The following is a 72,089-nucleotide window of genomic DNA, read 5'->3' as shown; positions in this document are numbered from 1 at the left end:
CACCCTCTTTTGTCTCATTTGGCACAGAGAAAAATATAATAAATAAAAAAATGATTAGAAAAATCTAAGATCCTGTCTGGGGTCTTAATTTGGGTGTACATGCTTGCCAAAAAAATTTCAAGCCATTTCAACAAAGGAGGAGTATACATGCTTCACAGAGGTACATTTGCATTTTCATCGAACCATAACTATACACATATGTTATCAAGGTTTCTATGGTTCATAGGCATTCCAGTGTCGTATTGGTCTCAAAATTATTCTTAGGCTTGCACGTGCCACGTGTGAAAGGAAACACCAAGTTTGGGATTTTCCGGAGATGGTTTGCTACTTTCTAAGGTTTAATTGAATTTTTGCGCGATGACACCGTTTAATTATAGGTTGAACTGAGTCTACCCATGAAAAGATCTGAAATAGTGCCAGACTTTTATATAGGCTCTAATGTGCTCTAGGGATAAGAATTTTGTGGAGGTGGATGAAAAAATCTATTGTGTCCAAGATGAAATTCACCCTCTTTTGTCCCATTTGACACAGAGAAAAATATAATAATTAAAAAAATGATCAGAAAAACCTCAGATCCTTTGTGGGGTCTTAATTTGGGTGTACATGCTTATAAAAAAAATCAAGCCATTTTGAAATAGGCGGAGTATACATGCTTCACAGAGGTACATGTGCCCTTTCATCGAACCATGACTATACACATAGGTTATCAAGGTTTCTGTGGTTCATACACATTCCGGTGTCGTATTGGTCTCAAATTTTTTCTTAGGCTTGCACGTGCCACGTGTGAAGGAAACACCTAGTTTGGGATTTTTTGGAGATGATTTGCTACTTTCTGAGGTTTAATTGAATTTTCGCGCGACGACACCGATTAATTATAGGTTGAACTGAGTCTACCCACGAAAAGATCCAGAATGGTGCCAAACTTTTACATAGGCTCTAATGTGCCCTAGTGATAAGAATTTTGTGGAGGTGGATGAAAAAATCTATTGGGTCCAAGATGAAATTCACCCTCTTTTGTCTCATTTGGCATAGCGAAAAATATAATAAATAAAAAAATGATTAGAAAAACCTCAAATCGTGTGTGGGGTCTTCATTTGGGTGTACAAGCTTGCCAAAAAAAATTTCATGCCATTTCGACATAGGAATACATATGCTTCTATTTATTCAGTATATAAAAGAATTTTTTTAATATATATAAACATCACTGTTGGTTTCAAAAAACCAGCAATGATGCTGGTTATCACTATCGGTTTATTTTGAAAACCAGCAATGATATATAAAAAATTAAAAAAATTGTGCTAGCCCTCGGGTTTGAGCTTGGGTCTCGGGATGCAGAGTTTAGAAACTTAACCGCTGCGCTAGTATAGGATGTGTACCAAGGTTTATTTATTTTTTCTTTTTGACCTTAAGACCGCTTAATAAATTATAAAATTAAACCAAAAAAATTGGGCCACCTGGGATTCAAACACGGGTATCAGGGGCTAAGTTGCGGGGTCTTAACCGTTGAGCCAGTAGGAGGTATTCGAAAGAAGTAGAAAAGATAACTTAGTTATGCCGTAACCCCTACACGGCAATCTCTGCCGGTTTAAAGAATGGTCCGGCAGTGATGTACCCCCCATCACTATCGATTTATAATTAGAACCGGCAGTGATGAGCTACTAGTATAAAAGCCCAGCACGGGTTGAAATTATCCAAATTCATTTCAACCCCGCGCCAACTGTTCCCAACCCCGCGCTCCTCTTCTTCGACGTCAACGCCCGTGCACCGCCCCACGCCGGAGCACCCGTCCACCGCCCCCCGTGCCACTGTTCCTAGTCCCGCGCTCCTCTTCTTCGATGCCGACACCCATGCACTGCCCCACGCCGGAGCACTCCCCACGCCGTCCACCGCCCCAAGCCAGAGCACCGCGCCGTCCGTGCCCTCATTCCTCGTCCACGACCCCGGCCGTGCCCCTCCTCCTCCACGCCTGCACTCCCACCGCCGAGGCCTTCAGGAGCGTGCGGACAGCTGCTTTCCCACCCCCACGGTGAGTGCGTGGCTCACTGCCCGCTAAGTGTTTGATGAAATGCCCCACGGTTGTTGCCTTCCCAATAGCAGTCGATTCCTATTTGATTGAGTTACATGCTGTTACTCCTTGGTTTAGCTATCCTTATATGTACATGCTGTTACATAAACCAGTTAGTTTTTCCTTGAAGAGATTATGCTACCTACTGATTTGTTGAGGACGTAGTAATCATGGCCCTAAACTGTTTAAGAACCATTGGTGTTATTTGCATGTTGTCACAACAAGTTATTCCCTCGAGTCACAGATAAGTGACCTTTTGCGCTGTGTGCAGTCTAAGTATTTAAACATTGATCATCAACACCTCTTGACATAGTTAGATTGAATATGTGACAATGATATGAGCATATCTGTCTCGAATAGTAGTTGCATAATGTTATGATATCTCTATACTTTGTAATTATTGCAAGCAATGGAAACTACCAGTCAAAGGTACACGTTAATGACTGTGGACGTCTTATTTGTGATGGTAGGGAGTGTTCTATTTGTGTAAGAGTTAGATAAGAATTTATGCTGTTGCTTAAGCAATGATGGATTCTTGTCAAATGTGTACAGGTATAATCGCTATAGGTAGAGTGTCAATTGATTTTGATGGAATGTATATCATGCTTAAAAAAAAGGCATCTATAGATGTTTGTTCTAGAAAAAAAGTTAAAAACAACTTTTCAAATTGGCTCGGCAGTAGCAGCAAGTATGATTACTAAACCACATTGATCTCTGAATAATAAACAATCCCATTATTGAGGTAATTTTTTATCATGTTAAGGATAAAGAACGTTAAATAGATTTAGTTTGGCCATATAACTTGAATAATAACTCTTGTTCAGTGAGTTACCATTACCACTTACCACATGCCTAATTTACTTAAATGTATAGGCAACCATGGCATGGTATGTAGTGCATATTGGTCACATGCCTGGGATTTATCAAACCTGGGAAGATTGCTATGCTCAAGTCAATCGCTACCCTGGTAATTTGCACAAAAAATAAAACACAGAAGCTGAAGCTTTGAGGGCCTACTATAGTCATCCGGCCTACCTTGCAAATGAATGGAAACCATGGCCATCCGCTGGCACTGGAGATTGAAGAGAAGGCACCCGCCGGAGATGTGAAGATTAGGAGAATTGCTCCTTGGTCTTGGAAAGATGTCATGCTTTTATTTGTGGCTATGGTCATTGCTTTTCTTATTTGGATGTTGATGTAGGCTTGGTTTCATAGAACAGTAGTTGGACTTTGTTGTATGTGGTCAATCAAACAATGAATTTGTTCTAGGTGAACATATGCTATTATTTGACTTTATTGTATGTGGACTTATTAGTAGACTTTGCATTAAATATTATATATATATATATGAACATATGCTATTAGTAGTTGTCACAGCCATGACTCATCGTTGCCTGTTACCCCATCGCCGAAGAACAGATCGGCAACAAGAAGCGGCTGATATCGCTAGGACGGGAGAGCCGCATGATCCGACAAATGGTGACGGTGTCAATCAGGATGTTGAGAACGAGCAGCCATGGACCCCATTCGGCCTGCTCGATCTGGGTCAAAATGATCAAGATGGCCAGGTAACTTCGGTATCATGTGACTATGTAGCCACACACGCTAATCAATTGAGAGGGTCATAGCTTACTTGGTGTCTCTAGCAGGAGCCTCCGCTGGCCGAGGAACTAGAGGGTTCGGGTAGCAGGAAGGCCATATCCAAGCGAGGCGTGTCAAAGATTCCTGTTGGTAGGAATGCACACTGGCACATTATTGAGTTCAATGAATTTAGGGATCCACTCTCACCGCCTATAGCTTTGACCAAATACAAGACTATCCCCGGGTTACTTGTTAGGGACTTCATCCTGATTAAGTACAGGAAGTGGATTGGGAATGATGATGACCGGTGTAGGATTCCCAAAAGCGAGAAGGATTACATATGGGATGTCAAGATCCCAGAGTATTTCACTTTCCCAGCTGAGTATGGCAGGGAGTTAGTCAAGAAAAAAGCAAAAGAAATCATGGGGACATGCTTCAAGAATTTCAAGGGGACATTGTACAAGAATTTTGTCCTCCAAAATAAAGAGCCAGATTTCGATGGTGGATAGTTTAGCAAGCAGAAGGACTTCTGACAGGATTTCAAGGAATACAGGTTATCCGAGGAGTACTTAGAACTGAGTAGGAAGAATAAGGAGAATTCACAGAAAGCGACGAATCCTCATCATCTCAGCTCTCGTGGCTACGCCAAAAAGATGCCAGAATTTGAAGCAGAACTTCAAAAGATGGATCGCCTTGCTGAGGAAGGCATTCAGGTTGAGACCGCCAATTGGGAGTCCAGATTGGTAATATACTGTATGGGGAGGAAAGTACGGCACGCCGAGGACGGGAGCTTTAGCTCCTCAAATCAACCCATGAGCGAACTCATCTAGAGGATCTCCCAGGTAACTAAGGAGGTGAGGCAAGGGACTCGCACTTCTAATAGGGAGAAAGACGTGCTCACCCAAGCACTCAGAACCAAGGAGCACCCTAGTCGCACTAGAGAAACCGGTGTTGTTCCTTGGAAACTAGCATTCCCCCAAGAATCTAACACTTACCGGAGCCGCTCGAGAGGTAGAGCGGAACAGGAGGCAGAGTATTTGAGGAGACTAAAAGAGATGGAAGACAGAATGGAAGCACAGATTGAGGCGACCGTTGAAGCGTGAGTCGACCAAATTTTGCTATCCAAGGGGTCAGTACTACCACAAAACCCTACTCCTACTGCCTTTAGCCCACAGTTTAGGGGTCGCAGCAGCTGCGGATCGACCCCGCTTGACGAAGAAGAGGCGAATGTGCCTCATCCGGTGGACGACATCACTAAACCCGTCAATGTCAGGTTGTACATCCGTTAGGAATGGACAAAGGACAAGGTGGCGCTCGGCCAGGCCTAGCCTGTGGGAGACGGGACAATTAGTGGCCGCCCAATTCTACTGGGGTACGCTCGTGTCACCATTGATAGAATACTTGATAAAAAGTATAACAAGATACCCATTGAGTACCCCGTAGCGGAAGACAGGCCGAAACTTGGTCATAACATGGGCTCTCAAGTGGCCTGGCACAAACGCTTCATTAAGCTTGACCACCAATTATCCTCTGATGATGAGGACGATTGCGTGTCTTTGCCCACCCATGATGATCACTCACCATCTCCCAACAGAGATCACTCCCCTCCTCATCCGGAGTCATCACCCTCAAGAAGACAGAGGTCTCCTTCTATTCCTCCTCGTCTGACTCCATCTTCATCAGCCCCGAGAAAAGAGACTCCTCCTCCTCCTCCTCCTCAATCTTCATCAGCGCTGGGGAAACAGAATTCTCATCGTCATCCTCCTCCTCCTCCTCCACCTCAGCCCAAAACAAGATCAAGGACATCCTCACAGTCATAGAAAAGGTCCTTGGATTCGGTCGCTAATGCTCCCAAAGTGGACCAACAGAAAAGAAAAAGGCCCTTTAGTGGCAGCGTTACCACCTTGATGAAAGAAAAATTTACAACACACATCTCAAAGGAAGATTGTGTTAGTTTCTTCAATCTCTGTGCCTCACTGCCTTCGTATTTGTTGAAGTCCAAATTCAAAAGGCAAACACAGAATAAATACGCTACAACAAGAGACGAAGAAATACACAATAAAGATTTAAGGAACATATAGAAGTACGTTGAAGACAACCCATGATTAACCATGAAAGAGGTCGCAAACATCTATTATGATGTACAAGGGACGGGAACACCGGCAATGAAATATGAAAGGGGCAATCTTTTGGTTCCCGATGACGAGTATAAAAATTTGACAACATATATGCGCCAGTTGCATGAATATTACATGTCTCAAGCAACAGAGACGGATGACTTTGGTTTTGAGGTTATTATCCGTTCGCCACATGTTTTCCATTATCCTGAAGAAGAGAAGTTCGATGTCGAGTGGGAGTGCTTATTCCAGCTATACCAGAAATGCTCTCTCGATGTTCAAATGTTGACGCTGTGGACTATGTAAGTACCCTACACGCACGATATTATAATTAACTACTCTCTTGAGACAAATTGTTAACTTTTTAGCACTTCCCATGATTTTATGTAGGTGTATAGCAAAATTTTGCATTCTAAAAAGCAAATGGGATTACATAGGCTTCTTGGACCCCTTGCGAGTCAGTGAGAGGACATGTCTAGGCCTCTATGGATGTGACATGGAAGACCTAAAATAGAGATTGATTGCTGTTTTCGATGAATTCACGATGAAGAAGAAAACCCACATACTTCTAGCCTACAACTACGAGTATGTGTTCTCTGCTTTTAATTTTATGCTTCTTTTTTTGTTAAGATTATTCTATAATTAGGATTATGTGATTGTAGCAACCATTTCGTCTTCATTTGTGTCAATCTTGCCAAAAATCTGATCGAGGTGTGGGACTCGAAGAAAATACCATTTCAACATCTGGATGCACTGGTGGCAGTGCTGAATTAGTAAGCGATCCTAATAACATATTATTTTCTAATCACACATACTGCTTTCTAATGTTTCTCCCTTTAATGTTGTTCAGTGTCCGAAGAAGACATATCGGTGGGACGCAGGTCCCATTCAAGGTTGTCGAAATGGAGGGGAAGTACCTGTCACAGCCAGCGGGAAACAATGAATGCGGATTTTATGTAATGTGGGCAATGCTTCGCTACATCGGCGGGAAATCGGAAGAAGCCGATAAGTTGGTGTGTATAATCCCAATTTCATTTATGTCTGTTAATAATTCAACAAAATGATTTACTGTTCCTCTTTGGATATCATCTTTTTTGAACGACAGCGCAAGAAATATAACCACCAAAGGCTGTTAGACATGGAGATCGTCGCACTGCAATCGGAGCTCACAAAGTTCATCTTAGCCGAGGTATTCGAAAAAGATGGAGTATTTTCCATTGCACAATCCGTGAGGTACAAGGACCAGTATGGCCTAGAGCGGCTCGCCAGATTATTGTAAGAAGTCCGAGAAATATTGCACAATCTGTGAAGTCTGAGAACATTTCTTTTTTATTTTGAGGGATCGAGATCTGGATAAGAACATTTGAACTGTAACCATAACATTTGTAATGTTTAATATTGATGGACCTGTCGTCTACGTAGCGTATATAAAGCGAAACCTGATTCCATGAAAAAATATAAATTAAAATCAATTATAAAACAATAAAATGCGAATGGGCCATCACTGCCGGTTAGCAACGAACCGGCAGTATTGTCGTAACCATCACTGTCGGTTATCAACAAACCGACAGTGTTGTCTTGCTCAACACTGCCGGCTTAAGCCATGAACCAACAGTGTTGCATGCTCAACACTGTCGGCTTGAGCCATGAACCGACAGTGTAGGCTTGCTCAACACTGTTGGCTTGAGCCAAGAACCAACACTCTTGAAGCAACCATCGCTGTCGGTTGGGACTACAAACCGGCAGTGTTGTTCAACTACACACTGTCGGGTGGAGCCAGGAACCGACACTGTTTCCTATAGATCAGTGTTGGTTTTTAAGAACCGACAGTGATTTCAACCCCCCATCGCTGCCGGTATGCCACTGTCGGTTCAAAATCCGACAGTGACGGGTTTTTTTTAACCGACAGTGATGTCCAGATCTGGGGTAGTGAAAACCTTAACATTAATACATAGTGGTGCCAGATGTAGCAGAGAATCGCAAGGTTGTCTTGACGCTACAAGAAAAATGGTTTTCGTTAAATGCATTTTCAATGCCGGTTTTATTAAAACCGTTGGTGATGATTTTTTCGCCAAGGGTTCGTATTATCAACAGACGGTGAATAAGACTGATTTTCACCAATGGTTAGTGAACATTCTGAAGATATTAATTCTTGTGCTACATTTAAATTCAGCTTGAAAAAAATAAACATCACTGCCAGCATGCTATACACAAACCGGTGGTGATAAGTCATTATCACTGCTAGTTTCTACAACGAGTCGATGGTGATATATTTTTATCACCATTGGTTTGTATAGCAAGCCAGCGGTGATAATCATTTTCACCATTATATTGGATTCAAAACGGCGGTGATGGACTTGATTATCACTGCCGACTTTCACCAATAGAAGCCAAAACCAGTGGTGATAGAGAACCGGCAATGAAAATGTTTGTGTAGTTTGTGAACAAGGTGGAGCAAGAGTGATAATCTGATAGAGATGAATGAATGAGAGAACAAAAATGGAGGGCCCAGTTAAAGACAGGGACATCATCGGCCATATTGAGATTCCAACACTCCGTAGGGCACAAGGAAGTTAGGAACTGATGGAAGTTATGGTGTTAAGTAACATTGAGGATGACCAAATGCTCCGTCTTTGCACTGGATATTACCGACAGGTGATGGGAGAAAATCAACGGCGACATACCACCTAGAGACCACTTGGGGACCTGCCACGGAATCGTGACGCGTGTCCATGGGCAAACATGCAACGTATGAGACTACTGCAAAAATTAGGAAGATTAGTTGTAAAGAAAATTATCTTATACTATTACTAATTAGAGGGCTCAATGAAGGTTCGACGTTAATTCTCACCAGACGTGCTAACAAAATAGATAAATGCTAGAAATTCTCACGTTAACCCGACGTGCTAAGAAAATAGATAAGTGCTAGAAATTCTCGCGTTAATCAGAAACATCCAGCCATTAATAACCATTAGATCTATTTTGTTTTCTAAACAATTACCCACGTCTGCCATTATTACAAATAAAAAGATAGCCCAAAATCTTATTGTTTGTTATTAATCTGTTAACAGAAGCTAGATGTATTAACACGTTAAAAAGTACTCCTATCACATGGGGGGCCCACCAACTACCCTCACGTGGTTAGTTATTTTTTTGGCGAATGGCACTAGGTTAATTAATTAATGGTCGTACCCATCACGTTCATTGATCTATTAACCCAAAAAATCAGATTGAAGGTTAATATCATAGACACGCCAAGAAACAACTTACATGTGTGTCAGGTTGCAGTTATTATATATAAAAACTAAAGAGGAGACAATTTTTTTCAACATGAAGAAATAGGAATCCATCTGTTCAGCATTCGTCCTTCCTTTTTCATTGTACATCCATGTTTATTTTCACCAGACACGTTAGAAAAAATAAGTTCTAGAAATTCTTACAATAATAAAAAATATTTGGTCATTATTTTTGTAGACTCTTATATCGTCATCACCACAAACAAGCATTGAATTTGTTCTGTTCTATAAAAAATTTAGCCACCAATAGGAGGCACCGACGGAGTCTCCACGTCACTTCTCACTAGATGCGCAAGAGAAAGAGATAAATCTTAGAAAGTCTCTCAATAATAAAAAGATCTAGCCCTTAGTTTGATAGAATATCATCATAATCAATAATAGTCATTGGATCTATTATGCTTTATAGAAAATTAGCCACTTCTGCCATTATGAAAAATACGTAAAATAAACCCCTAATTTTACATTGAAATTACCACACTTCCATTATGAAAAATAATTCAAAATAACACCGAAATTTATATGTAAATTGCCCACTCTTGCCATTATGAAAGATATTTCTCAATAACCCCTTAAATTTGTATCTAAATTACTCAGGTCAGTTATTGTGAAAGATAATTCAAATAAATTAACTAATTTATATTAAATTACCCACTTCTACAATTATGAAAAAAATAATTTAACATAACACCCTAATATGATAAATTACCCACATTGCTATTATGAAAGTTAATGCAAAGTAACCCCTCAGTTTGCATTCAAATTATTCATATATTCTATTATGAAAGATAACATAATGTTGTATCTCAATTATCGACTTCAGCTATTAGAAAAAATTTAGATATTATTCCATTCTACATCTAAATAACACTATAAGTTATTACAAATAATAATTAAATATCCATAAACTATGGTACATATAATTGTAAATTACACATTTGAACCATTGCAAAGTTAAAAGTAAGCATAGTGCTATGCTAAATATCGACCAAAATAAAGATATATACATCACGATAAATATTTTTTTAATAGCTTATCCAGCGTGAAAAATTATTGTCTTAACTAAGCACATAGTATTGACACTAACAATTCACTTTAAGTGATATTGATACTCCATGATAGCAAATTTCATGAGTTATTGTTTAGAATAATTTATACATCTGGATTGAAGCATTATGCCATATTAATATGCTAATTCCATTTTAAGCATTACATATTTTAAAAAAATGTATAAAAACTCAAATATCCCTCAAATCTACATGTAAATTGTCATAATCTTCTTCTAAAAAATTAAATAACCATAAAGCATATATGTTTCTACATAAAACTTGCTTCTATTAATATTAGTACATTAAAATTTTCTTAAAGTAAACATACATTTTGTGCCATCAATGCAAATCAATTCCGCATGCATGCATGAGCAACAGATATATGTTATGTTTTAGTAATCATGAAAAATATTTCCTTAACAACTCATATACCAATGATACTAACGAATCATTTAAAATTATATTAATAATCCTAACATATATTTTCTAAGCTGTTACTTAGATATATTTATACATTTCTTGATCTATCTATATTATATATGTTATGTTTCAGTAATCATGAAAAATATTTGCTTAACAACTCATATACCAATGATACTAACTAATTATTTAAAATTATATTAATAATCATGACATATTTATCTAAGTTGTTATGTAGACATATTTATACATTTCTTGATATATCTATATTAACGGTAGAACCATTATTGTACATTATTATTTCTTGATATGAAAATGCAAACATCATGAGAAGTGGAAGATGTTTGTGCAGACCAAAGGTGGCTTTAATATTTTTGGCCTTCAAGATTCCTTTAGAGTAAACAGTGGTTATGAGGCTTAAATATTAATATCCTCTTGAAATTAGCACCGCTATCCAATTCTAGATCTCGCATCAAGCTCTACCACCAATCTTAAGCCATGAAGGGTGTAGGTTTTAAATGGTTCTTTAATTAGTCATCATAATACTTAAGAGTGAAATCTATGACCTAAAATACTTATTAAAGGTAAAAAAGAAGAGTTAATAAGCACATGAGTTTTAACTTAAGTTCGGGATAAAAATCTATAGGGACTAATAAGATTTAATTTAAAAAACAAAATTTAGATTGACTGATGTCATAAGATTTGGGCTGCAACAAGATCACCATAGTTTAAGCTAAGGTTTCGACTAAATCCATACTGATCATAAAAAAATTGCCATGCAAAGGAAAAAATATTGATATGGACGAAAAAAATATAGATCAATGATCGATAATTTTACCACAATCGGATAGAGGTTCTAAATTATCTATTTACGCTAATTGTGTTACAAAATGAACAAAAGAAAAAAGTACGATTTTATATAAGTAACTATTATCAACCAAAAATATTAAACAATAACTAATGCTTATGTCTCCTAAGATTCTATCCTTTGCGGGAGCACGGGTTGATGTACTAGTTGTATAAAACTAGAGGGACTATAGCTTTCTTCAGACGATGCTTGCGAATGGACACATTGTGAATGTGGCACCCGGTTTTAAGAACAAAACCAGATACACACCATATGTGAGTCCAGTAAGTCAAATCACACATATGGCTACAAATAGAGGTAATATCAAAAGACAATGCTTAATTACAAAGCGTATTAATACAAATAATATAACCTTAGATAGTAGACAGCGGAAAGACACTCCGTTCTTCAGGCGAAAGCTCCAAATCCATAGGGACAACTAACTGGTTGATCATAAGGCTAACTCCATCATACTCTAGCAATCTGGTACCCATCCGAGATTTTTCCAAAGAATTTAAAAGTAAAGCAAGTATAAGTACATGTCGTACTCAGCAATATAACATGGAGTTCATGAGGCTAAAAAGGTTGACACTAGTTACTGCGATTAGCTTTTAGTAAGTCATGATTTTAGCAATTGAGTAGCAACAAGTTTATCACAAGCCCACATAAACACATGATCAGGTAAACATGAATAATGAATAGTATAAACAATTTACCATTAATGATCATCTATTCCGTAAGAGTTCCAAGGCCGCTCGTGACCATGAGCACGACTAATATACCAATTTTAGACTCTGCAAAGGTTGTACACTTTCACCATGAGCCATGATTTACCCTTTCGCCTGAGGCAACCAACCTCTTGACTATGCTCTATCCCCCTTGTTCCTTGTAACAAAGTACTAGAAAATCCTTAGTAGTAGTCAAGGTGGACACATGCAGTATGAATTAAATAAAATTAATGGTGAATAGGATAAAAAGGATGATCCCATGCTACACTTGTCTTAAACTTAGATTCTTCTTCTAGTCCAAAGCTTCAAAGGAACTCCTTCTTAATCACCATGTAAAGCTCACCGACTGGATAATATCATAAAAGCACCACACAAGTATCCGAACAGACATGCATAACAGACAAATATGACTAAATTAGAATAGTACACCAATCAATAAAAAGGTTTGAAAACTAATCTACGCATTGCTACGAGCACAAAAAGCCCGCTAATCGGAGCTACGGTGCAAAAGAAACGGCTATCCTAAAATTTATTTTTGGGAGATAAAGAAAACTACTAGCTACATTCATTTTAACTATATATAAAAACATATATAAGATATTTCAGAGAAATATCCAAATTGAGTTAAGTTTATATTTGAATTTGAAAAACAATATATTCTAATCATATTTTATTTATAAAAGATCGAAGTGGAAAAACTAAGTTGCTTTTAATTGGAAAACCAATTGCATATAGATTGATCAATTTATCATTTTATTTGAAAGCACAAAATCAGGATAAATAATGTTACTAATACGTAGATTACGTCGTTATGAATCTAACACAACTTGAACGGGCTAAAAAGGAGTTAAAATGTAGAAGTTATGGCCTAAAGAAGGTAGAGGCAAAACTATAAATAGTTGGAACTTAATTCGAATTAAAATATATAAAATTTGATTTTTAAATCTGGATCGAGGATGGCGGGCAAAAAATTGAAGAAAGACAGGGGCTCTTATACAAAAATGCCATGACGAACGGGTATTGTGCGATCTCGCCCGCTGGATCTAAGACGTACGGCCAAGATTAGAAGGGGCAGGAGAGGGCGTTGCCAGCATCGAGCTGGGCAGCGACGCCATGACCGGAATAGGCCCGACCTCGTCGAAGTTCATCGATACGGTGACTCCGCGCATCATTGGTCCAAATAAAAGCATGGGGAGGGAGAGAGAGGAGTACGGCGAACTCGAAGCGGGGATCGAAAACGGCCGCGAACAAGCGGAGGCGGTGCCGAGCTCGATTTGGTGGCTCGGGTCATCGGTGTTGCTCTGGCGAGCGTGTTTACGCAAGTGGAAGGGAGGGAGAGAGCAAGGGAGGTACCGGTGTACTCCTTACCAACTTGCGAAGCTCAGAGATCGCCTCAAAGCGACGGCGAGGCTGCGGAACGGCAAAGCGAGCTCGGTGGCGGCGTGTTAGGGTTTCACGGTTGCTGGCTCGATGCGAGGCGGCGGTGCTAGGGTTAGGGGATGGGGCGATGCGGCGCATGGGCTCGACTTATATAGGGGCCTCGGCATGGGTGGTACGCCATCCGGTGAAGACGGCTCGGAGGCGGACTCCTGGCAGTAGAGTTCGGCTTTGCCATGGCTCAAGGTAGGGGATGACCCTGACCTGTGGGTCCCGGGTGGCAGTGAAACAGAGAGAGGATAGGGGAGCAAAAGCTTGGGCTTCGGCCTGGTTGGGCCAGCCTGTTGGGCCGCGCGAGGCGAGGGTGCTCTGGGAATGCGGAATGGGAGAGAGGAGAGGAGTGAGGACTGGGCCAGCTGGGCCTTCAGGCCAGAAGGGCAGGAGGGAGGTTTTTCTTCTTTTTTATTTTCTATTCTTTTATTTCAAAGCACTTTCAAATCATTTCAAAAGCAATTTGAATTCATTTTGGATTTAGATCAAAACCACGCATCACAATAAAACACATTAACCAACATGAATGCATCAATAAGGTTGCTAACCCTATGATGGAATTTTAATTGAATGAAAAATTATTATTTCCCTATGTTTCATGAGCATAAAAATACATAATTAAATCATTTTTAACCTTATTTCAAAAGGAGCAAATTTTAGAGTGTTACAGTGAATCCACGGTAGGGGTGCCTTCGTAAAGTACATTCCCACAGTTTTAGCTAGAGGACTCGATTTGGGGTTCATGATTTACCTGGATGGTCCTGAACCAGCCACTGGCTATGGTAGAATAGCTCATGTATTAACCCCTTTTGCAAATTCAAAACTGACCACAGCTGCAAAAGTCATATATTTTTTGTGTTGATGCTATGAATCAAGTAAACGCCATTTTTTCTTATATTAGGCATCAAAGCTTTTGTGGTTTCGAGATGAAAATCTCCCCTAATGCGGCAAAGCTATTTGGCTCCAAAATGATTTAAAAAAAATCCTAGAGAACTCATTTAAAGTAATGGTTTGGAAGTATTATCTTGTCAACTATAGTCCCACGATATGTGCTACGTCAAATCCAAAGTTCTTCACAATGATATGCTAAAATATATGGTTTGAAATTTCAATTAACGTAAGCAAAGATTCAAATAACAGGGCCTTTCCTTTCCATCACTATTGTCTCAAAGTGAGGAACTCAACCATATGTTCTAAGCACTTGAGAACCAGATGCAGAGCACTAGTGTTGGCGCTATTTACAGCGATAGTTTTGTATCACTCTTGGTGATTATTTCATCTTTATGAGAAGGTTTATGCCACTTGGTGCTGATACGAACCCAACAATGCAACATCGTGTTTTCTGGTTCATATTGCTAGATTGTAGAGAAGTAGACTTAGTTGAGCACTTTTATAAGAAGCACAGAAGCAAAGTCCATCTAACCAAGATTAGGCCTCGAAGGACATGAGGGCATGTGAGATCTGTAGGAGCATGCATTGGACATGCACTTTGTAAACTAATATGATGAGGAAAAATATATAAGGTAATTGATAAACATATGATACCCAAAAAAGTATTACAGAGTATGACATCTGAATAATATCAGAAAATGCACAGAGAGAGACTATGTGCACAAAGTGTTGGTGTCTAATGACTGGCAACACGTTACAGGGGTTACCCGGAACGATGTTAGGTGGGCTTCGACGTATGCTCAACTAGATGGTGAACGCAAAGACATCGATTTATACTGGTTCAGGCCGCTGAATAGCGTAATACCCTACGTCCAGTTAGGCGTGTTGCCTTGCATTGGATTGTTTTGTATGATGATGTTACAAGGGGATGCCCCTACCTCTCTTTATATAGTCCAGAGAGAAGGTGCATTGATCTAGTCCTAGTCGGTTACAACAGAAGAGTCCTAATTATATTATAGAGACTAGCTTTCCTATAATCCGACTAGGTCAGTCCTTGTAGCCTTGGAGAACACGCCACCTTGTTCCGCGCCATCTAGCCAAACCTTGGGCCAGCCCATCTCCTAGCCGGGTAGTCGGCCCTATGGAAAACCCTTAGGATCTTGGTCTGTCACAAAGGTAAGCAAATTTGATTTGTTGTAGGTACAAAACATGAACTTCTAATTCTTATACTTTTAATAAAACTTCTAGCATACGTAGGAGCATGCATTGATGGACAAGCACCGCGTAAATCAATATTTCCATTCTCTCAACACTGTGATTCTAAAAACATTTCTTTTATTGCAATGATTTCAGTGTAAACATCCTGTATTGCCGGACGATCTTTCGGTGAGTCCACAGAACACATTAGGCCCAGTTGTGCCATCCTTTTGATACAGTTTTGAATACCATTGAGTGTTTGATTCTCAATTTCATTGTCATGACTTGCTGCATCATGAAACGAATGAGACTGCTGTCCAAAATCTCACAAATATTGTGTGGAAATGCATGCTCCACAAAATTGTGAAGGTTAAGGCCATCTTTAAACATGTCATTTGTTGGATGCTTTCCTGTAATCATTTCTAATAGAATAACTCCATAGCTATAAATGTCACCTGCTGTTGAAATTTCACAGCCCATTCCATATTCTGCATAAATAATGTAATACAAAAAAATCAAATTATTGTAGCATACGAAATTATCTTAAGGAATGGTATTGCATGAAAACCCTATTATTTTCAAAATATCTGAGAACGCGTGATAAATTAATTACTTCCACTAAGGCTGACCAAGGGACATATATCAAAATCATATGAATAAATTCTTACCTGGTGCAATGTATCCAACTGAACCTCTTGGTCCAATAATATTTCTTGAACTATTAAGGTTCACTGAAGAATGGTCGTGCAAAAACTTTGCTAATCCAAAGTCGCTAACGTGAGCAACCATATCATCATCCAAAAGAACATTGCTTGGCTTCAAATCACAATGAACTAGAGGAGGCGTGCACCAATTGTGGAGATAGTCCAAGGCTGCAGCTATATCTATGGCTATCATTATCCTTGAACCTAGATCTAATAGCATTCTCTTTGTTTCTGACAGCCCATTTGAATGCAGCCATATTTCGAGGTTACCATTTCCCATATACTCAAGAATGAGGGCTTTGAACTCATTTCCCATTTGGTCCGAGCCTGAGCACAAACTAATCACCCGTATAAGATTTCTGTGCCGAGTGCTTCGTAACACCTCACATTCAGTAAAGAAGTTTTTTGGTGCCCCAAGTTGGTCAAGTTTGAACACCTTAACTGCAACAGGGTGTGCCAAAAACTTGAATATACCTTATAGACAAATCCAAATCTCCCAGCTCCAACAAGGTTGTCTGAAGAGAATTCGTTTGTTGCCTTAGCTATGTCAGAATATGAAAACTTCTTCAAACCCTCGAGTGACTTTTGAACAAGCTTCTTCTTACGAAATCTCTTCTTCAAAAGAATGATTGCAGCGAAAGCAGCTAAGATGGTCACAGCACTGACAAGTGGAACTGCTATCAATATAATGTAGGAAGTCCTCTTTCTATTCGATATTGTTGACATGCAATGTGGTAACTGTAGGATTGGGTCTCTTGTGCATAGCATCTTGTTCCCTTCTAAGAAAACCCTGCTTGAGTTGCTAAATGGACCACCTGTAGGTACAACTCCATCGAGGTTGTTGAATGATAAATTAAGAAGCTGCAAACTGCTAAACGTCTCAAGAAAGTTTGGGATTTCACCAGATAAGTTGTTTTGAGATAGATCCATCTTGGTGATGCCCCTTAAGCTTGAAAAGGATAGGGGGATGCTCCCATAAAAAAAATTCACCTCTAAGTGAATGGATTCCAATAGAATGCAGTCACCAAGTGTGTGAGGAATCACTCCAGATAAATGGTTGTTGGAAATATCAAGGAAGCCAAGATTAATCAGTCTACCAATGTTAGATGATATGGATCCAGTGAGTTTATTATATGACAAGTCCAGGCCTTTAGAAAGAGAAGAAATGGATAGGATTTCAGGTGGGATGCTTCCTTGGAGAACATTATGTGACAAGTTCAGCATCACTAAATTCTTGCAACCTTTAATGCCTGGAGGTATTGAACCACTCAAGTTGTTCTCCTGGAGATAAAGCTCACTTAAGCTTTCAAGATTTCCAATTGATTCCGGGATTCTACCAGAAAGTATATTGTTTGCCAAGCTGAAGACAAACAACCTACCTAGATTTCCAAGCGTCTCAGGAATTCTTCCAGAGAATCTGTTTCCTTCCAGTTGAAGAACAGTGAGATTTCCAAGGTTTCCTATCTCAGAAGGTATGCTTCCACTAAAATTATTTTCTGTTAGAAACAATTGTTGTAAGTTAGATGAAAGATTCCCAATGGAATTCGGTACTGATCCTTGAAGATTGTTATTGTCTAAATATATCATCTGCAGCATGTTCGAGCTTGTTGTTGAAGACAAGGAACTCCAATCTACTGTCTCAAGATTGTTTGCACCAAGGTCTAACTGAGTCAAGCTGGGCAATGACCAATACGAAGGAACGACTCCAGTGAATGCATTATCACGGAGTTCCAAAGCTTGGAGGTTGGAAGCATGAACCAGAGACACTGGGAGTGGGCCACCAAAATGGTTTCCTTCCATGACCAATGTTTGGATGTTTGGAAGAGTGTAGCCAATGTCACTTGGAATTGTTCCGATAAGTTCATTTTCACCAAGACCAAGATAAGTGAGTGACGTGCTATTAAAAAAAATTCGTGGAACCCGGCCTGACAAGTTGTTATAAGCCAAGTCTAGTACCTCCAATCTTGGAATTCTAGCTAAATGTTCAGGGATGCTTCCTTGCAAATTATTTTCAGCCAGAAGGAGGATGATAAGGGAGGACATGTTTCCAAGTGTGGCGGGTATAACTCCTGAGAAGTTGTTTCTTGTTAAGCTAATATACTGCAGAGGTGAATACATCAAGGATGATGATGGGATGGGCCCAGAAAAACCATTATCTGACAGGTCTATGTGAAGAAGAGATGTGCTGTTGAAGAGAGTAGAAGGGATGTTTCCAGTGAGCTTGTTACTCATGAGGTCAAGGTAGTAGAGTGTTGAGCAATTTGCCAACATAGGTGGAATGCCACCAGTTAGGCTATTGTTCCGCACAACCACCATGGAGAGTGCTGAACTACTTCCCAAGAACTCAGGAATACTACCATACAGATTGTTACTGGGGAGAAACAGAAATTGGAGTCTAGGAAGCAAACCAATGCCAGAAGGAATGCTTCCACCAAGTTTGTTATTGCTAAGAATAATTTCTTGAAGAAACTGCAAGTTAGCAAGAGTTTGGGGAATCTCACCTTCGATTGAGTTGTTCCTTAGCCTGATAACCTGGAGGCGGGTACAGAAAGATATGGAAGCTGGAATCACCCCGGTGATGGAGTTCATGCTTAGGTCGAGGATACTCAGACGTGTTAGATTGCCAATCTCTGGAGGTATGCAGCCATTGATTTGGTTGTAAGATATGTCGATCCTATGTATGAAACGAAGGTGAGCAATGGATGGAGATAAGCTTCCGGTGATGTTCAGGGCTGAAAGGTTTAGAGATACGACGCGAGGTGCATTCCGGGTGCTGCAGAACACCCCTCGCCAATCGCAGAATGAGAGTGAGTCATCTCTCCACGAGTCCAAGGCTCCAGCTGGATCAGAGAGCTGTGACCTTAGGCCCAAAAGGGCTTGTCGGTCAGTTTCAGATGCGTTATGGATTGTGGATGTGGCTACGGAACATGCACATGCAAACAAGATGACCATTGCTACAAGCAGAAGCAAGGGCTTGTTTGTGGCTCCTACAATAGCCATTTTGCTAGTGGACGCTTCAATGCTATGGGTGCGATGATTCTTGATTGTGCTGCGCCATATACTTGCACTTTATATAGAGCCCTGAGTGGTACGAGCAGGTGAGAAAGAGAACCAACTTTTGACGGTGAGTGGCAGGGAAAACAAAGCAAGATATTAACAGTGCTTTTGAAAGTCCTTTTACCAGAGCAATAGAGAAAGGCAACGTATCAGGTATAAACCAACCGACCTGAGCAAACTTGGAAACTACCAATTAGGACCACTAGATGCTGATCCAATGGATGGGGTGAGAGGTGGGATTTTTTTGCGCTTAAGCCCCCCACCCGCCGACCTTTTTTTTTGCGCTTAAGCCCCCTCACCCTATCCATTGCATCAACATATAGTGGTCTTGATTGTTAGTTTCCAAGTTTGCACATGTTGGTTGATTTGCACCTGATATGTTGCCTAGAGAAAATGAGTAGTGGTGCTGAAACTGATGCGCAGATTATATGGATTTAGATGCACATATTTCCTTCCTCAATATTTTTTTTGAGATTACAAAGTATAGCGCAGACACACACAACGCAAGCACACCCATCACTATGAACACACGTACGCACACAAATCATACCCCTATGAACACCTTCTAAGGCTAAGCCGGCAAATCCTCGAAATTGACAAAGTCATTATAGGTGCCTCGCTGTCAATGCAAATGTCGTCGATCACACTCAAAGCACAAAAGCTGTTAAATTCTAAAATATTAGCTTCCACAGGGAGTCGAGCACCATTTTGTTATAAAAAATCAAGTAGTTAAAATATTTTCTTGTGGTTGATACTATGGCTACCAATATAAAGCGTCAGCGTGACTTTGTTAAGTGGCATTTTCTTGACCCACCTTTTCTCTTTCGTGCCTGGCTATAAATATAATCTTGACTATTATACTTAATGAGCATGAGAGAGCTGGCAACCAATAAAAGTTGCGCACCAAGAAAAAGTGCTTGACTACTGTATTTGGCCTCATGACTTATAAAGTAGTCCGTTGTGGAAAGTATAATTCCTACTAGTGCAAGGTAAAAAGTTTATGAACATGGACAGTAGAAAACGTGTATTTCTAGTAACAGGTTCAGTTTGGTCATTGATCCATACAAGGTGGGGCCTATGGTTGCTAGACCAGTTGGTCAAGCCTCCGGATGGTGTCCCATGACCAGAGTTTGAATCCTTGGATAGACGAATTTTCTGGTTGGCAGTGCGGAAAAAAAAAACCCCTCACCTGTCCCGCGTTCACAAAGCACAGGGACTGACCTTCTCGCCGGGTAACAAGCCCATGTGTGCGGACGGGGCATGGGATTCGGGGGTTTTCATTTACTGGGTAAGAAGTCCTCTGCCTTAAGCTAAAATAGCTCACGGGTATCTACCCCTCGCAGCCCGTTTTTTTATCATACAAGGTGGGCCGTATCTCCTTGGTCACTGTTGAGTCATTGGCTTGTGAGTGATCCAACTATATGGATTTATATATATTCATAAGGGCTCCTTTGGATGACAGGGGGGCAAATGCACGTGAATTTCAACACCCAAGGAGATTTTGACCCTGCACATGACATCCCCTCCCACTCCGGTGACAGTAACCCGCGGAGGCCAAATTTCCCGCGGTGCAATCTATGCACGGGAGCGAGATCATGGGAGCGGAAAGTCGTGCTGCTCCGGAGCAGAGCAGAGCAGCAGCATGTAGGCGACGCCGGCGGCCACCCTGTTGGCAGCTCTGAGTGCGAGCATGTACACGGCCACCGCGAACCTGCGTGAGCCACCACGCGCGGCCCACTGCACTTGCGCCGCGCCGCCCGAGCTCCGGCGCGGACACGGCAACAGCTACTACAAGAGATGTTAGGGTTTATGTCATTTTGTTATTGTCATAATATCTGCAATTTATATCATAAGTTAACATTTATGACACCAGATTGACGAAAAAGCTTGCGTGAAAAACCATGCGCCTTAAACTATGTTTTATGTCTTTTAGATGTCCGTGTCATAAATCTATGACTATGGTTTTGATGTCACAAAGGTTTATGACTTTTGTTTCTACGTCATAGGTTCTTGGATCTTGCCACATAGGTACGTGCCACATAGGATGAAAATATGATGTGGCGCTGAGTTGGCGAGTAAAAAAACGTCATAAAATTGAATTATGGCATGTTTAAGCCCACGTAACAGCCCAAATCAAATATTAAATCAACCCGTCTGAATACATTAATATCCATTAGTTGAATTTCAGTAATGACCAAATCCAAATTAACAACAAATAAATAATCCTATTCTATTGTTGTGGAGCTGTCTTTGTGTCCTCCGGAACCAGGCAACCACTACTGGATTCAGGTTCTTTGCCGAGTGCGGCACTCGACAAAGAACACACAGCAAAAATTGATCGACAAAACCTTCTTTGCCGAGTGTCTTTTGTCGGATACTCGGCAAAGGCTTTGCCGAGTGCCCCGGGGACACTCGGCAAAGAAAAGCGACCGTCACGGCGCCGGCCCCGTTGACGGTCACTTTGCCGAGTGCCAACCCCGCAGGCACTTGGCAAAGATTTTTTTATTTTTTTTTAAAAAAATTCTTTGCCGAGTGCCAATCCTTCAGACACTCGGCAAAGATTTTTTTTACAAAATTTCTTTGCCGAGTGCCAACCCTTCAGGCACTCGGCAAAGATTATTTATTTTTTTTTAAAAAATATTTGCCGAGTGCCCCTGTCCGGCGCTCGGCAAAGTTTGGATTTTTTTAAAAAAAATTTCTTTGCCGAGTGCCCTCTGGCCGGCACTCGACAAAGTTTGAAATTTTTTTAAAAAAATTCTTTGCCTAGTGCCATGGTCACAGAACTCGGCAAAGCTGGAAAAATGGTTTACTGGGCGCCCATTTTTCCAGCTTTGCCGAGTGCTGTGACCATGGCACTCGGCAAAGGGGTCCTTTGCCGAGTGCAACACTCGGTATGGTGACCCAAAACGGCAATTTTTTATTTTTTTACATTCCATCATGACAAATAAATTCATACAAACATATATCACATATATATCTCATCCATCACATATATATCTCATTCATCACATATATATCTCATCCATCACATATATATCTCATCCAACCACACATCCATCCGCACATATCACATAAATCATAATATATATCACATATATAATAATAAGTGCTCAAGTCCATCCAAATAAATCCACAAGTCCATTAAAGTCCACAAGTGCATCACAAGTATATCACAAGTCCATCACCAAGTGAACAACAAATGTAACAAATACAACGTGCACTCATCTCGGGCACTGCGACTATGGTGAAGGCACAGATCCATCATTCGGAGGTGCATGAGGTGGATTATTCGAACCACCGTCAGATGGAGACTGCACAAAGGAGAAAAGATTACATGTGAGACAAGATTATTTGGATAGCTAATCTAGGAAGGTAGAGGCCATACAAGCAAAGCACAAGCGAAAGTAAAACACTTTCATACTCACGGGAGGAGCTGCAGCTGCAGGACACGGAGGTGGAGGTGGAACCAACAGCCCAGGTGGCAGAGACAAGCCCATATGTTGCCCAAGCCCTTGTAGGAACTCCGTAATGTCCGTCAGCCTCTGCGCCTAGGCCTGCCGCTCGGCCCGCTCGGCCTCCAGCTGGGCCGCCATCCTCTGGTGCCTGGCCTCTAGCTCCTAACGTTGCCTCATTTCTTCTTACAGCCGGGCCTATGATATTTCACTCCAATGTTTCAGTAATGCAAAGCTAATTAAGGTGTGTAAAGATTAATGTATGACGAGTAAAACAGGAATAACCTCGAGTGCATCGATCCAGTGCTATGCAGCGATCGGCCGTGTGTGAATGGCCAGGCTCTCGCTCATGCTCCATGCTCGGATCTAGGAGAGAGAGGGAGTAGAGGCCGTGTCGATGATGCCGTCTCCAAGCCAGAACCACCCATGCTTCTTGCATTGCCCCACCCTCAAGGTGACCTGTCCATCGAAGTCCTAGGTGCTCGGATCGTGGTCTGACCCATGGAGCGACCTCGCCACCTCAGTGTACTCACTGATGCGGGAGTGGACACTCGGGTTCATGTATGCCTCGGGCGGGTCCTCTAGGTTGAAGGAGACATCGGACGTCGCCCTGCCCTTGTGGGCCATACACCATGCCTGGAAGTCCGAGCAAATCTAGCCACTATGTGACACCGACTGCCAGAAAGACAGCACGATGATTAGAAATCAGGCAGAACTGAGCATCACAATAGATAAATGAATTCGCGTACCCATGCTTGTTTGTATCCGGCGAGGCTGCGGCTGCCTTGATGGTGTGCTGGACCTTGCATCTGCAAATGACGGTCCCGAGCATCCCTGTGCATCTTGAGGTACTCCTCCGTGAACCACCTCTCCACCACCATCGCCCAGCACTCGGGATACGCTTGACACCACTAGGGAATCATCTACACGTCATCAAGTATTGGACATATAAGAAGATCAAATTAAACCAACTTAATCTCAGAACGAATCAATATTGATGTTCTTCATTTACCTCAAGGTACTGCTCCTGGGTCAACTGTATCTCTCTTGCGTCTTTCTTGGTTTTTCTCTCTCCAAGCTTCGACCCGTAGTAGGTTACGATGGCCTGGATGCGCACCTCGTGATGCATGTCGGTGATGAGTTTTTTATAGGCTTTGGTAGTCACCTGCTCCACCCTGGCCTCAAATCCCTCCTCGCATCTGTAATAAGTCTGCATACAAAAGCGATGTATCCATTCATTATTTCAAGAAAAGTCCAATGAATGCGACATATTGAGCAATGTTATGCGAGGGAGACTTACCCAAAACTCTGCCTTCACCCGCGCCGCCTTGTTGGGGTACTCCGCATCGGGGGCGACGGCGTAGTGGTCAAATGAGTAGGCCGGCTCCATCTTTGATGCGTACGTGACAATGCCGGGAAAGTGTTGCCTGCACAGAAGACCCAGGATGCCGTTGACTAGCCATGCGCTACCACCCAACACAACCACCCAGTTCCTGCACAAGTGATTAAGAAAAATTATTAGTTTTTTTTCATCATATCATATGAAGTAGTGGTGATAACGTATAAAGTTACTTACTTTTGCCCTTCGGGGCAAATCACTGGGCGTTGCTGAGGAAGCGGAACCTGTGGGAGGCTCATGGGACCTCGCAAGTAGACACTCGCAGAGGAGTCGGAGGAAGCGGAACCCGTGCCTGCCGCCTCCCCCTCCTCCTCCTCCTCCTCCTCATCCGTCTGCCGAACCAGCTCCTCGTTCGACTCGTCCACGGGCGCCACCTCCTCCTGCGGCTGGCGGTCCTCCTCACGCGGCATGGGAGGAGACGGCCCCCTCCTGCGGCTGGTGGTCCTCCTCCTCCTCCTGTTCAATCCCTCCACCGCCCCCCTCCGCCTCCTCCTGCAGCCGGCGTGGTCTTTGGTAAATTGAGTTCACGAACCTATCACGGTCACCCGCCATCTTTGTTCAATCACCTGCAATAAAAAAGAAAAACAAGACATAATTAGAAATAGGTGCAAAAATGAACAAAACATAATTACAAAAAACATAGTAATACATGTATTAGAAATATATGCAAAAATGAACAAAACATAATTATAAAAACATAGTATTACATGTATTAGAAATAATCTTCATGATTGAGATTAGCTGGATCATAGGTCTCGTCATCACTATCAACATTGTCCAACTCATCAACACTATCCGAAGGAGGAATGTTGTCTTCATTGTCATTGCCTAAACGTAATCGCTCAAGCATTTGTATGTCCTTCAGATTTCACACCTCATCTCCAGCGTCCTCGTCATCATCCCTTTCATTGTCTACTTCCATTCCTATCTCTTTGGTTAAGTCTATGTCAAACCTCCCTTGTAGCCCCTCTTCTTGATAGAACTCTCCATCATATGTGTTTGGGTTGAAGTTGTTATCTTTATCGTTTGGGACAAGTAGTTTACCATGTAGCGATACCTTGTGCACAATAAACCAACCCTTAAGATGCTCGGCGTCTTTGCACGCATATGACATATAATAAACCTGGACGGCCTGTTGAGCCACAATGTAGACATCTTTTCCTGGATAGACGGAATCCTATCGAATCTCCACTAGCCCAAGCTTAGGGGTTCGTCTCGTTACACCAGGATGAAACCAGTGGCATTTGAATATGACAGGAGTAAGAGGTTTGGAACCATAGAATGATAGTTCGCAGATTTCTTCAATTCTTCCATAATAGTCGAGTCCATCAGTGCCGGGCGTAACAACTCCGTTGTTTGTGGTTTTTCGATTGGGCCGACTCTGCTTGTAGCTTGCTATGTGAAAATGATATCCATTCACGTCATAACCGGTAAATGACTTGACCCTAACGGCATAGCCGTTTGCAACCTGTCTCAGCTCATCACTTATAGGCGCATCAGTTTGGGCTTTCTGTTTGAACGAACAAATGAAATCGGGGCTCCCTGGTCCCGCACCCTGTGAAAAGAAGGGTATCATTTTCCTGCAGGGTAGGTTGCCTTGATCCATGCCAGGATTGACGAAGAAATTCCCTGTACCAACGAGAAACAAGGGGGTTGGACAAAGAAACAAGGACATACGGCGAAATGAAACAAGTTCGTTCAGAACTTACCCAATGAACAGCTGCACCTCGACAAGGTTGGTCAACACATATAGCATGATACTACGCCACTCTTCATTTTTCAATTGCTTAGTGGTCGATGCACTTGCTCTTCCGAGTTGCCCTTGGAAAAGGCTGAGGTTCGATTCATTTTCGCCAGCATTGTAATGAGGTGGTGGATTATAAATGCTAGGAAGTTTCTCAGTGTAGTATTTCTCTGTGAAGTTCGACTCCTCCTCTAGAATGTATGCCTCTGCAATAGAAGCTTCAATTTTGGCTTTATTTCTATATTTTTTTGCGAAGTGTCTTCAGACATCTCTCGATTGGATAGCACCAACGGTTCTGCACGGGTCCCCCATCCGTGCCTCATACGGGAGGTGCACAATCAAATGCTGCATCAGCAAGAAGAAGCCGGGTGGAAAGATCTTCTCCAACTTACAGAGCAACATGGGAGCCGCTTTTTCCAAGTCATCAATGACGGTCTGAGAGAGCTCCTTGGCACAAAGCTGGCGGAATAAGTAGCTCAACTCTGCCAGCACTTGCCAGACATGCTCCGGGACATAGCCTCAAACCATCGCCGAAAGAAACCGCTCAATCCATATGTGGTAGTCATGACTCTTCATCCCGTTGACTCGCAGAGTGCCTAAGTTCACTCCCCTCTTTAGATTCACTGCATACCCATCAGGGAACATTAGCATCTTGATCCATTCAAGTACTTCCCTCCTTTGGTCCTTTTCAAGATGAAATCAGCCTTAGGCCTTCTCTAGGTCTTGCCACGACTAGGAGGCTGCATCTCTTGATTTGGTCTATCGCACAACGTTGCTAGATCCACTCTAGCCTTAGGGTTGTCCTTAGACTTTTCAGTGTCCATGAGTGTTGCCCAAAGTGCCTTGGCGACATTCTTTTTAGTGAGCATTACATCAATGTTATGTGGCAGAAGAAGGTCATCGAAATAGGGGAGCCTCGTCATGCCCGAGATATGAGTCCACATATGTTGCTCACCATATCCCACAAAACCACCTTCTTCATTGGGCATGAGAGCATCTATCTGAGCATGAACCTCGGCACCAGTCATCATCCGTGGTGTAGGGTTTGTCACATTGACACCTTTCGTAAAGTTCTTGATGTCTTGTCTGAATGGATGGTCAAGAGGTAGGAATTGATGATGTCTGTCGAACGACGAATACTTGCCACCCTTCTGCAACCAAATGAACCTCACACCTTCCTTGCATATTGGGCATGGGAACTTCCCGTGAACACACCAGGCGCAGAATATCCCATACGCCAGGAAGTCATGCAAGGATTAGTGGTACCAAACGTGCATTTTGAAGGTTGTCTTTGTAGCTCGATCGTATGTCCATACCCCTTCGTCCCAAGCACGGACCAATTCATCAAACACGGGCTCCATGAACACACCCATATTACTCCCTGGGTGTCTAGGAATTATCAACGACAAGAATACGTTATGTCGTTGAAAGGAGACACCGGGGGGGAGATTAAGGGGGATAACGAAGATGGGCCAACATGTGTATGGGGCAGCCATCATTCCATAAGGATTGAACCCATCTGTTGCCAGTGCGACACGTACATTACGAGCCTCATCTGCTTTGTCATGATGTTTGTCATTAAAGTGGATCCAAGCTTCACCATCGGAAGGATGTACCATCTTGTCAGGATTGTACCGTTTGCCATTTTTGTGCCATGTGATATGTTTCACGGATTCCTCAGTCATGTATAGCCGTTGGATCCTCGGTAGGAATGGAAGGTACCGTAGGATTTTCATGGGGATCGTAAGTTATCTCTTCTAGCCATCATCAGAGTCTACCTCCAGGTACATGGAGGATTTACACTTTGGACAGAACTTTGCATGCTCGTGTTCTTTCCTAAATAGGACGCACCCCTTCGGACAAGCATGTATCTGCTCATACGGCATCTTAAGTGCACGAAGGAGTTTCTGTGACTCATACATGCTCTTTGGTAGAATGTGGCCCTCCAGAAGCAGGGTGCCAATCACGGCCAACATCTTATCGAAGCCAGGTCCACTCAAGTTTAACTCGGACTTCAACCCCATTAAGCGTCCAATGGCATCCAGTTGAGACACCATTGACCAATCGTGAAGAGGTTTCTGTGCCGAGTCCATCATGTCATAGAACGCCTATGCGGCTGCCTCCATCTCCTCCTTCTCACGTCCCTCATCGAACTATCCTTGGTGAAAGTCATCTAACATATCTACTACCCCGGCATCAGCATCAAAAGCCTCCACCCGTGGTCTCACCACCTCCTCTCTCATACGATGTGCTTCACCATGGTGGACCCATCGGGTGTAGTCCGGCGTAAATCCATTCTTCACAAGATGTTTACCCATTTCCACCTTGTTTACCCTTCTCCTGTTTCCAAATTTGCTGCAGGGACACAAAACTAGGCAATGTCCTTTAGCAGCCTTGCCAAATGCACTGTTCAAGAAAGCATCGGTCTTGTTCATCCATTCCATGGTGTAATCACTCTGACTTCTCCAGCCCGTGTACATCCACTGACGGTCATCCATCCTCTAACATATGTATCAGCGAGTAATGTAACCATCAATTGCATCTACATGATGTTCCTACTATCTAATAGGTGAGGATAGGTCCTAATCCCACCCGCGGATGCGTAGATGAAGTTAGTTTCCATGCTCTACTCCTATCCAAGATAGAATTTCGGCAGCACCTCCCTGCTGTTCTCCAGATACACGTCCTGCCAAAGAAGAGTGCGTATCCAGAGAACAACAGGGAGGTGATGCCGAAACTCTGTCTCGGACCGGAGCAGACCATGGAAACTAACCCATCTACGCATCCGCAGACTGTCCAAAAAACATGGACAATCCGAAACAGATACGGTCATAGATATGCAAAGATCTGCATACCTCCAACCGTATCTCTTTCGAACGGGAGACGTCTAACTGGGTTACGTGATCTACGACCATGATACGGAAAGAGGGGTTATACCTAGGGTGGCGGTGGAGTCAGGCTAGCAGGGTCGTGGTGGGTCGGTGCAGTGGCGAGACAACATGGTGCAGGCAGACCGGCACGGCGATGGGAACTCTGACTCGGCTCCGACGGGCTCTTCTCTACAAAAATGGAACAAAATACTGTCATTTAAACAAAAATTCGGCAGAACCTCCCTTGCACGGTGGCCGACAAGCACATATACCTCCAAAACCTGCAAAAAACAACGACACGATGGCCGACAAGCACATATGTCTCAAGACAAGCCATGTAGTTTGGATATCAATCCATGCAGAAGAATATATCCAAGTAGTACCACTACTTCTACTACTTCCACTATTGCTACTACTACTACCACTAGTTCTACTACTACTACTACCACTATTGCTACAACTACTACCACTAGTTCTACTACTACTACTACCACTACTTCTACTACTACTACCACTAATTCTACTACTACTACTACCACTAGTTGTACTACTACTACCACTACTTCTAATACTACTACTACCACAAGCACTACTAGTACAACTAATACTACTACAACTATCACTACCACCACAACAACAAGAGAGAAGGCATACCTGACGGGTGCCGGGGGTAGGGGCGGGCAGCGTCGGGGTCGGGCGGCGTCGGGGTCGGAGTCGGGAACGGGGACGGGCGGTCCACGGGGCGTGGCCGGGGGCAGGGCGCGGCCGGGGGCAGGGCCGGCCGGGGCAGGGTATGATATCACATGTGTAGATGTCCTGGTTTGTAAGCATCGTACGTGACAACGTGCACCAAACCTTCTCAAATTTTTATCATACCCTCCACATACGATATCACGACATCTCAACAAGTTTCATGATTTTCGGACTTCGTTTGTTTTTTATAGAATTTAAAAACACTTCGCACGCAAGTTTGCGCTCATGTTTCGTGAACAAGATGTCCGAAATTTTGGGTCCGTTCCTAGATACGGCATCACACTACACTCAGTAACACATGACTATCATTTTTTGAATCATTAAATTCCATTATTCGTACCACGTGCAGTTCAAATTTATATTTCTAGAAAAAATTCAAGTAAACGAAATAAAGTAACTAAATATATCAAAAAGCCACAAAAAATCCACAAATTCTAACTAGGAGTTCTTGCACAAAAAAAAATTTAAAAAGGGCTGCACAAAAAAATTTGGAGGCTAAAAACAAAAAAAAAAACAAAAAAATTTTGCCGAGTTCCGGGGCATGGCACTCGGCAAAGGGGGTCTTTGCCGAGTGCCAAGAATAAGGCACTCGGCAAAGAGGGTTTTGATTTTTTTAAAAAAAAATTCCTCTTCGGCAAAGACATTTCAAAAAAAAAATTCTTTGCCGAGCGCCGTGTCAGGGGCACTCGGCAAAGTATTTTCCAAAAAAAAATCTTTGCCGAGTGCCAGATCTGAGACACTCGGCAAAGAATTTTTTTAAAAAAAAAAAACTTCTTTGCCGAGTGCGTAACAGCAGGCACTCGGCAAAGAAGGACGTGGCCGAACACCGTTACGCGGGGCAGCCTATGTCGAGTGCCCCGATTTTGCCGAGAGCCTGGCACTCGGCAAAGAAGTCCTTCGCCGAGTGCCCTTTTTTGCCGAGTGCCTGGCACTGGGCAAAGAACTCTTTGCCGAGTGCAATTCTTTGCCGAGTGCCTGATTTTTGACACTCGGTAAAGCAGTTTGCACTCGGCAAAGGCCCTAGTTCCAGTAGTGAACGATTTGCAGTATGTTGCCAGGCAGCACTTGCTTCAACAGCAACCATTTTCATCAATCGCAAAACTGTCCTAAAAAAAATAAAGAAATTGTAAAAGACTGATAGCAATCGCCCACCAAAAAAACAAGAAATTTGATGACGATCCATCTCAAATGATAGTAACGATTAGTAAGAAGAAATCCATAGATCTTATTGCAAACTGATTACTGAAGTTTAAAACAAGCTTTGCGTTGAACTGAAAATAAAAATAAAAATAAAAACAAGCTTTAGTAGATACTACTGCAGTCTACCAAACAAAACAGATCAAGCACTTGGAATGAACTAGACAGACTGTGAGCAAGCAAGAAGTAGAACAACAGTCAATGAACTGAGAATGCTACTCTGGACCAAGGATACACTTAGGTGCCTCGCTGCCAATGGAAATGTCGTCGATCACACTCAAAGGACAAAAGCTGTTAAATTCTAAAATATTAGCTTCCACGGGGAGTCGAGCCCCATTTTGTTATAAAAAATCAAGTAGTTAAAATATTTTCTTGTGGTTGATACTATGGCTACCAATATAAAGCGTCAGCGTGACTTTGTTAAGTGGCATTTTCTTGACCCACCTTATCTCTTTCGTGCCTGGCTATAAATATAATCTTGACTATTATACTTAATGAGCAAGAGAGAGATGGCAACCAATAAAAGTTGCGCACCAAGAAAAAGTGCTTGACTACTGTATTTGGCCTCATGACTTATAAAGTAGTCTGTTGTGGAAAGTATAATTTCCTACTAGCGGAAGGTAAAAAGTTTATGACATGGACTGTAGAAAACGTGTATTTCTAGTAACAGGCCGGTTCAGTTAATGAGCATGAGAGAGCTGGCAACCAATAAAAGTTGCGCACCAAGAAAAAGTGCTTGACTACTGTATTTGGCCTCATGACTTATAAAGTAGTCCGTTGTGGAAAGTATAATTCCTACTAGTGGAAGGTAAAAAGTTTATGAACACGGTATGTAGAAAACGTGTATTTCTAGTAACAGGTTCAGTTAATGAGCATGAGAGACCTGGCAACCAATAAAAGTTGGGCACCAAGAAAAAGTGCTTGACAACTGTATTTGGCCTCATGACTTATAAAGTAGTTCGTTGTCAAAAGTATAATTCCTACTAGTGGAAGGTAAAAAGTTTATGAACATGGACTGTAGAAAACGTGTATTTCAAATAACAGGTTCAGTTAATGAGCATGAGAGAGCTGGCAACCAATAAAAGTTGCGCACCAAGAAAAAGTGCTTGACAACTGTATTTGGCCTCATGACTTATAAAGTAGTCCGTTGTGGAAAGTATAATTCCAACTAGTGGAAGGTAAAAAGTTTATGAACATGGACAGTAGAAAACATGTATTTCTAGTAACAGGTTCAGTTAATGAGCATGAGAGAGCTGGCAACCAATAAAAGTTGCGCACCAAGAAAAAGTGCTTGACAACTGTATTTGGCCTCATGACTTATAAAGTAGTCCATTGTGGAAAGTATAATTCCTAATAGTGGAACGTAAAAAGTTTATGAACATGTACTGTAGAAAACGTGTATTTCTAGTAACAGGTTCAGTTAATGAGCATGAGAGAGCTGGCAACCAATAAAAGTTGCGCACCAAGAAAAAGTGCTTGACTACTGTATTTGGCCTCATGACTTATAAAGTAGTCCGTTGTGGAAAGTATAATTCCTACTAGTGGAAGGTAAAAAGTTTATGAACATGGACAGTAGAAAACATGTATTTCTAGTAACAGGTTCAGTTAATGAGCATGAGAGAGCTGGCAACCAATAAAAGTTGCGCACCAAGAAAAAGTGCTTGACAACTGTATTTGGCCTCATGACTTATAAAGTAGTCCATTGTGGAAAGTATAATTCCTAATAGTGGAACGTAAAAAGTTTATGAACATGTACTGTAGAAAACGTGTATTTCTAGTAACAGGTTCAGTTAATGAGCATGAGAGAGCTGGCAACCAATAAAAGTTGCGCACCAAGAAAAAGTGCTTGACAACTGTATTTGGCCTCATGACTTATAAAGTAGTCCGTTGTGGAAAGTATAATTCCAACTAGTGGAAGGTAAAAAGTTTATGAACATGGACTGTAGAAAACATGTATTTCTAGTAACAGGTTCAGTTAATGAGCATGAGAGAGCTGGCAACCAATAAAAGTTGCGCACCAAGAAAAAGTGCTTGACAACTGTATTTGGCCTCATGACTTATAAAGTAGTCCATTGTGGAAAGTATAATTCCTAATAGTGGAACGTAAAAAGTTTATGAACATGTACTGTAGAAAACGTGTATTTCTAGTAACAGGTTCAGTTAATGAGCATGAGAGAGCTGGCAACCAATAAAAGTTGCGCACCAAGAAAAAGTGCTTGACTACTGTATTTGGCCTCATGACTTATAAAGTAGTCCGTTGTGGAAAGTATAATTTCCTACTAGTGGAAGGTAAAAAGTTTATGACATGGACTGTAGAAAATGTGTATTTCTAGTAACAGGCCGGTTCAGTTAATGAGCATGAGAGAGCTGGCAACCAATAAAAGTTGCGCACCAAGAAAAAGTGCTTGACTACTGTATTTGGCCTCATGACTTATAAAGTAGTCCGTTGTGGAAAGTATAATTCCTACTAGTGGAAGGTAAAAAGTTTATGAACATGGACCGTAGAAAACGTGTATTTCTAGTAAGAGGTTCAGTTTGGTCATTGACCATACAAGGTGGGTCGTATCTCCTTGGCCACGGTTGAGTCATTTTGAATGACCCAAAATGGCGGCCAGGCGACCAGAGGGGGTCAATAAGAGCCTCATATTTCTTTCGAAATATTCGGCGCGCGATCTCCGGGCGGCGGCGTTGGTCCATGCTGCTGCCCCGGCCTCGTACCATAGCCAGCGGGTCCGCTCCTTGCGTGCGTCGTCGGGGGGCATGCTGGTAGAGTGCGTTGCGGAACTTGGGAAGGGGCGCGCACTGGGGGAGTGCGGAGTGGGAAGCGGATGAGGGGCGTCCGGACGCTAGTGCCCAGATCGGACGTCCGGGCGCTAGCAGTTCTGAATTATTTTACCAATCACCATATAGGTGTGATGTTCTAGGCACATGAATCTTTCTCTATTCATTAGCAATAGAAACCATGGGTCAACGCTACTGCAGAAATCATTTTTCCTAACGCTATTTTCATCGTCAGTTCTGTTAAAACCAGGATTACTAAATTATCACCGGCAGTGAAAATGAGTTTCACCATACGTTTATATCAGAACCAACGGTGTAAGAATTTTCGCTGCCGCTGTCGGTCCATGATTTAAACTTGTGGTGAAAACAAAGATCAAGTACATTAATGGCCAACCCTATCCATCGGCTCTCTCTCTCATTCACCCACATGGTGCGCTTCACGGCTCTCTCTATCTCTCTCTCGGCCACGCCTGACGTTCTCTCTCTCTGCCACCGCTGCCCCTCATCCCTCGTCGGCGCCAGCCGCTCCTCCTCATCCTCCGCCGGTGCTGCTCCGTACGTGCTGCCCCCTCCTCCAAACTGCTGGCCCCTCCTAAATGGTCAGCCAAGGCAGATCTGGGTGCTGGCGTGGCAAGAAGTGGCAGTTCGTTCTGGCCACTAAAAATAATCTCTACTGATTGTTCCAAAGGAATAATTATTATGTTATCAAAAATTGATATATAGTGGGATGGTAAGTAAGACTGATATGAGGGGACATTCTGGATTTATTATTTGAATCCTATGAAGCACACAAATGCGTATTTTGTACAAAAAAAAATTATGATATGGTAGGCGTGGCCTCGTATTTATTCGATGGCGCGGGCCCAGGTGCAAAATCATTGCCTATCTTTTGTGTTGTTTTCAAGAGATGATTTCTAGTGGCAAGTTACTAAGGCCAGCCTCAGTGGGAGATTTATATGAATTTCATTTGCATTAAATAGTTTGCCACATATGTATCTTTTATGACATGGCAGTGTATTTAAGAAGAGAGAGAAGACATGAGTTTCATCTAGGCATGATTTCCAACTATCTTTGAGTAATGAAATTAAATGCCAATGAAACTATAGAATGAAACTTTGCATTGATAATAGGTGTTTCATCCAAATTTCATTATCTTGGAAACAACACCATGAAACTCTCCACTGAGACGGGCCTAACATTGACTACGAATAGAAATCCATTTATAATCCATTTATAATACATCACTTTATAATCCATTTATCCTTGTGGTACAAACTAGTTCTATTGAAAATGCCTTATTTTCATTGGACTTTAATTTGGCATAGGCGATCAAAAACTACCACCAGTAGAAACCAAGTTTTACCGCCAGTAGAAATAGCTTGTGTACTAGTTGACAATAACTTTTTTTATAATACATCACTTTATGGTTAACCCGTGGGTTATGTTCATAGGATTGTGCTAAACCCTTGCAATATATAATTTAACCGTGATGCTTCGAAAGATTCAAAGAACATGTGTTATGGTATGTTTTCAATACCCGAAACGAAGCACCAAGAGAAACAAACTAACAAGCAAGCTAGAAATCAAAGAGCTTACTCTATGAATTACTCAGCCTATTCGCTGGTTGGTTTCTGGGCTGATAAGCCCGGCTGGTGCTGGTTTGTTGTGAGACGGAAACATTGTTGGCTGACTGATAAGCCCTGGCTGAAACCAAAAAGCGAACATGCTGATTATGTGTTTGGTTGCCGTTTGGTACGGGTGCCTGGGCAGGCAGGACCTTCAAAGACCCTTGTACGTCTTGCCCCCCTCATATATATTGCAACCATGACTGGTCGGAAATCACACTACGTAAAAAACGGTTTGTTGCAACAGGACAAAATTTTTGTAGGGGCGGTTGGTGATGGAGCCGCCCCTACAGTGGCGTGCTCGGGAGCCCAGAGACCAGCCGCCCCTATAAATGGAACAACAGGGGCGGCTGGTCATACAAGCCACCCCTACAAATGTGTCGGATTTGTAGGGGCGGCTCACTCACCAGCCGCCCCCGGTATTGCTATTTGTAGGGGCGGCTGGCGATTGAGCCACCCATACAAATGCCCATGTATAAATACCTTCGATTTGTAGGGGCGGCTCAATCACCAGCCTCCCCTTAAAGCAAACTGCAGCACCTTCTTCCTCCTCGGGTCACTCACTCCAACCCGTGAAAGAAAGATGGGGAGGCCTTGGGCACCTCCCAAAAATTGCTCTACTAAGGGGGAAGGTTTTGGTCTTAAATCCTTTGGTGGAGAGGTTGTAGACGGTAAGAAAATGCTATTCCACACTTTTTTTTGAAGTTTTAATGGTTGGTTAGTGAGTAATTAGAGTTTTGCTTTTCTCTCTCTTCTATGGTGCTTAAGCTACGTATGAAGCAAATTAGACCCATGTTTTGAATGAACTAGGATAAATTAGGGAGGGGAACAAGATCATAACCTTATTTGGTCCATGTTTCTTGATTTTAGTGAACAATTAGTTAGTTTTATGGATGTTTCATGTGCATGTAGATCTAGATCTAGGGTTTGGTTTTTTTATTAATTTCGGTTTTGTAAATTTGTGTTTGATGAAATTAGACTAGGGTTTGCATGAAAGATATTGGGTAAAATATAATTGTTGCTAATTGTTGTCTTTGAAATTGTTTATTGTAATAAACAAATATGTATTTTAATTATTTATGGATAAATGGGCCATTAATTAATTTTCTTCTACCATGGTGTGTTTGTATGTTTCATGTAATTATATTTGATTTATATTCATATATATCTGAAGTATATACAATTATTCTCAAGTAATTATTAATTTGATTCATTTTTATATATATCTGAATAAGTAGTCCTTTATGTTCGTTTTGTTGTTGTTGTAAAAGATGGAGTACAGGAACTCTTGATGTATGGTTCGTTAAGGTTCAAGGCAGGTTTCCGTGAAGAGGTGGATAAATTTATTGAGGCCGCCACTAGTACAGAAACGAGCTGTACTCCCGGTTGGGAAACCCCTTCAGTCCCGGTTTCCCAACTGGGAGCACGAATGCGAGACTAAAGGGCCCCTCCTTAGTCCCGGTTGGTAATACCAACCGGGGCTAAAGAGGCCTCCCGGCCTGGCCATGTGGGCCGGCCCTTTAGTCCCGGTTGGTATTACCAACCGGGACTAAAGGTTTTCTTTTTTTTTCTTTTTTTTTGTTTCTATTTTCAATTGATGATTCGTTTTGGTTTTCGAATAGGTTTTCGAATACGCATTCTATGCTGCTAATAATATATGTATTCTACACGCTTATAATGTTTGAACATTTTGTACAAACTAAAGTATGAAACTAACGTATATATTACATGCATATACATATATTGTATGTTATTTTATGTACATATAATATGTATATATATATTATAAATAAAGCTTGCATTGTATATTCTATCATATCCTTGGGATAACAAATTCACTCCATCTAGTTTGGCTTCCATGTTTCGTTCACGTCATTGTAGAACTCGCCGGCGGGGTTTAAGACCTAGTCATTAAGAAATCCTGGTATGGTCTCTTGAATTGCTTTCAGTTGGTCACGCCGTATGACTTTTTCCTTCAACCATAGAGTCTTCAATAAAAGTTAAAGGAAAAGTATTAATATATATATATGTGTTGGTCACATGATTACTTATATATATGAGCAATAAAAGAAATTGTGAATATATGAATATATTTATATAACGTACTTTGAGGATCTCTTCAGGAGTTCTTTTTGCGCACGCCATGATGAACTCGCAAACATAGTATCCGCAGTAGTTGGTCCCCTATTCTTGCCTTAGAACCCAATTTTACGAGAAAAAAGATCCGGTGAATTGAAAGCATGCATGGTGTTAATTGAATTATATATATATATATAAATGTAGCTTGTACTTACTTTGTGTGCGATTACATCCAGTGGCGCTTTGCAATGTTTCATGTGGTGTTCCTCAATAAAACTTTTCCAAACACTTCGCCCAAGCATAAAGAATTCAGCGATGACCCAAGGAATGTATGGTTTGGCTTGAGCACCGATGGAATGAAATCCCTTCAATGAGAGGATGAGCGACCACAGCACTTGGCCAGTGATCTTGACCATGTACAACATCCCAACATGGTTGTGTTAGAAGAGAAAGTACCTTCTCCTCACTATTCTTATTTCTGACCCTAAACAACCATGCATTGATATAGACGTGTTCCTCGAGCCTTTGATGCAAGAAATGGAGAGGCTATCGAGTCATGGGGAGCTGATGTACGATGCGTTCCGAAAGGAGGACTTCATATGTAGAGCAATAATATTTGTTACTACCAATGATTACCCCGCGCTGTTTGCTTTGTCTGGGTAGATCAAAGGGAAGACGGGATGCTTGGTTTGCTTGGATGGTACTGCATGGGTGTACCTAGATGCATCCATGAAGATAGTTTACCTAAGGAGCGACGCTTCTTAAAGACAAGTCACAAGTACCGTAGCAAATTGTTCTTTATATTTTATGACAACACCCCGGAGATTGAACCCCCTCCGGAGAGACATCATAACGGAGAACACATGTACAGAATAGTGAAAAACATACACGTCGTCTATGGAAAGAAGAATCCAGATGGGACGAATAGAGATAGAAGCACACCTCCTGTCGAAGGCGTACCTTTCAAGAAACAATCGATCTTCTTTCAGTATCTGTCTTATTGGCCAGACTTGGAGGTCCCCCATGCCATTGATGCTATGCACGTGCACAAGAATGTCTTTGAGAGTCTCATTGCTACCTTGATGGACACAGGCAAGTCAAAGGATGGTCTGAAAGCACGGAAAGACATAGTGCAACTAAACGTGATGCCACAGCTTCACCCGGTACCTGAGGCTAATGGAAAATACACTCTGCCCGCGACGTGCTTCAACCTAACACCAGACGAGAAGAGAGCTATATGCACTTTCCTGAGGGGGGTCAAAGTCCCGACTGGGTTTTCAGCAAATGTGAAGAAGCTAGTGTCGATGGACTTGTCAATAACACGTTGCAAGGCTCACGATTGTCATGTGATGCTGACAGTGTTTCTACCTATTGCAATCAGGGCTATAAAGCCAGAGTTCTTGAAAATGGCCATCACTTGCATGTGCTAGTTCTTTTCGAAGATCTCACAGAAGACGATTGACAAGCAAGAGTTGAGTGACCTACATGAATTTGTGGTGGAGACACAAAACCAACTAGAGATGTGTTTACCTCCTGCTTTTTTGATATAATGCCACATCTCATGATTCACATGGTTCATCAGATACAGGCGTTGGGCCCTTGCTACTTGCATGAAATGTGGTCCTACGAGCGGTTCATGTCGGTTCTAAGTCGATATGTGCATAATCGAGCATACCTAGAGGGCTCCATGATAGAGGGTTACAGTACTGAAGAAGTCATCGAGTGCTGTCAAGAGTACCTAAAAGTACAGAAAAGGGATTGGTAAACCCGATTCTCATCATAAGGGTAGGCTGGCTGGGAAGGGCACCAGTGGTAGAAAAGTGTTCATCGACCATGATTACAAAGAGGTGAGTCGGGCGCATTACAATGTCTTGTAGAGTACACAACTGATGCAACTGTATATTGATGAACACTTGGCTATCATTATGGCGGAGAGAAATGGTCGTTCGGATGATTGGGTCGTGAAACAACACAAGCAATGACTAACTACATGGTTGAAGGACCAAAACATACCGTCTAGAGAAACCATAGACTCTATTACCATCAGTAGGTTGGCGGAGGGGCCATCGAGACAAGTGACATCTTGGAATGCTTATGACATCAATGGGTATACGTACTATACCCACACAAAGGATAGTAAATATGTGAACCAAAATAGTGGTGTTCGAATAGAGGCTCTTGATGGATTGGGGCGAAAGATCCAATACTTTGGCATCATTGAAGAGATATGGGAACTTGACTGTGGAAGGGATATAACAGTGGCCCTGTTTCGATGCCGCTAGATCAAACAACACCAACTGAACGAGATCGGATTGAGAGTCCTGGACCTCGAGAATCTAGGCTACCAAGATGACCCTTGGGTGCTCGCTTCACGTGTCGCACAAATTTTCTATATGTCTGACCCACAAAGTAACCTCCCCCGAAGAGGAAGACAAAGCACGTTGTTGCCTCTAGGAAATAGCACATTATCGGAGTTGATGGCGTGGACGATGTTGAAGCTTACAATAACTACGATGAGATGCCGCTATTCATAGACTTTCCTTAGAAGATCAGTGTTGTGGAAAAGAACCCACCCAAAGACATATTGCCATGGGAACAAAAATGTATCAAAGGGAAAGTCGTTACAGCGGGCTAGCTAGTTGTTGAACGTGGAGTGTTTGTGTAAGTATGTGTGTGTAAGATTATATATTTTTGTATGTGTGTGAGACTATATTTATGATTGTGTGTGAGACTACCCTTTGCAACATCCAGATGAATCTATTTCAACATCCACTCTATTACTACTAAAACTTTATGAAGTCACTTAACACTTTATGAAATGAAGAAATGACCAAAATAAAAGTAGGAGATCTTGACGAGTTATACAACTTTTATATTCATCACATTTACAGCTGAAATCATTTAGTGGTTGAAAATCAGGTTTGAAGCTGTCATTTTCTGAAATTCAAAATTTGAACTATTCAAATTTTATCAAATAAAAAGATGACCAAAATAAAAGTTGTAGATAGTGATGTGTTCAACAACTTTTATATTCATCACATTTACAGTTGAAATCATTTATTGGTGGAAAATCAGGTTTGAAGCTGTCATTTTCTAAAATTCAAAATTTGAATTGTTCAAAATTAGTGACAAAGATAGATGACTAGACTAAAATGATAGAGCATGATTTTAGAAAATTTTAGAAAAAAATCATCACATTTGGAGTTAGTATGAGGGAGAAAAACTAGTTACAAGTTTCAGCCACAGATTAAAAAGAGAAATCACACTTGTTCGTCATTGATCATCACGAACAGTTGTGATTTTTCTTTTTAATCTCAGGGTAAAATTTATAACTAGTCTTTCTCCCACATACTAACTCCAAATGTGATGATTTTTTCCTAAATTTTTCTAAAATCATGCCCTATCAAGTTACTGTGTTGATTTGGTCATTCTTTTCATTTGAGAAAGTTTGAGCAATTCAAATTTTCAAATTTAAAAATGACAAGTTCTAATGAGATTTTCAACCATTAAATGATTTTAGCTAAAAAAGTGATGAATACCAAAGTTGTATAACTCATCAAGATCTACAACTTTTATTTTGATCATTTCTTCATCTGACAAAGTGATAGTAAACATTGTTCACAAATCAACATGTTTCTCATATAGTTCATGAAACTATGAGTCATATGTGAATTTATGAACAATGTTTATTAATACTTTGTCACATGAAGAAGTGACCAAAATAAAAGTTGTAGATATTGATGAGTTCAACAACTTTTATGTTCACGACTTTTATTGTTGAAATCATTTAAGGTTTCAAAATTTTGTTTGAAGTTGCCATTTATTGAAATTTAAAATTTCAACTGTTCAAATTTGGTCAAATGAAAATATGATCAAAATAAAAGTTGTACATATTGATGAGTTCTATAACTTTGGTATTCATGAGTTTTAAATCTGAAATCATTTACTCTTTCAAAATATTGTTTCAAGTTAAAATTGTTTGAATTTCAAAATTTGAATCGTTCAAACAAAGTCACGTGACAAGATGATCAAAATAAAAGTTGTACATGTTGATGAGTTATACAACTTTTATGTTTACAATATTTTCATTTTATTTCATTTAATGTCATAAAATTGTAGTCAAAGTTTTAAAATTCAAATTTTTAATTTTTGTTTTTTTTTGTTTTCTATATTGTTTTGACTACAATTATTTTTATATATATTTCTGCATATACAGAATAATACAAAATATTATATTTGTGCATATATACAATTGTTTTTATATTACTTTGTGTTTTTGTGATATAAAAAATATAGAATTAATAATTTAATAAAATAGAAAATTTTTGTAGGGGCGGATGGATCAGGAATCGCCCCTACAAATACATTTGTAGGGGCGGCTAGATCAGAAACCGCCCCTACAAATCGTCCTGAGTATAAAAACAAGGGCGCACAGGTGAAAATGTGTTGGGCGCTCTCTTCTTCCTCCCGACGCCGTCAGGCTACCCACCTTTTTCCCCGGCGCCCCGCCGCCACCTCCTCCCGGACCTCTCCCGACGCCTGCGCCCCCTCTTCGCACCCCCGGACCTCTCTCGACGCACGCGCCCCCTCTCCGCACCCGCACGCCCCATCTCCATGGCGGCTAGGGTTTTAGAGCCCCCGGCCGGCGGCTAGGATTTAAGAGCCCCCGACCATCGCCTCCTCCCCATCTCCGTGCCATCCATATCCACGACCCGGTCCGCCGCCGCCTCGTTTCCAACCTTGAGGTGCCGCGGGCCTGCTCCCCGCCCTCCCGCGGCCCAGGTACATCGACGTCCGTGCTCCCTCCCGCGGCGAGCAGCCACGGTGCCTGAGCTCTCCGGCGTCCGCACTCCTTCCCTAGCGTCCACACCTCCAATGGCGGGCGGCCCGGCCGCCCGTGCTCTCCGGCGTCCGCGCACCTCCACCGGCGTCCGCGCTCCTCCACAGCTTCCCCTACACCTGACAGGTAATTCGGATCCACCACTGCTGCTGCTCGCTGCTTGCTGCTCCATCACTTGCTCCTGATGCTTTACCCAATGTGCATTTAGTAGGAACATGCGCATGGTTTCACCCTAGAACTATCTTCAGGAAAGAATTCAGTAAATGGCAGTCACATCTCTCCTTATTTTCACAACGAGGTGGCAACCTATGTGAATCTAGTATCTTACCTGATTGTCTAACTGAAAGTCTAGTAAACCTAAACTGCCAGTTCACCAAGAACAAAATAAAGTAGGGAGTCCCAATAAAACATTCAGCATTGGCCAGTTGTAGGTCACCCATAGACAACTATTTATGAATGAAGTTGAATATGACTAAGGTCTGTGAGCTAACAAGTGACAACAAAACCCACACAGTGAAGCAAAAATGTAGGCTCCATGCTGACTGAATTGATAAGCACTATATTGAATAAACTTTCAGACATGCAATTCCATAATATGGTTTAGTTGCATCACATCATTTAGATCTTTCCTGTGACCATTCACACATTAACCTTGGTCAGAACCAAATTACTGTAAATTTCCGTCATTTAAATGTCAACAAAGGAGCAATAGCATACTCACATGATAAATTCTGCATCATAATCATACTAAATCATCCTAAACTTACTTGCAACCGACCTAAAGTATCCCAATTGATAAAGAGAAGTCCTTCGGTTCTTGATGCTTAGAATGTGTGCAAGCAAATCAGAGGCTTTCAGCAATGTGGAAGGAAATTTATGGAGTTGAGGTAGCAGTGGCAAACCAAAAGCATATATCACCTTACACATGCCATAGACAAATCTCTAGCCAAAGGCCTTGCATTTATAACACCGAAAAAAATTCCAAGGCACAACATTGCGAAGATGTTTCATGGTGTGGCAGCAGTTTGTAGTGGCTGATCAAATCAACAGCACCAGTGAGCTCCTTTGGCCCTGAAATACAGAGATGATATTATCAAACAACCACATAGCCGACGAATAAGGTTTCAGAAAAGATAGATGCACTGATATATCTATGAAGCGAAATTTAATCTAGCTTACAATAGACATTAGATGCAGTATTGCAGCAAATAAAGCAGGTTTGTGCACCATGTCACAAAATACTAACTGTCCAACTAACGCATTGTGAACTATGAATAAGTCAAAGCATGTGAGTTTTTGCCCATTGTTAAAAGAACTGCAGTAAACAGCTTGCAGGACATACTGGCTTAAGCTGGCAAAAGAATCAGCATATAATTATTAATAATTTCTCTTGATACTTGCTCAGTTAACAGAGTACTGAGAATAGGATATCATTCTGCTCTGGTTTTTATTTTTCCTTTTGGATGATAAGGAATTACCTGATGCACGTAAAAGTACAGCAGTTAGAATGCATAAAAGATTTTGAGAAAAACTGGAAGTTGGCAAAGGCTTCCATGTACACGAAGACATTACTATCCCAATCATTCTAGAGGCATTTCAAAAAAAATAGGAAGCATTAGACTGCACAATAAGAAAATCAATCAGCATGGGAATGCTATTAGGTTTCTAAAGAACAACATTGCAAAGGTACCACATAGATTGTGAAGCTACCACATAGATTGTTAATCTCAACCTTTCCTTGTGCTTTTGGGACCTATGAACTTATATATATTTAAAAATCCTAACTATTGTTTTCTAAGTATCTAGTGCAGTGTGCTAACCATGGATTTCTCTCCTCTCCTCTCCTCTCTTACCTGCTGCTGACCATATATGCAGTCCCCTCTCTTTTTTTTGGGCAAGCAGCAGCTGACCATGGATGATGTTGATTACTTCCATATGTATAACTGAGCACAAGCCCTTTGTCGGTGATGATTTTTACTATGTTGAGAGCACCTCCCAAAAAAATGCTCCTACTTTTTCTTCTACTTCAGCCAATGAGTTGTCTTTTTTTGTTTTAGTTTGGGGGAGGACCTAGTAGTCCTGGGCCAACTAAGAATGCAATCTGAGATTTTTCTGGAACCTTCCTCCCTCTCTCTCTCATGTGATGAATAATGTGACTTGAAATATGAGGCAAAGGGCTTTCGTGCAATGATGATTTGGTGAATCTCATTAATTTGCTGCTACTTTTGTTGTTGCCATATTGGTGCTACTGCTCTATTCTCTCTTCTAGTGCTACTCCTACTACTTGTTGGTGCTCTCTTCTCTCTTCTCTGTTGCTGACCATAGTAGCAGTTTGCTCTCCTCTCTTATCTGTTGCTGACCATATATGCAGCCCCCTCTCTATTTTTTTTGACAAACAGCCGCTGACCATAGATGATGTTGATGACTTGCATATGTATAACTGAGCAGAAGCCCTTTGTCGGTGATGATATGTAGATCTACTATCTTCTACTTAACTACTACTACTACTACTACTACTACTCCTTCCACTACTCCTACTAGTACTCCTCCTCCTACTACTACTACTACTCCTCTGTTTTTTTGCTTATATAATGCTGGTGTGTAGTGGTTGTTGCTACTACTACTACTACTTAACTACTACTACTACTACTCCTACCACTACTCCTACTAGTACTCCTCCTACTCCTACTACTACTCCTTCTCTGTTTTTTTGCTTATATACTGCTGGTGTGTAGTGGCTGCTGCTGCTGCTACTACTACTACTACTACTCCTACTACTACTCCTCTGTTTTTTGCTTATATAATGCTGGTGTGTAGTGGCTGTTTCTACTACTACTACTTAACTACTACTACTACTACTACTACTCCTACCACTACTCCTACTAGTACTCCATTCCTCTCTTTTGCTTGATTTGCTGTGCAGCTACTACTACTACTCTGCTTCCATAGGGCAAGGCAGGTGCTTGCTATGCTTGCTCTCTCCCTCTCTGCTACTGTTTGGTGCTTGCTGTGCCTGCTCTCTCCATCTTTGGTGCTGCTGGTGCTGTCTGGTGCTTGTTGTGCTTCCTCTCTCCCTCTCTAAAGCTGCTGGTGCAAATACCAGAGACAGCATGTTTGTTTTGCTTCAAAGCGGGTTTTGGTGGGATGATAGAGACGGCATGCAAATATAGACGCATGCTAGTTGCTAACTTGCTACCCTCCTCGGCTCCTCCCCTGTGCTACCCTCCTCTCCTCTATTTTTGCCACCTTTCCTATTCTCTATGTTTGGGAAGCAGCAGCTGCTTTTTTACACCTTTTCCTCTCTATGTTTGTTAAGCAGCTGTTGCTTTTTTTTTGCCAAATCTCCCCTCTCCTCTCCTCTCCTTTGTTTTGCCGATGATGAAATTGTCTAAGTCCATACATTATATGGAATATGAGCTGATGATCAAGAACTTGTGAGGAACTTGGCATCATTAGCAGCCACCCTACATTACATTCTCCTCTCTTCTCTGTTATGATGCCTTGATGCTCCAAGTTCATGATCAAATGATGATTGACATATTTCTGAGGCCTCTACTACTGCTACTACTCGTTTTTTTATATATTGTTGTTTTATAGGACTACTTTGGTTTATAGACCTTTTTGATTTCTTATACCTTCTCGCGTACCTAAAGCACACTTTCTTGCATCTATTAGAACAAAGCGTGAAATAATGTCACGGACACCAGACAGTGCAGCCCGATGCCCCGAGCATGATGAGCAGCCAACCTATGAGGAGCAAGCACTAGAGGACCAGCTTACTCAGGAGCAGTTTGACAACGAGTTAGAAAAGGATCTAGAAGTGATGCTTACTCAGGAGCAGTGTGACGAGGAGGAAGGGGGAGCAGAAGGAAGAGCAGGAGAGGCTGCTGAAGGCGAAGAAGAAGAGGATGATGATGATGATGACTCAGAAGAGGGATATGTAAGTCCCGAGGATCCTTTCCCACGTGAAGCCAGAAGGAGGCCAACAGAGGAAGATTTGGACAAGGATTTTGACCCGAACGAGGAGGTAGGGAAAAAGCCTTAGCTTGTAAATTTTGCTAAAGTTTTGGCTGTGTTACCTCTGCTAACACTTTGACCTGTCGTATATATAGGTCCCTCCTGAAACTCAGAAAAGACAACGTTGACGTCCGTGACATCTCGCTGGACAAGATGGAGTAGAGGAAAGGAGAGCAGAGGCAACAGCCATAGAGACAGACATTGAGGCCTCTGCTCCACAACCTCAAGACACAACCACAACTACCAAGCCTAAGAGGAAATGAGGGGATAGAAAAGCAAATCTATATCCAGATAAGGCATGCTATGTGATAACGGAGGTCGGGCCAGCAGGGGAGATCCTTGAGCTGAAGAAATTAAGAGGACGATTCCATAATGCAATCGGGTCCCTAGTAAGAGATAAATTGAACCCAGCAATCCCTAACTGGAAAGAGGTACCAGAGAACAAAAAGGATGAACTATGGGATAGGCAGCTGAAGCTCAATTTTAGATTTCCGGAGGGTAAGCAAAAAATGGTAAAAAAATGCTTTCAAGATGATGGGAGAGTCATTCCGACGTTGGAGGTCCGAGCTCAACAAGAAGTATATCCAAAAGGGGTTAACTCCCTTCAATGAGTTCGGCAAAATAATTCCTAGTCAATGGGAGGAGCTCGTGGCTCAGAAGACTTCACCGGAAGCATTAGAGCTCAGTGCCCATAACACCGAGCTGGCGAAGAGGAACAAACACCACCATCATCTAGGCCCCGGTGGCTACTATGCCAAGGAAGAGCAGTTTAGGAAGATGGACGAAGAGGCCGCAGCTACTGGGAATATCGATGTGACAAATTTGAAGGTACGCTCAAGGAATTAGATATATGCGAGGTGTACAGAATCATCCAGCGGTAATCTTAAGTTTGATAAGCCAAAGACCCAAGAGGCAGTATCAAGGATACTGAAATATGCTGAAGACAAGGAGAAGGGCTCATTCAATACTTCTAGAGAGAGGGATGAGCTTAGCCTTGGCTTGGGAAACAAGGAGCACACAGGCCGCACCAGGGGGCTAGGGAAAAGGATGACCTAGAAGCATGGATTCGAAGAGAATAGGCACATGTACAAGAAACATGGCAGAGACCGGAAGACTAATCTTGAGCTCCAAGTGAAGGCTCTAGTTGCGAAGTCGTTGGAGGAGCAAGGCCTGTCTATGGAGCCACGGACGTTAGTGACGCCACCGGGAGAACTGGCATTAGTTGGTAGCCCTCCGAAAGTTCCTAGCAGCCAAGGTTCCACTACAGCCACAACCCCCGTCGATTGCATACGGGAACCAACTAGTTGCACTTTGGTGTTTCTCAGCGGCCGGCAGAACATTGTGATGGAGGTGGCAACGGGTGTGGCACATCCTCCCGGTGGCTTACACCATAATAATAAGATACCGCCGGACTACACTAGGGTCGAGGTGCATACCGTGAAGACCGAGTTCATGAAGTGGAGGATAGACTACGCAACTCCCAAGGGGCTGGTGTTACTCAGAGACGTAATGGGGCAGTTTATCCTCTGGCACAAACGGGACATTATATTGACTGCTTCTTCGCCGCCTCCCCCTCTCCTAAATTTGGAGCGAGTTATTGAGGTCGGGGAGATATTTTCACCGTCTCGCGACCACCACATTCCTGAGATGCCACATTCTTCCCCGCCTCCTAGCGAGCATGTGCCTTCTCTAGCTCGTACCGAGCAAGTGCATGATGAGATGCCATAGTCTTCTCAACAAGCACAGCCGATACATGAACAACGCGTGCCTCCTGAAGAAGGTGACGCACAAGAAGATGAGGACGTGCCTGAATGAGAACTTCAAAAGAAGCATCCAATCACCATAAGACCAGTTTATGTTCTGATGAAAGATGTCTAGTCGGTGTACAAGTGGTATTCCCATGACCAGTTCAAGCCTGAGAACCAAGTTAAAAAAGTCACATCACGGGGTTCTGAGGAGGCCGTCACTAGCAAACTTCACCAAACAGCAAAGTAGTATCCAAATGTTGATGCCATCAAATTGTCAAAGGATTGCCCGAAAACATATGAAAGAGGCAAGCCCTTCCTACCAAACCGGGACATCCAGCGTCTACCACTTGGAATGAGAAGGTTCCATGATTGGTACTTGCGTGTTCTCCCAACGATCATAGACCTCATACAAGCATGCTTCCCCACCGACACATTTGGAAGTCTAGCCGAGAAAATTGTCTTTGACTTCAATGACATGCATACATGCTTTCACCTCGGAGCAATGGAGATGAATCTAATTCGCACGTGGTGCCTGTAAGTCCTTGTCCTCCTGATATGATATGAATGTAATCTTTGAATTTTGTTGTAACTAACCCACGCTGTGATTTGTAGAATGCAAGTGCACATTGTCAAACAAATGCCAATTGTGAAAGCCGGGTATATAGACCCTCAAGCTATAGCACAGACAAATTTTAATTACCCTAAACAGTGGCTACTGGATACCAAAGAGCTAGCTGCTGGAACGACTCTTCGGGAGAAAGAGCACATCTGTACGGCGAAACTAAGGGAAGAGTCCCATAAGGTTGCGGCATACATTGCCCTGGCTTTCAAAATTCTCCAACAGCACTCTACTATACGACTACCATACAACTTCGAGTAAGTTCAACTCTATACTTAAAGCTTTGTTTGATATATTTTATTCGATGCAAAAGAGCTTATCTAGTTTTATGATTAAATCCATGCAGCAACCACTGGATTTGTATAGGCGTCGATGTCGGAAGGAGCATGGCATGGGTCTTTGATTCAATCGATAGGGACCCGGTGACATACAAAGACTTCATATCGATTCTCAAGACGTATACATATCGACAATCCTCATTAGCTTATATGTTTGTATACATACTTGTAACGTTCACTTTTGGATACTAACAAGTTGTATTTGCTAAAAATAATTCGGACAGGGCATTTAGGTTCTTTGTCACTAAACATCACGGAAGGCATGATCCAGCAAGGAAGGAAAAGCTGGCTATAAAAACACTATGTGCGGTAAGTGTAACTTACTTCTTCAGTACTCCATTACATGGCTGTCAAAAGCATTACTTAATATTTTTATATGCAAAACACACAGTGCCCCAAGCAAAAGCCTAGGAGTGTACATTGTGGATACTATATATGTTCTATGATGAGTAACACTGGTGCCTACAGGAGACACCCCTTAAGGGTAAGTTTGAACCTCTTCACCCGTAGTATAAAAACTTCATACATGATATGAAATACTAAACCGAAACTTGTTCTCCTGTAGTGGAAAGAAGAGAAAGAAATGAAAAGGGACCTATAAAGGATGACCAACTCTTAGAGCTCCTCGGCGACCTTTGCAACTTCATATTGGATCAGATTGTACACGTCAAAGGCACCTACCATGACTGAGAGTCTGACTTTGGTAGAAATCCTCAGTACCAATACCTTCGTGAGACTGAAAGGCTAGCTCTAGGACGTTGATAACAATATGTATGAAATTTGACATTGGTTTTACCTTGTGAATTATGTCTATTTAATGATGGATTGTACATATTCTTGTGAATTGGACTTGTAATTGTAGTTTATATAATACTCTTGTGCTTGAAGTTTATATAATACTCTTGAGCGAACACGGTTTGGAACGTTGGTCACGGGGCGTTCGGCAGGAATATCTCTCTTTCCTCGCTCACATTGGTCGCGGGGCGTTCGGCAACGCAAACGCTGGATGGAATACGCAGAAACGTTCGGCAACGCGAACGCGGGATGGAATACGCGGGAACAAACAGTGTTCTGGTCGAATTTGAATTGTAAATTTAAAAAAAAATTACGGGAAAACATAATGTAGGGGCGGTTCTAGACTGAACCGCCCATAAACAGGTATTATAGGGACGGCTGGTACTACAGCCGCCCCTACAAATCGATTTGTAGGGGCGGCCTGGTAACCGCCCCTACAAATGTATGATTTATAGAGACGGTTTGGTAGGGGCGGTTAGCCAAACCGCCCCTACAAAGGGTTACGAGCCGTCCCTAAAAAAAACGTTTCTGTAGTAATGTCAGATAAGTTCATACGGATACCTTCCTGACGTCCTAGCTGGTGATTGAGGCTTTGGCTTGTCCTCCCCTCCTCCTATTGGTTTAGTGAATTTTCGTCTCGTCTTACACCATTGCATTTAATTGGCAGGCAGAGTGGTGAACAGTAATACAACTGGCAGATTATACTCTGATTTCTGCGGCTGATAAATCAACTGATGCTAATTTATTACGAGAGAAAAACAGTCAGGGCTGATAAGCCAGGCTGGTTCTAGTTATTCCCACCAAAAAAATGAATTGATAACACCACATGAACTAGTAGTGCTGGAGCTTTACACCGCCGATATGCATTAAAAACTGATAGATTACTAAACGTGCTATGGATGTCGGTGTCTGCGCACTGGGATTCGTCATCGCGCGTGTGCTCGTCTTCGCCTGCGCACCCGTCACCGCATCATCCGCGTGGCCCATCGCCACGCCATCTGCCCCTGCTCGCGCCATCTCCAGTTGCCGCGCGGTTCGCCCGCACGGCCTGGTCGTCCGGCTCGGCTGTGTCCGTCCGTGGCTCGCTTCTATTCCGTTGCCGGTCCTATCTGCCCATCCGCCGGGCCCGTCCCTGGCCTCTGCTTCAAGCGGGACTGATCCAGCGGGTGTGTGGACTCTCCTCCACGCAGGACTGCTGCCCTACAGCAGGCGGGTGTGTGGTGTGTCTACAAAGAATCTGCTCGTCTGCTTCAGCCAATCACTGGACTTCACTACTACACCTGCTCTCCCCTTCGTGAGTAGCAGGTTCCTCTGCTTCTTCCCGTGTTCAGTCTGTCCGTGCCTTGGATTTATAGAGGCGGACGACTTAAGCCAACCGCCTCCTAAAATGTTTGAGTTTCGAAGGCGGTCGTCTTAAGGTGCCCACTCCATAAATTCCTTTAACGAGGCGGGCACACTATAAGGCCTGCCACCGAAAATACTTCCCTAGCTCGGAGGCCAAGTAAGATCCCATATCTATCATCCTATCGGTGGTATACATAAAAAGGACTTAGGTTAACCTAGCTCCACTCCGACTTGTGCCCCTCCCACTCCCAGCCACACCCCTTCCCTCTGCATCCTGCTGCCACTCTCCGTACCCCACCACTCCTCGAGCCCGGCACCCCGCCGCCCCTCTGCATCCCGACATCCTCTCCACGTGCCCCACCTCTTCCATCTCCTTTCCTCTCCCCCACAGGCGGTGGTGACCCTCCCCTTTCGCTCTCCTCTTCCTCTCCCACACAAGCGGCGATGCTTCTCCCGCTCCCTCTCCCCCACATGCGACGGCACCCCTCCCTCTCCTCTCCCTCTCCCCCATAGGTGAGCAGCGGCATGATCTGGTGAGCATGTGGCCCCCTGCTCCTGCCAAGACCGGATCCGACGTGGGGGCAAGGAGGAGGCTGGCGTGGAGGCGAGCAATGGGTGGATCCAGTGTGGAGGCGATGGGGAGGATGACGTGGAGGCCAATAGCGGGTGATTCAGAGTGGAGGCGAGGAGGAGGCCACCGTGGAGGCGAGGAGGAGTCTAGCATGGAGGCAAGCAGCTGGCGGATCCGGCGTGGAGGCGAGCAGCGGGCTGGGAATGGGCTCGCTGGCAGGCTCAGGAGCAGGCTCGCCAATGGGCCTATGGATTTTTTTTTTGTTTTTTTTGGATTAACCGAGGTGGACGTTCTAAGGCGTCCGCCTCCATTAATCAATTAACCGAGACGAGCAAAGCAACCGCCTCCATAGGTCTCCATGAACGGGGTCCTTTGTTTAGAGGCGGTTGGGATGCTCGCCTCCATTAATCAATTTGGCCTGCTTGGAGAAAGAAATATGTAGTAGTGGCGGTTGCCTATTTGGGCTTGCTATGGCTTCATATTTGTTCACAAACGAATACATCACTGTGCAGCGATTAGTGGCGATTGCGATATACATGACATGCAGTTGTGGAGCACGAAGACGGTCGACGAGCATGGTGAAGGTCAAGTAGAGATGGGCCATGTCATTGGAGTGGTTGGAAGCGGTGAAGGATGGATGTGAGGCTGATCGTGGTGGCTAACACTTAGGGACATATCAACAAGGAAGAGGACTTGCAGAGGAGTAGACCGTGTTGACCAAGTCAAGACAACGGTTGATGAAGTCAAGCAGAGGTGCTGAAGGACTTGGTGATCGGGCGGTCAAAGACTACGGTGACATGTGTCGAGATCATGCAGGTGTAACAGATACGCTTCTCCATGTTGTTTGGCGGTTTGGGCCTCAAAACCACTAGCGGAGAATTTTTGGGTTTGTGCCTCAAAACCTGAGTTGGAGATCTGGCTAGAACGTGAGGAGGCACATGGCGTTATCATGAAGCTTGCGCCGAGGCGAAGAAAAGTCGTGAAGAGCTAGTGGCCATCGGAAGAACAGATCTGGAGTTGCATCATTTTGCACTTGGGTTATGTGGTTCAGCCAAAATATCAAGGGAGTGTTGGAAATGTGTAATAGCTCTATAAATAATATAGAGGCTGCTCACAAATAGCTATCTCTTCAGTTTTACATTTGCAGTCATTCCTAGCCTAAGTCCTAGCTGAAGTAGTTTAAGCTTTCATCTTGTTTACCTGTTCATATCCGCAGTCTAGAGGTTGATTACTCTTGTGTGTTCAATCTTTTCTCTATAAAGGATCAGACCTGGTAGATCATGGAAATAAAGCAATCATATTCTCTTACATCTGAGTCTTGATTCTAAGATGATTTGAGTTTTATTTTTTCACTTCTCTTTCTCCCCCTCTTCACCGTTTTGGTTGATGTTGAATTCCTAAGGTTTTGGGGTCGATGATGTTAAATTTTGTATAAAGCTTGTCTTCATCCAAGTTGATTTGAAAAAATGATAAATTTTACTGTGCTGCACCTAATTTTAGCGACGGTACTAGATCCAACTGCGCCTCTACAAATAGATTTTTAGAGGTAAATCTATTTGTAAAGGTGACTGAGAATACCAGCCACCCGCTACAAATGTATTTCTAGAGGCGGCTCGTTTCAGAAACCATTTTTGGAGGTGGTGTTAGATTGATCCACCTGAATATTGAAAAAAGAAGCTGTCTCTAGACATTGTTTTTGTACTAGTCGTCTTTGTGGGAGAGAGGGTGTTGTGGGTGGCGATGAGTTGAGGGTTTGGAAGCGAGGAGCTGGTGTATTTTTGGGATCTTTGTTTGGCCGAACTAGGCCACCTTTGCTAATGAAAATGGGGTTCTATACTGTGTGCATTTTTTCACGGCGGTGAAAAATAATTCTCACAGTTGGTTCTTATCATGAACTGTTGCTGAAATATCTCCGACGGTGAAAATAATTTTCACCACCAGTTCTATTATAATCGGGTTGTGACATACAACAAGCAATATTTACTGAATCATTGGCGAAAATGGAACTCCTTACATTCAAAATTATAAGACGTTTTGGCTTTTCTGGATACATTGTTTTTCCTATGTATCTAGATATAGTACATATCTAAGTGTACAACAAAAGCTATGTATTTTTTGAAAAGACAAAATGAACCATCGGACTATTACTTTATACTAGTGTGTTTCAACGAGGCACATTATTCCATTGTATCAAACTCAAATGTCAACAAATGGAGCCAGAATGCATATGAAGAGAATAACATCTTGCTTTATTGAGGTTGAAGTCTGCACTACCCACGCGTTGGTTAGCATGGTGGAGCGTCGCAGCTAGGCGTGCGTGGCGTGTACGTAGGAGAACCACCGTGTTTGCTTGGTCGATAACCTATACCAATTGTCACTGTGTACAATAAAAATCCGTCATGTTTGAATGTATAGCTAGTTTAGTTAATGGAAAGGATCAACCAGAGATACGTACGGAGGAAATTTCCATATTTTAGTTGCGTTGCTTTTCAATAGCTTGTGTATATAAGTTATGCTTATGCGGAGACCATAATGTATTTTTTCATAAGAAAAGTATATACTACTTAAAGTTATGCAGAGACCATAATGTGATCTCTTCTTTCTTAATAAGAAGAGTACATACTAATTATAGAGCTGAGAACCTACGAAATCTTCTCGAGGTACTAGTACCATATTTACTCTGTTCATGTTGTAATGCAACAAAAAAGTACAGTTCAACTATAAAGTTATAGATCTCTTTGAGCTTAAAAAGTTTGTCTTCATTCAAATCAAAATAACATTCACTGGTAGAGAACCGAGCTTTACTCCCGGTGGGGAACCCCCTCTAGTCCCGGTTCCCCACCCGGGAGCAAGCATCCGGGACTAAAGGGGGTCCTTTAGTCCCGGGTCAAGAACCGGGACTAAAGGAGGACCTTTAGTCCCGGTGGGTAACACCAACCGGGACTAAAGGTGCCTCCTGACATGCCACGATGGCCGGCACCTTTAGTCCCGGTTGGTAATACGAACCGGGACTAAAGGTTTTTTTCTTTTTTCTTTTCTTTTCATTTTTTTGTTTTCGAAGTCGTATTGTACGCTGCTAATTATACATTTATACGCGCGTATAGTATGTTTCGGTTCAAGCACAATGAACGTATTAAATCACACAATTCAAGCATAGAAAAAAAATATATGTATATATATATGCATGCATGCATCATATATATATTTACATGCATGCATGCATATGTGTATTTTACATTATATTATTTCATGTGCATATATTACAAAAAAATTGCATTACAGTTGTTGTGATATAACAAGTTTTCTCTCATCCTCTAGCTTGGCTTCCATGTCAGTGTTGGGTCGAAGTAGAACTCGCCCTTGGAATCGATGACCTGCTCATTAAAAAATCCGGCTATAGACTCTTGAATTGCTTTGATTTGGTCTTGCCGTATGACCTTTTCCTCCAACCATCGAGTCTACAGGTTTGAATTAAAGGAAAATAAATTAATATATGTACATATATTTATATAAAGACATAGTAACACAATCAATAATAATAATTAAATGAATATATAGTGTATTTTTAACGTACTTTGAGTCTCTCTGTAGGAGTTCTTTGGGAGGCCACCTTGATAAACTTGCAAACATAGTAACCACAGTAGTTGTTCCCCTGTTCCTGCCTCAGACACCACTTTACGAGAAAAAGATTTGTCATCCAATCTGGTGATCCAGTGAAAGCTATATGTTTAATTAATAAAGATGATGCGATTCAGGGGACTTACTTTCAAAGGGATTACATTCAGTGGCGCTTTGCATTTTTCCATGTGTTGCTTCTCAATAAAGGTTTTCCAAACACTGCCCAATAAAAAATTTGCCACGTCATCAGATATAGTTAATCATCATGTTTGTGTGTATATATAGTTGCTAGAGATCCCGAAATTACCTCTGGATAACATCTATCATATCTTGGTAGTCTTATTATGGTTTTCTCATCGAGTCATAGATTATCAAGTGACTTTTCACCAGATCGATGTCCATCAATATCTAGTGATTGCTGCATGTGTTTATAGGATATAACACATAACACTCATTAATTAACTAGAATCAACATATGAGCCATTAAGGATGATCGATATTATTAACACTCACTTGAAGTTATAGGGAAAGAGTATATCCTTCTTGTGGCGTTGGTTCACTAAGAAGTTCATGAGGTTACTCTCTGACTCAGACTTCCAATTAGTCTTTGGAGTAATTGGGTCTTTGAATATTATATGGGGATCAACAAAACCAATTTCATTACAGCCTTCCTTTCTGAGCTCTGTCATTGTAAATCTACATATATATAGTACTTGTTAGGATAATTTATATGCATATACACACATATGATGAGTTTAATAATAGATCAAAAGAATTATTACTTACAGGCAATAGCAGCTAATGATAACTTTGTCCAGAGAGGTCAGGTGGCATAGTTGATGAAATTCTGCAAAGTCAACATACATAACATCATCGCCACGGAACCAATGTTCGTCTCTAATTTTGACACCAACGCAGAAGTCTCCACCGGTAGACGCCTGCATGTACCACTTGTTTAGCAGGTACATTTGCGTCCCCAGATCAGATAAGGCTTGAGGGTTGTATAGACTCTGGCCTAGTACGAATTTTTTCTTCCAAATATCAACCTCCACCGCACTCTCAATGTTTCCATCACCAAACATCTGGTAAAGGTCGAGACCAGTCTCATCAATAAATTCACCAAGGTGATCCAAATCGACATCCGGAGGTATGTTTGCATGATGCATTAATCCTAAATTCGAACCATATTCATTACCAACAACTAGCGGGGGGACTGATTGGTGCACTTGTTGTCCGAGTTGGGCAACTCCTTTCCCTGCCCGCTTCTTTTTCTGTGCCGCCTCAATTGACTTGGTGAGAGTGCGGTCATAGTCCGATAACGTTGATTTGGACGGCTTACGAGATTCCCGCTGTTGTTGCTGGTAAGAAGCCACCCTTTTTCTTAGATTATCTAGAGCTACGAAGAAGTATGGTTTCTCCGTGTTTCTCCTTACTTCTTGATTCTTTTTAAGTTTGTCATAGAATCTAGACATATCTTTTTTATATGCATCAGTTCCTTCTTCCTTCTCTTCAGATATTATTTTGGGAATAGCCCTTGGTTTCACGGTGGCTTTCTTTGCAGGCGGGGACTGGTTCTTCGTTTGAGGGGCTGGCCTCTTGCTAGGCTTCTTGGTAGGCGGGGGCGGGGGAGGCGTTGGAGACCTCCTTGGAGGTGTTGGCAGTGGCATTGGAGACCTCCTTGGAGGTGGCGGCTGCGGCGTTGGAGACCTCCTTGGAGATGGTGTGGATGCAGCCTCGCCTTCCAACACAATGTCATCGTACAGAGCACTATGATGATCTGGCGATTGAACAATTGGATTTAGGTTGGGGGAGGATCTGCTACAAAAAAAGGAATGACATATTATTATGAGCAGATTGTTAATTATTTAAGCCAATACTAATTAATGATGTAGTGTTTTCATCCGCACGTACCTATGGTGAGGTAGTTCAGGAGGAGGTGGAGCCGACATCCCTGGAATGATAATGTAGCGCTTGCGCCATAGAATGAATGTCTTCTCCGCTTCTCCTAGAGTCTTCTCGCCATCACCTCCAGGAATGTCAAGAGGCAAATCACTAAAACCTTTTTTAGCTTTATCTACCGAGATGGTAGCATATCCTTCTTGGATTATATTCCCATGAATCCTTGGTGTCTTGGTTCGGTCGATAGGATTAACAAGACCGATAGCCACCTTGATTGTGGAATTCCCCTTCGGAATGTGTAGCTCACACGTTGTACAAGGTTCAGTGACGTCATCCACAGGGAAGCGCAGTCCTGTGTCCCCTTGATTTGGTATCTCCGTGGAAGCGCAGCTGCTTTTCAACTGAACAGATTGGCTAATGTTGATTCCTGGCTCTGATGCCTGCTTGCTTGCACTCACTCTATTTGCACTTGCCTTCTGATTTCCTCCTGCATTCTCGCTTCAAGTTTTTTTTCCCGCTCCTTTGCTTCACACACCGCTTCCTCCAACCTCTGGAGCCGCTGTGCCTCTTCTTCCTTCTTTCTCTGGCGGCTTCTGTAGGAAGGTCTGTCCTGAGGGAATCCATGCTCCCACGAGACACTTCCTTTGCCTCTAGTTCGGCCACCATGTTCAATAGTCCCGATGGCGTATGTCAGCCCATCCTTCTCTCTGTTGGGCCTGAACGCACCACTAGCAGTAGCTCTCTGAGCATAAAACAATCTTTCTGCTGCTTCTTGCAGTCTTGCGCCATAAACGTACTTCCCTGTCTCCTGGTCTAGTGTTCCCCCATGAGCGAAAAACCAATTCTTTGCACGTTCTCCCCACTCGAGTGATTCTGGTCTGATACCCTTGGCAAGAAGGTCTGCTTCCATTTTGTTCCACTTCTTAATGGCAGTCGGGTAGCCACCTGATCCCAAGTTATGGTGGTATGTCTTCTGTTGGGCATTACGTTGGTTCTTTATCACCCGACTCGCACCCTCTTCCGAAGTCTTGTACTGTACAAACTCATCCCAATAGGGCCTCTGCTTTGAGATCGGGCCTGGGACAGTAAAATCTGGTGCTATGTTCTTCTTGACATACGTCGTGTATAGGTGTTTCTTCCAAGTCTGTGTAACACCCAAAATTTTTCATTCTTTTAAAATAAGTAAATTTGATTTAATTATGTTATTAAGTGTGCATTCAATTATAGGAAACTAATAATTTTTGGGGAATTAAAATCAATTATAAGATTTGAAACTTTTGATGCATACATGCTGCTGCAATATTTATTCATGTGATGATTGTTCTTGAATTAAAGTTCAAATGAATTCAAAAATTATTGGAAAATGCTTTTGGAAAATTTGTTTGGAAAATAAAAAGGAAAAGAATTCTTTTTCTTTTCTCCCCCTCCTTCCTTGTTTTTGGCCCGCTGGCCCCTCTCTTTTTTCCCCCGCTCGGCCCACCAATCGCCGGCCCAGCCGCGCTCCTCGGCCGCTCAGCCCAGCAGCCGCGCCAACCGTTGCCGCGCGCCTACGCCCGCGCCCAGCCGCTGACCGCCCGGGCCCGCTTGTCGGCGCCGTCTTCACCCCATGCTCCTCGGAACCGCCCGGCCTGGCCGCAACCGCCGCCCACGAACGGCATCGTGGGAGCGCGCCGCCCCTCGCGCCCCGGCCGCTTTAAATCGGCACCGAGCCCGTCTCCGCCCCTCCCTGCTGCCTCCACGCCCCATTTTTTCGTTCACCCGCGCGCGAGGAAGCTTCAACCGCCGCCCCGAAGGTCGCCGGAAATCCGCCGCCCGCCTTTGCACGGACCGTCGCCGCCGTGCTTCGCCGTCCCCCTCCTTCCCCGCGGTGAGAACCCCCCGACATCCCTCTATCTCCCGGTAACTTTTCTTTTCTTTTTCCTTGGCTTCTCGAGCCTTGGCCGCGAGCTCCGCGAGCCATGGCCACCGGCCATGGCGGCCACCGCGCTAGCCGCCGTTCCCGGCCGCCGAAACGGCATGGCCGTGGCCCCCTTCTCCCCCCGAGCTCACGGGTGCCCTCGGTGGTCCATTTGGTGAACCCTAGACCCTAACCGAGCGCGACCGTGACCTCCACGTCACCGGCAATGGCGCCTGGCCGCCGGTGACACTATTTCGGCCGGCCGTTTCCCCCCAGGCCGATCCTTGCCGCCCATCGCGAGATCAACGGCCAGGATTAGAAGATACCCCTTCGCGGGTGATTTTGCCAAAGAGTCCCTGGACTTTTCTAAGTACTAACCCGCAGTCCAAAATGTATTTTCCCGAATGCACAATCCCGTTTGGAAAGCGTAAACTCCACGGCTTAAGTCAAAAATACGTTTTCAGTATTTACAGAAATGCCATTTGAACTGTTTCGCTTATAAAATTGTCGTTTTAGCTCCGAATTGATCCATTCAAATCGTGTTAGCTTCGTAATTTCATAAGCTACATGTTGGAGCTACTGTTAGTCAAGTTTAGAACTTTTTATTTTCATGATTATATTTAATTAAATATATGGTTATAGGAAAACCCGTTTAAATCATAACTTTCGCATTTTAGCTCCGTTTTTCGTGAACTTCGCGTTGACGTGATCGTAGCGAAACATAGATTAGTTTTACAAACATCTTATCTTGATTTCAATACTGTTGGTGTACTGTTCTAACGATAGGAATGTTTGCTTTGCATGAATGCTTTTGGAATGTTGTATGTTGCCGTGTTGGTCGTGCTCAGACGATGAGGAAAACGTTGGAGACCAAGAACCCTTCGACGACCAGCAGGACTAGCACGAGTTTGTGAACCAAGGCAAGTATAACATGGGCCTTCCTTGATGTCCTATTTCACTTTAATCAATTACTCATTTGCATGTGTCTAATTTTGATACCCGTAAGGACATCCTAGTGATTGTTTATCCTGTTCCTTGTCCCCTATGGGTTAAATGCATATGGGTAGATTGCTAGTGCTCTAACTGAACTTGACATACATGTTGATGAATGATACTATGGAACAAAGTGAGTAACATGATTTACAACAACTGTTCCATAGGGCGAAAGTGCAAATGACCTTTGTTCATATTGCTCCCGGCCCTCCATAAGGACTTATCTGTCGGCAAAAGCTGGGACTGACAGTGCAACCGGGAGAGTCATATGGCTCTGACTTTAGCTCAGTAATAGGATCTTTTCTAGCTAGTTAGAGGTTACCTTTTTAGCGCAAATGGGGCTTGCCACGTTGGGTATAGGGCTGCCTCTGTTCCTATGAGTATAGCCGCGATGGATATGTGCCATAGGAAAGGGGGGTCCCTACATCTGCCTGCCAAGGAAACCTAGCGGCCCTAACTTGTTAGAGAAACCTATGAAATGGCTTCATAGTGTACCCTGCCCGCTCACCTTGGTAGTGACATGGGAGTAATTAACCCGGGCATATGGGGATCACGACTCGCGGTGAATGTGCACCACCTCTGCAGAGGGTAACAAACTATTATAACAGCCGTGCTCACAGTTACGAGCGGCCCGGAAAACTCACAGAATAACTGGTTAATTGTTGATGATCATTTAAAGTTGTTCAACGATGATATATGGTACACCTGACCCTGATATTTGTTCTTATGGGAATAAAATGGGAGCTTAAGCATAACTTGATAATACTTGAGAATAAAAGCTTGACCTATTAGTAAACCAGAGTCTATCCTCTTTGAGCTTCATAACCCCATGTTAGCTTGCTAAGTACGGAATGTACTTACACTTGTTTATTTTTCTTTACTTGGATGAAAATCCCGGATGGGTAACAGATGACAACGGGTATGAGGATTTCCCGGAGGATTATTAGGCTTGTGGTCAACCAGTTGACCTTCCCTGTGATGATGGCCACGAGAGTTTTATTATCTTTTTATTATTCCGCTGTGATGTATAAGACTAAGTTTTATTATAACTCTGATGTATGAGACACCGTGATGATACTATATGTAATTTGTCAGCTTGTGTGTGTGATTGATTCCTGGGCACACACGAGTTTTGTGCATTCAATTTTATCCTTAAAATTGGGTGTGACAGTCTGAAACTGGGTGGCCATCTTCTTCATTGCCCAATCCCTAACTCGCTCCTTCAATTCATCACCATCAATTATATCATCATAACCATCTGTTTGGAGCGTGAAATGTACCAAGACATCTTTCCAAATTAACGTCTTGTCACGATCGGAGACAAAACTGATATGAGGAGCATTGGTCTTCTTCTTCCATTCATGGGTACTAATCGGGAGCCGGTCCCGTACAAGGTAACCACAGTGGTGCACAAATTTCATTTTATTCGCCCCCCCGGTTCTCCTGTATCCACATTGAACTCCGAGATGATGAAGCGGCCCTCCAATGGCTTTTTAGGACCTCGAACATTTTTACTCTTCGTTGTAGTTGTTGATGTCGATCCAGAGGGCTACAAAACATAAACATTATTTTTAATGTCATGAGCACACATAAGACATATGATAATATATATACCTAATAATAAAAAATATATACTTGACCAATATGTTGTTGCTCATTTTATTCAAGAGCTAAGTACTGACTCCCGTCATCTGCATCCTCTTGCACGTTATTTTTAGCACCATCATCGTCGGCAACTTGAGTGCCAGTGTTGATCAAATTCATCATCAACTCCTCCTCATCCATGTTTCTCGGGTCGGCCATCTAGCTTCAAAAAACAAAACCAATATATAGTACGTCAAATCTTTGCTTACATGCGTAAAATCTACGAACAATATGCATTATTAAATCTTGCCCCTCTGTCACGGACGCAATTCGCCACACATGGGTGAACGAGGGCGGCGGTGCTCCGCCATATACATAGAATCGCATGGGCGAACGAGGGCGGCGGTGCTCCGCGACGTATATATACATGCATATTAAAATTGAATGTACATTTTAAAATTGAATTTGAAAAACTAAAAAATTTAAAGCATAATTTTGGGGCCATATACTATTTTAATTGAAAATATCATCAAGTAAAGGTTGTACATGTCTTCTAGCTCAACAACTTCAATAGAAAGTTCTTAATCTAACTTGAAAGGGTTATGAACTTCATTGCGCTGTATTTCTTTTTGAGACCGGTCACATTATTACCAACTATGTCTACAAATCGATTTCAGGGTGATATACCAACCGTCTTTACAAATCGATTTATGGTGGTAACTTGAAACATCAATCGTAATATCTGTAACTATTTTTAAAGATAAATGGTGACTAGCCACTGTATCGTCGTACGCTTAATTTGCCGTTTTCGTTGGTGTCGCTGGATGACATGCGTCGGTTACGCGCGCTAATGACGAAACAGTACATTTTTACAACACAGTACACATCCAAGCAGCGAGGTCGTATCAGCAGCAGCAGAGCAGCGAGGTCGTCGGCGCGCGGTACACATTTTTACAACACCAAGCAGCGGCTGGCGAGGTCGTCAGCGCTAATGACGAAACACATTCAAGATCGCATCAGCAGCGAGGTCATCGGCGCTAATGACGAAATTAACTTACCAAAACTTACCAAGCGGCTGGCGCGCGTTGGGCTGGGGCGGGCAGCAGCAGCGAGGTCGTCGACGCACGGGGTGGCGTGGGGAGGCCGGGCCGCACGAGGTCGTCGGCGCGGGGTGGCGTGGGGAGGCCGGGCCGCACGAGGTGGAGGGCCGCACACCTCGGGCGGGCGCGGTGGATGGCCGCACGGGCGCGCGCGGTGGAGGCCGGGCCGCACGAGGTCGTCGGCGCGAGGTCATCGGCGGTGGAGGGCCGCACGGGCGCGCGCGGTGGAGGGCCACACACCTCGGGCGGGCGCGATGGATGGCCGCACGGGCGCGCGCGGTGGAGGCCGGGCCGCACGAGGTTGTCGGCGCGAGGTCGTTGGCGGTGGTGGAGGGCCGCACGGGCGCACGCGGTGGAGGAAGAAAAAGGGCGGCGGTGTTCGACGAGGAAGAAGAGGAGGGGATCGATCTGCGCCAGGCACTGGTGGTTATATACCAGGGAGATTTACTCCCGGTGCCAGCCACCAGCCGGGAGTAAAGCTCCTTTACTCCCGGTGCGTGTTACCAACCGGGAGTAAAGGTATACCTTTACTCCCGGTTGGTAACACGCACCGGGAGTAAAGGTTTTTTTTGGCGGGCCACGAAACTGCAACCCACCCTTACTCCCGGGTGGGCTTCCCACCTGGGAGTAAAGGTGGCCTGCAGTTTCGTTTCCCGCATGTTTTAAGCAATAGTCTTGTTAAATACAATAGAAATGCAATAGTTTTTGTTAAATACATAGTAAATTAAATAAAAGGCATAAAATTATTTTTTTAAAAATATGGATTTTCTTTTTCTTTATTGCACATAGGAAAAATCTATAACCTAACTTTTTTTATTTTTTGTTACAATTATAAAACATAATGTAACTAATATTTATTATTTCGTTAATGCAAAAATGTAGTGTTTAATTAAAATTATTAAAACTATTGGTTTTGGACAGGAAATTTGTTTTCACATCATTTTAACGTTAATATTTTAATTTTTCATCACTCAATATCCTAATTTACCTTTTTGAGAGAGAAATCCCACCAAATCAAACATTGATTTAATTTGAAACATGACATAATAAACATCTGAATTCACAATTATTACATAATATCTCAAACACACACTACATTAAATCACTATATCATCAAGTGGGCACAGCAGTGAACTTCTTCTTTACGTATGTCCCTTGGTTATGATCGCGTCGTAACCATGGAGTGTCCTCATTATTTACCAAGATGCTAGGGTCTTTGTTCACTTTGAATGGCGGAATTCGGTCATCCTTTTCATAATCTTCTGACATGTCCGACTTGTCCTCCATTCCCACGATGACTCTTTTCCCTGAAAGAACTATGTGGCGCTTTGGCTCTTTGGTTGAGTCATTATCGTTTTTTCCTCTTTTTGGTTTGGTAGACATATCATTGACATAGAACACCTGATTCACATCCTTGGCAAGGACGAATGGTTCGTCTTTGTACCCAATATTACTAAGGTCTATTGTTGTCATTCCATACTCGTTGTCTACTGTTACCCCGCCACCGGTCACCTTGACCCATTGGCACTTGAACAATGGGATCTTCAAAGTAGGTGCATATTCTAGTTCCCATATTTCATCTATGCGTCCATAATATGTCTGCTTATTCCCATTCGGGTCTGTGGCATCTATGCGGACACCACTGTTCCCATTTATCTCGTACCCTTTGTATGTGACGATATGCCATGATGGTTGCATAGCCAATAAATACAGTTGCTCATGGATGCTCTCATCACCTTGACATTTTTTTCGCAACCAACCGCCGAAAGTTTCCATGTGCTTACGCGTAATCCAAGCTTCAGTCTTCCCTGGAAACTCGGATCGTAAGAGATCCTTGTGTGTCTCAATATACGGATCTACCAAAGAAGAGTTCTGTAGAACTGTGTAGTGCGCTTTATTGAAATAATCATCATCTGTACCAATATATGTTTTCCTCCCTAGTGTCCCCTTTCCGCTTAGTCTCCCTTCATGTCTCGATTCAGGAACACCAATCGAGTCAAGGTCGGAAATAAAGTCAACACAGAACTCAATGACCTCTTCTGTTCCATAGCCCTTGGCGATGCTTCCTTCTGGGCGAGCCCGGTTGTGAACATATTTCTTCAGGACTCCCATGAATCACAAGTTGGGTACAACAATTTCTTGTGATCTTCTAGCATCCGCTCGAACTTGATCTTCTCCTTTTCACTTTCACATTCTCTTTGTGCGTCACGAATGACCTGAGAAAGATCATCAGCCGGCTCATCTTCTGCGGCTACCTCTTCTTCAGCTTCTCCCATTGCAGTATCATTGAAGCACGCACCATTGGGAATAATATCATTGTCGTCCCATTGTTCTTCTTCACCTTCTTCCATTACAACACCGGTTTCTCCGTGCTTTATCCAACAAATATAGTTTGGCATGAAACCCGACTTGAACAAGTGTGAATGAAGAGTCCTTGAGCAAGGATATTCCACCATATTCTTACATATGGCACATGGGCAGCACATGAAACCGTCGCGTTTGTTTGCCTCGGCCGCACATAACAAAGAATGCACGCCGTCAATGAACTCTTGGGAGCAGCGATCGGCATTATACATCCAATGACGGCTCATCTGCATTACATGACATAAATACCATATTAAAGCCTAGATCATAATTAATTATTTATACAACATGCGTGCCACCACAAAAGATACAAATTTATGAAAGCATCGCTACAATGTAGATAATCCCAACTACCACTAAAAGAACTAAAGCTAAAATACATTTCAGTAGCACTAGGATTTCACGACCAATCTCAACTAAAACAGACAGATCCCCCGATTATGCAACATCTTTGGGCTTCTTCGGCTGGATCACTGCCTCATTAGCCGCCGTATCTGCCTGTTGTGCAAGATATTTTTGCACGAGTTCAACATACTCTTCCTCCCAGTAGAAGCCTGAACATCGTCCACTGCCATCCCACTGAAATTAAAACAAAAAATTAGAACTTTAATCACAACCATCATGAAAATAGGTATAAACTAACCATAATCATTAAATATGATAAAATAACTCACATTGCGATCCGGACACTTGTAGAAGATACGATTCTTGTTGGGACCCTCCTTCTTCACTCGGTACTCCATCACAATCTTCGTCTTATCACGACACTTGCCGCATGGAATGAGAGGGAGGCCTGGCCTAAGTCGCTTTGGAAACCCATGAGAGGCCGAGGACCCGGAAGCAGTTGCCATCTACTCTCTATACTCATTTTTTAATACACTATAAATTTCTCCTTTTATAAACAAATAAAATTATCTAGATCTCTATACTTATTTTTTAATACATTATAGCTCAAAAACATGTTTTAATAAATAACCATCCGTACTAGTTGACCTTGCTTACGTGATCATCTCGGCGAGCATTTCTCCACCAGACGGCACCGTACTTGGTCAAGGAAGAGCTCCGATTCTACGAGGAAGGGAACACGGTCTTCCACGACTGTTGTCGCTCTCCCTCGTAGACTCAAAGCTCCTCCTTGATATCCGTTACCGCTCGGTAGAGAACATGCTCGCCGAGATGAACACGGTCCGCAAGTTCAACTAGTACGGATTTTATATAATTTTCTAACTATTTTCTAAGTTTATATTTATATATACTACGTTTAGGTACGGTGATTGATAGACTACTGTGACGATATCGGGACATGTGAATAAATAACCATCCGTACTAGTTGACCTTGCTTAAGTGATCATCTCGGCGAGCATTTCTCCACCGGACGGCACCGTACTTGATCAAGGAAGAGCTCCGATTCTACGAGGAAGGGAACACGGTCTTCCACGACCGTTGTCGCTCTCCCTCGTAGAATCAAAGCTCCTCCTTGACGTCCGTTACCGCTCGGCAGAGAACATGCTCGCCGAGATGAACACAGTCCGCAAGTTCAACTAGCACGGATTTTCTATAATTTTCTAAATATTTTCTAAGTTTATATTTATATATACTTTAACCTTCTTTCATGTAAATATGCAAGCTTGAAGTGATTTTTAGCTCAAATTGCTTACAAATGAAAAAAACCACAATAAAGAACCATATACATATATAGTGAACAAAATGACATAAGACAATGGTGAAAAATGAGAGTATGAGATTGATAACCTTTACAACTGAAGAATCGACGGAGGAATCGAAGAAATCGACGGAGGAATCGAAGAATGGATGGAGGAACAATGGAGGGAGGGAGGAAGCAAGAACACTAGTGCAGTGAGCTTCAAAATGTGCTGAGCTCGGGCTCGGGGAGGAAGAAGGAGACGGCCAATATATAAAGGGAGGACATTTAGTCCCGGTTGGTGGCTCCAACCGGGACTAAAGGTAACTTTCCAACCCCGGGCGCAGCCACGGCCCGGGAGTAGACCTTTACTCCTGGTTGGAGCCACCAACCGGGAGTAAAAGTATACCTTTAGTCCCGGTTGGTGGCTCCAACTGGGACTAAAGGACCCTGCCACCTCTGTCTGGCGCAGTAGCCGTTGGGCAGGGACCTTTAGTCCCGGTTGGAGCCACCAACCGGGACTAAAGGTATTTCTAGTCCCGGGGGCAAAAAATTCCGGGACTAAAGGTATTTCTAGTCTATTTTGGCCGAGGATCAAAGGTCTGTTCTCTACTAGTGATTAAAAGTGATGAATTTTTGGGTCCTGCACCAATTTTTACAACCGGACTATATTTCCAACAACCCGTAGAAACAGAGGCATTTTTAGAGGCAACTGAAACACCACCTATCTAATAAAAATCGATTTCTAGAGGTGGACGATCTCTGAAACCATTTTTAGAGATGGTTTTTATAGAGTCGTCTCTACCAAAATGGAAATGATGCCTCTAAAATCATTTATGTAGTAGAGATATTCTAGTACAGTAGTACACATTCTAGAACTCATAATAATGAATTGTATTTCAGGATGGAGGGATCACTACATATATTTCCAAGCAACGAAGAAACAAATTAAATCCGAGAAAAAGATGTGCGAAGATGTATGGTTCCAGTTTTAATTTGCACAAATAGGTGATTTCTAATCCCGCAAACTGGCCCAATTGTGTAATCGTCGAACTGTATGAAAAATTACGATGACATAGATGCATATAAAGTGTATATATGTACTCACCTGGCATATTATGAAGAAAAATCCCTTGTATATTGCGGGCCGGATCAAGCACACTGTAAAAACCTAAGAGGCGGCGCAAAACAATGGCAGGAGAAAATTAGCAAGTGTTTGTCCAGAGGGGGGTCTGGTAAATTGTCGGAGCACACTAACGGTAAAAGCGACGTATTACCTGACGGTAAAAGCTGCGACGGAGGTGCACTGTCCCTCGGTTCGCCGCTGCAATGAACAGGACATCCATTGAAGAGAAGAAGCAGCAGCAACGGCAAAAGCATGGGCGGAATGCTGTGGCGGCCGCCTGTCATCGGCATCTTGCCCCCCGTTGATGAGCTGCTTCTCATGTATGTCCTTGCACCCGGCACAAATAGCTCCCACGCACGCGTCTTATTGGGTGCTGGGTCAACTGTGGCGTCAGCCTATAGCACGACTCTGCCGGACTAAATTTGTCGTTCGTTGCTTTTCGGTGAACACGGACAGTGACTCGCTGACAGGTCTTGTCTAAATGCTGGCCTGCCTATATAGCCATCGACTCTGCATCAGGACCAACGTCTAAGCTCCCTCTTTCCCAAAAAGAATAACGCTGTAAGATGCATGTTGGTCAAACTTTTTCAAATTTACTAGCTTAATGTAAAATATTAGCAACATTTATATCATTAAATAAATTTATAATTGTTCACAAAAAATTAAATAAATTATAATAAAATATATTTCACCAATTATGCATTTTAAGTATTAATATCTTTTATATATAATTGGTCAAAATAAAAGATGTTAGATTTTCTCGAAAAGCGTGAGAATGACATTCTTTGTGGATAGAGGGAGTACAAATTATTTTCGGTAATGCTATATGTCTGGCGTCCGATTCGCTTCTTCACCTCCGGACGTGACACACGCTCCTCCACTCGCTTCCTTTGCCTTTTCCTCATCCACCAGCCCCACGTCGCTCAGCCCGCTCCATACAGAGACGCTCGTCGCCGCTCCCTACCAAGCCGCTCACGGCGCCTCCCCGCTCGAGCCGTGCGCCGCCCCGCCCGAACCATGCGCCCGTCACCCCTCCATCCCTCCGCGACCCCATCCCACCGGAGAGGAGGGGAATGGCGGCTTCCGGCGAGCCGCCCCTCTCTCCCTCCCCCTCTCCCTCCTCCCCTCGGTGTCCCCCATGCCACCAGAGAGGAGGGCGACGGCGGCGGCTTCTGGCGAGCCGCCCCTCTCTCCCACCCCCTCCCTCCTTCCCTCCGCGACCTCCATGTCACCGCATAGGAGGGCTATGGCGGTGGTTTCCGGCGAGCCGCCCCTCCCTCCCTCCCTCCGTGACCTCCATGCCACAGGAGAAGAGGGCGACTGAGGCGGCTTCCGGCGAGGTAGGTGAGTCCTTCTCTGGATCTGAGCCCTCCTCCTCCACCTCCTCCTCTAGATCTAAGCCCTCCTCCTCCTTCTCCTCTGTATCTAAGGGATGCGGCGGTGGCTAGGGTTCCGGCGAGCTCTCGGGGTCAGATCTCGCTGTGTTGCAATGGTTTTTTTGGATGTTACAACAGATGATTTCAAATGTTGCAATGGGATGTTTTTGGGTTGTTGCAACAGATGTTTTTGCAATGTTGCAGTAGTACTGCTTGAGATGTTGCAGTATGTTTTCAGTTGTTTCAATCTCATGTTCCAGTAGTTATTCTATGTTGTTGCAAGTGTTTTATTTCAAGCGTTGTTTCATTTGCTTCACACCAGTGTTGCAATAATATGTTCCAAATATTTCAGCTCCTTCAACCTATTGTTGCAGCAGTTAGTTCGGTGTTGTTGCAATAATATGTTCATGGTATTTCAGCTGCTTCAGCCTAATGTTTTAGCTGTTGTTCCTTGTTGTTGCAATAATATGTTCATGGTGTTTCAACTGCTTCATCCTAATGCTGCAGCTGTTGCTCCTTGTTGTTGTAATATATATGTTTCAGGGTGTTTCCGCTTCTTCAGCCTAATGTTGCAGTAGTTGTTTCCATGTTGTTGCACGTGTTTTATTCTATCTTTCTATGTTGTTCGGCCGGGGAGGGGCGAGCCGGGACGGATGGGGGCGTGTGGTTCGCCAGGGCCAAGCGGGCGGAGGTGCTGGGGCTGGCGAACGCGGGGTGCTGGGGCCATGGGGGGTGCTGGGCATGCAGCATGCTGCTCGCGAGCGTGGGGCGGACGCAACGGGCTGGATCTGGGTACGTGCAGACTCGCGCGACACAGAGGCTAACGGGCTCTTCGTAGGCATCGCGGGTCGCGGGTTTGTTGGTGTTAGTGGGGCTCTTCGTTCGACGAAGACGGAGCAGCGGCAGTTCGTGCGGGGTTCTTCGTTGGTGTTAGTGGGGCTCTTCGTTCGACGAAGACACACACAACACAAGCACACCCATCACTATGAACGCACGTACGCACGCAAACCGTACCCCTATGAGCACCCTCGAAGGCTAAGCCGCAAATCCTCGAAATAGACAAAGTCACTATAGGTGCCTCGCTGTCAATGGAAACGTCGTCGATCACACTCAAAGCACAAAAGCTGTTTAATTCTAAAATATTAGCTTCCACGGGGAGTCGAGCCCCATTTTGTTATAAAAAATCAAGTAGTGAAAATATTTTCTTGTGGTTGATACTATGGCTACCAATATAAAGAGTCAGCGTGACTTTGTTAAGTGGCATTTTCTTAACCCACCTTTTCTCTTTCGTGCCTGGCTATAAATATAATCTTGACTATTATACTTAATGAGCATGAGAGAGCTGGCAACCAATAAAAGTTGCGCACCAAGAAAAAGTGCTTGACTACTGTATTTGGCCTCATGACTTATAAAGTAGTCCGTTGTGGAAAGTATAATTCCTACTAGTGGAAGGTAAAAAGTTTATGAACATGGACCGTAGAAAACGTGTATTTCTAGTAACAGGTTCAGTTTGGTCATTGACCATACAAGCTGGGCCGTATCTCCTTGGTCACGGTTTAGTCATTTTGAAGGACCGAAAATGGTGGCCAGGTGACCAGAGGGGGTGAATGAGGGCCTCATATTTGTTTCGAAATATGTCTGGCGTCCGACACGCTTCTTCACCTCTGGACGCGACACACGCTCCTCCACTCGCTTCCTTTGCCTTTTCCTCATCCACCTGTCCCATGTCGCTCAGCCCGCTCCATACGGAGACGTTCGCCGCCGCTCCCTCCCGAGCCGTTCGCCGCCCCGCCCGAGCCGTGCGCCCGTCGCCCCTCCCTCCCTCCACGACCCCATCCCACCAGAGAGGAGGGGGACGACGGCTTCCGGCGAGCCACCCCTCCCTCCCTCCTCCTCCCCTCGGCGACCCCCATGCCACCGGAGAGGAGGGCGACAGCGGCGGCTTTTGGCGAGCCGCCCCTCTCTCCCTCCCCTTCCCCCTCCCTCCTTCCCTCCGCGACCTCCATGTCACCGCAGAGGAGGGCGATGGCGATGGCTTTTGGCGAGCCACCCCTCCCTCTCTTCCTCCCTCCGTGACCTCCATGCCACCGGAGAAGAGGGCGACGACGGCGGCTTCCGGCGAGGTAGGTGAGTCCTCTGGATCTGAGCCCTCCTCCTCCACCTCCTCCTTTAGATTGAGCCCTCCTCCTCCTCATCCTCCTCTGTATCTAAGGGATGTGGTGGTGGCTAGGGTTCCGGCGAGCTCTCGGGGTCAGATCTCGCCGTGTTGCAATGGTTTTTTTGGATGTTGCAATAGATGATTTCGAATGTTGTAATGGGATGTTTTTGGGTTGTTGCAACAGATGTTTTTGCAATGTTGCAGTAGTACTGCTTGAGATGTTGCAGTATGTTTTCAGTTGCTTCAATCTCATGTTGCAGTAGTTATTCTATGTTGTTGCAAGTGTTTTATTCCGAGCATTGTTTCATATGCTTCCCACTAGTGTTGCAATAATATGTTTAAAATGGTTCAGCTTCTTCAACCTATTGTTGCAGCAGTTAGTTCGGTGTTGTTGCAATAATATGTGCATGGTGTTTCAGCTGCTTCAGCCTAATATTTCAGCTGTTGTTCCTTGTTGTTGCAATAATATATTTATGGTGTTTCAACTGCTTCATCCCAATGTTGCAGCTATTGCTCCTTGTTGTTGCAATATATATGTTTCATGGTGTTTCCGCTGCTTCAGCCTAATGTTGTAGTAGTTGTTTCCATATTTTTTGCACGTGTTTTATTCTAGCTTTCTATGTTGTTCGGCCGGGGAGGGGCGAGCCGGGACGGACAAGGACAGACGGGGGAGAGCCTCATATTTCTTTTGAAATATTAGGCCGCTGTCCGAAAATCAAACCTCAGAAGAAAATGCACGCAGGAACGATATGTTCATGAGCCAACTAGTGGCTGGGTACCTCC

General features: G+C 43.2%; 1 long non-coding RNA gene and 1 pseudogene across 1 annotated transcript; both read right to left on the bottom strand.

The window, feature by feature from the left end:
- Positions 1-15,110: 15,110 nt before the first annotated feature.
- LOC136483029 (probable LRR receptor-like serine/threonine-protein kinase At3g47570) lies at positions 15,111-19,347 on the bottom strand (annotated as a pseudogene).
- A 45,937-nt stretch (positions 19,348-65,284) lies between these two features.
- On the bottom strand, positions 65,285-68,250 carry LOC136483028 (uncharacterized). Its single transcript, XR_010765284.1, has 4 exons — positions 67,924-68,250; positions 67,755-67,817; positions 65,679-65,862; positions 65,285-65,583 (listed from the first exon to the last, which is right to left on the bottom strand). It is a non-coding gene; the product is annotated as an uncharacterized lncRNA (long non-coding RNA).
- Between the last annotated feature and the right edge of the window lie 3,839 nt (positions 68,251-72,089).

The sequence above is a fragment of the Miscanthus floridulus genome, chromosome 9, assembly GCF_019320115.1.
Source record: "Miscanthus floridulus cultivar M001 chromosome 9, ASM1932011v1, whole genome shotgun sequence".
Classification (NCBI taxonomy): domain Eukaryota; kingdom Viridiplantae; phylum Streptophyta; class Magnoliopsida; order Poales; family Poaceae; genus Miscanthus; species Miscanthus floridulus.
Note: the sequence above shows the minus strand (reverse complement) of the source record. Positions and strands in the feature narration are given on the sequence as shown.